This window comes from Somniosus microcephalus, unplaced genomic scaffold (assembly GCF_052327205.1).
Source record: "Somniosus microcephalus isolate GS21.2 unplaced genomic scaffold, FLI_Smic_1.0 unresolved_chr8, whole genome shotgun sequence".
NCBI classification, from domain to species: Eukaryota; Metazoa; Chordata; class Chondrichthyes; order Squaliformes; family Somniosidae; genus Somniosus; species Somniosus microcephalus.
In genome coordinates, this window is record NW_028225186.1 from 23,565,130 (window position 1) to 23,637,218 (window position 72,089).

Here is a 72,089-nt window from a genome sequence, read left to right on the forward strand (position 1 = left end):
CCTGTTTCTGGGGCTCTCTCCTAATTCCCATGTTTCTCGGGCTCTCTCCTAATTCCAGTGTTTCTGGGGCTCTCTCCTAATTCCCCTGTTTCTGGGACTCTCTCCTAATTCCCCTGTTTCTGGGGCTCTTTCCTCATTCCCCTGTTTCTGGGGCTCTCTCCTAATTCCCCTGTTTCTGGGACTCTCTCCTAATTCCCCTGTTTCTGGGGCTCTCTCCTAATTCCCCTGTTTCTGGGACTCTCTCCTAATTCCCCTGTTTCTGGGGCTCTCTCCTAATTGCCCTGTTTCTGGTGCTCTCTCCGAATTCCCCTGTTTCTGGGACTCTCTCCTAATTCCCTTGTTTCTGGGGCTCTCTCCTAATTCCCCTGTTTCTGGGGCTCTCTCCTAATTCCCCTGTTTCTGGGGCTCTCTCCTAATTCCCCTGTTTCTTGTGCTGTCTCCTAATTCCCCTGTTTCTGGGACTCTCTCGTAATTCCCCTGTTTCTGGGGCTCTCTCCTAATACCCCTGTTTCTGGGACTCTCTCCTAATTCCCCTGTTTCTGGGGCTATCTCCTAATTACGCTGTTTCTGGGGCTCTCCCCTTGTTCCCCTGTTTCTGGGGCTCTCTCCTAATTGCCCTGTTTCTGGGTCTCTATCCTAATTCCACTGTTTCTGGGACTCTCTCCTAATTCCCCTGTTTCTGGGGCTATCTCCTAATTCCGCTGTTTCTGGGGCTGTCTCCTAATTCCCCTGTTTCTGGGGCTCTCTCCTAATTTCCCTCTTTCTAGGGCTCTCACCTAATTCCCCTGTTTCTGGGGCTCTCTCCTAATTCCCCTGTTTCTGGGGCTCTCTCCTGATTCCCCTGTTTCTGGGGCTCTCTCCTAATTCCCCTGTTTCTGGGGCTCTCTCCTAATTCCCCTGTTTCTGGGGCTCTCTCCTAATTTCCCTCTTTCTAGGTCTCTCATCTAATTCCCCTGTTTCTGGGGCTCTCTCCTAATTCCCCTGTTTCTGGGACTCTCTCCTAATTCCACTGTTTCTGGGGCTCTCTCCTAATTCCCCTGTTTCTGGGGCTCTCTCCTAATTCCCCTGTTTCTGGGGCTCTCTCCCAGTTCCCCTGTTTCTGGGGCTCTCCCCTAGTTCCCCTTTTTCTGGGGCTCTCTCCTAATTCCCCTGTTTCTGGGGTTCTCTCCTGATTCCCCTGTTTCTGGGGCTCTCTCCTAATTCCTTTTGTTTCTGGGGCTCTCTCCTAATTCCCCTGTTTCTGGGACTCTCTCCTAATTCCACTGTTTCTGGGGCTCTCTCCTAATTCCCCTGTTTCTGGGGCTCCCTCCTAATTCCCCTGTTTCTGGGGCTCTCCCCTAATTCCCCTGTTTCTGGGACTCTCTCCTAATTCCGCTGTTTCTGGGGCTCTCTCCTAATTCCCCTGTTTCTGGGGCTCTCCCCTAGTTCCCCTTTTTCTGGGGCACTCTCCTAATTCCCCTGGTTCTGGGGCTCTCTCCTAATTCCCCTGTTTCTGGGGCTCTCTCCTAATTGCCCTGTTTCTGGGGCTCTCTCCTAATTCCCCTGTTTCTGGGGCTCTCTCCTAATTCCCCTGTTTCTGGGGCTCTCTCCTAATTCCCCTGTTTCTGGGGCTCTCCCCTAGTTCCCCTTTTTCTGGGGCACTCTCCTAATTCCCCTGGTTCTGGGGCTCTCTCCTAATTCCCCTGTTTCTGGGACTCTCTCCTAATTCCCCTGTTTCTGGGGCTCTCCCCTAATTCCCCTGTTTCTGGGACTCTCTCCTAATTCCCCTTTTTCTGGGACTCTCTCCTAATTCCCCTGTTTCTTGGGTTCTCTCCTAATTCTCCTGTTTCTGTGACTCTCTCCTAATTCCCCTGTATCTGGGGCTCTCCCTAATTGCCCTGTTTCTGGTGCTCTCTCCGAATTCCCCTGTTTCTGGGACTCTCTCCTAATTCCCTTGTTTCTGGGGCTCTCTCCTAATTCCCCTGTTTCTGGGGCTCTCTCCTAATTCCCCTGTTTCTGGGGCTCTCTCCTAATTCCCCTGTTTCTGGGACTCTCTCCTAATTCCCCTGTTTCTGGGGCTCTCTCCTAATACCCCTGTTTCTGGGACTCTCTCCTAATTCCCCTGTTTCTGGGGCTATCTCCTAATTCCGCTGTTTCTGGGGCTCTCCCCTTGTTCCCCTGTTTCTGGGGCTCTCTCCTAATTGCCCTGTTTCTGGGTCTCCATCCTAATTCCCCTGTTTCTGGGATTCTCTCCTGATTCCCCTGTTTCTGGGGCTATCTCCTAATTCCGCTGTTTCTGGGGCTGTCTCCTAATTCCCCTGTTTCTGGGGCTCTCTCCTAATTTCCCTCTTTCTAGGGATCTCACCTAATTCCCCTGTTTCTGGGGCTCTCTCCTAATCCCCCTTGTTTCTGGGGCTCTCTCCTAATTCCCCTGTTTCTGGGACTCTATCCTAATTCCACTGTTTCTGGGGCTCTCTCCTAATTCCCCTGTTTCTGGGGCTCTCTCCTAATTCCCCTGTTTCTGGGGCTCTACCCTAGTTCCACTTTTTCTGGGGCACTCTCCTAATTTCCCTCTTTCTAGGGCTCTCACCTAATTCCCCTGTTTCTGGGGCTCTCTCCTAATTCCGCTGTTTCTGGGGCACTCTCCTAATTCCCCTGTTTCTGGGGCTCTCTCCTAATTCCCCTGTTTCTGGGGCTCTCTCCTAATTCCCCTGTTTCTGGGGCTCTCTCCTAATTTCCCTCTTTCTAGGGCTCTCACCTAATTCCCCTGTTTCTGGGGCTCTCTCCTAATCCCCCTTGTTTCTGGGGCTCTCTCCTCATTCCCCTGTTTCTGGGACTCTCTCCTAATTCCACTGTTTCTGGGGCTCTCTCCTAATTCCCCTGTTTCTGGGGCTCTCTCCTAATTCCCCTGTTTCTGGGGCTCTCTCCCAGTTCCCCTGTTTCTGGGGCTCTCCCCTAGTTCCCCTTTTTCTGGGGCTCTCTCCTAATTCCCCTGTTTCTGGGGTTCTCTCCTGATTCCCCTGTTTCTGGGGCTCTCTCCTAATTCCTTTTGTTTCTGGGGCTCTCTCCTAATTCCCCTGTTTCTGGGACTCTCTCCTAATTCCACTGTTTCTGGGGCTCTCTCCTAATTCCCCTGTTTCTGGGGCTCTCTCCTAATTCCCCTGTTTCTGGGGCTCTCCCCTAATTCCCCTGTTTCTGGGACTCTCTCCTAATTCCGCTGTTTCTGGGGCTCTCTCCTAATTCCCCTGTTTCTGTGGCTCTCCCCTAGTTCCCCTTTTTCTGGGGCACTCTCCTAATTCCCCTGGTTCTGGGGCTCTCTCCTAATTCCCCTGTTTCTGGGGCTCTCTCCTAATTGCCCTGTTTCTGGGGCTCTCTCCTAATTCCCCTGTTTCTGGGGCTCTCTCCTAATTCCCCTGTTTCTGGGGCTCTCTCCTAATTCCCCTGTTTCTGGGGCTCTCCCCTAGTTCCCCTTTTTCTGGGGCACTCTCCTAATTCCCCTGGTTCTGGGGCTCTCTCCTAATTCCCCTGTTTCTGGGACTCTCTCCTAATTCCCCTGTTTCTGGGGCTCTCCCCTAATTCCCCTGTTTCTGGGACTCTCTCCTAATTCCACTTTTTCTGGGACTCTCTCCTAATTCCCCTGTTTCTTGGGTTCTCTCCTAATTCTCCTGTTTCTGTGACTCTCTCCTAATTCCCCTGTATCTGGGGCTCTCCCTAATTGCCCTGTTTCTGGTGCTCTCTCCGAATTCCCCTGTTTCTGGGACTCTCTCCTAATTCCCTTGTTTCTGGGGCTCTCTCCTAATTCCCCTGTTTCTGGGGCTCTCTCCTAATTCCCCTGTTTCTGGGGCTCTCTCCTAATTCCCCTGTTTCTGGGACTCTCTCCTAATTCCCCTGTTTCTGGGGCTCTCTCCTAATACCCCTGTTTCTGGGACTCTCTCCTAATTCCCCTGTTTCTGGGGCTATCTCCTAATTCCGCTGTTTCTGGGGCTCTCCCCTTGTTCCCCTGTTTCTGGGGCTCTCTCCTAATTGCCCTGTTTCTGGGTCTCCATCCTAATTCCCCTGTTTCTGGGATTCTCTCCTGATTCCCCTGTTTCTGGGGCTATCTCCTAATTCCGCTGTTTCTGGGGCTGTCTCCTAATTCCCCTGTTTCTGGGGCTCTCTCCTAATTTCCCTCTTTCTAGGGATCTCACCTAATTCCCCTGTTTCTGGGGCTCTCTCCTAATCCCCCTTGTTTCTGGGGCTCTCTCCTAATTCCCCTGTTTCTGGGACTCTATCCTAATTCCACTGTTTCTGGGGCTCTCTCCTAATTCCCCTGTTTCTGGGGCTCTCTCCTAATTCCCCTGTTTCTGGGGCTCTACCCTAGTTCCACTTTTTCTGGGGCACTCTCCTAATTTCCCTCTTTCTAGGGCTCTCACCTAATTCCCCTGTTTCTGGGGCTCTCTCCTAATTCCGCTGTTTCTGGGGCACTCTCCTAATTCCCCTGTTTCTGGGGCTCTCTCCTAATTCCCCTGTTTCTGGGGCTCTCTCCTAATTCCCCTGTTTCTGGGGCTCTCTCCTAATTTCCCTCTTTCTAGGGCTCTCACCTAATTCCCCTGTTTCTGGGGCTCTCTCCTAATCCCCCTTGTTTCTGGGGCTCTCTCCTCATTCCCCTGTTTCTGGGACTCTCTCCTAATTCCACTGTTTCTGGGGCTCTCTCCTAATTCCCCTGTTTCTGGGGCTCTCTCCTAATTCCCCTGTGTCTGGGGCTCTCCCCTAGTTCCACTTTTTCTGGGGCACTCTCCTAATTCCCCTGTTTCTGGGGCTCTCTCCTAATTCCCCTGTTTCTGGGGCTCTCTCCTTATTCCCCTGTTTCTGGGGCTCTCTCCTAATTCCCCTGTTTCTGGGTCTCTATCCTAATTCCCCTGTTTCTGGGACTCTCTCCTAATTCCCCTGTTTTTGGGACTCTCTCCTAATTCCCCTGTTTCTGGGGTTCTCTCCTGATTCCCCTGTTTCTGGGGCTCTCTCCTAATTCCCTGTTTCTGGGACTCTCTCCTAATTCCACTGTTTCTGGGGCTCTCTCCTAATTCCCCTGTTTCTGGGACTCTCTCCTAATTCCCCTGTTTCTGGGGCTCTCTCCTAATTCCCCTGTTTCTGGGGCTCTCTCCTAATTCCCCTGTTTCTGGGGCTCTCTCCTAGTTCCCCTGTTTCTGGGATTCTCTCCTAATTCCCCTGTTTCTGGGGCTCACTCCTAATTCCCCTTGTTTCTTGGTCTCTCTCCTAATTCCCCTGTTTCTGGGGCTCTCCCCTAATTCTCCTGTTTCTGGGGCTCTCTCCTAATTCCCCTGTTTCTGGGGCTCTCTCCTAATTCACCCGTTTCTGGGACTCTCTCCTAATTCCCCTTTTTTTGGGGCTCTCTCGTAATTCCCCTGTTTCTGGGGCTCTCTCCTAATTCCCCTGTTTCTGGGACTCTCTCCTAATTCCACTGTTTCTGGGGCTCTCTCCTAATTCCCCTGTTTCTGGGGCTCTCTCCTAATTCCCCTGTTTCTGGGGCTCTCCCCTAATTCCCCTGTTTCTGGGACTCTCTCCTAATTCCGCTGTTTCTGGGGCTCTCTCCTAATTCCCCTGTTTCTGGGGCTCTCCCCTAGTTCCCCTTTTTCTGGGGCACTCTCCTAATTCCCCTGGTTCTGGGGCTCTCTCCTAATTCCCCTGTTTCTGGGGCTCTCTCCTAATTGCCCTGTTTCAGGGGCTCTCTCCTAATTCCCCTGTTTCTGGGGCTCTCTCCTAATTCCCCTGTTTCTGGGGCTCTCCCCTAGTTCCCCTTTTTCTGGGGCACTCTCCTAATTCCCCTGGTTCTGGGGCTCTCTCCTAATTCCCCTGTTTCTGGGACTCTCTCCTAATTCCCCTGTTTCTGGGGCTCTCCCCTAATTCCCCTGTTTCTGGGACTCTCTCCTAATTCCCCTTTTTCTGGGACACTCTCCTAATTCCCCTGTTTCTTGGGTTCTCTCCTAATTCTCCTGTTTCTGTGACTCTCTCCTAATTCCCCTGTATCTGGGGCTCTCCCTAATTGCCCTGTTTCTGGTGCTCTCTCCGAATTCCCCTGTTTCTGGGACTCTCTCCTAATTCCCTTGTTTCTGGGGCTCTCTCCTAATTCCCCTGTTTCTGGGGCTCTCTCCTAATTCCCCTGTTTCTGGGGCTCTCTCCTAATTCCCCTGTTTCTGGGACTCTCTCCTAATTCCCCTGTTTCTGGGGCTCTCTCCTAATACCCCTGTTTCTGGGACTCTCTCCTAATTCCCCTGTTTCTGGGGCTATCTCCTAATTCCGCTGTTTCTGGGGCTCTCCCCTTGTTCCCCTGTTTCTGGGGCTCTCTCCTAATTGCCCTGTTTCTGGGTCTCCATCCTAATTCCCCTGTTTCTGGGATTCTCTCCTGATTCCCCTGTTTCTGGGGCTATCTCCTAATTCCGCTGTTTCTGGGGCTGTCTCCTAATTCCCCTGTTTCTGGGGCTCTCTCCTAATTTCCCTCTTTCTAGGGCTCTCACCTAATTCCCTTGTTTCTGGGGCTCTCTCCTAATCCCCCTTGTTTCTGGGGCTCTCTCCTAATTCCCCTGTTTCTGGGACTCTATCCTAATTCCACTGTTTCTGGGGCTCTCTCCTAATTCCCCTGTTTCTGGGGCTCTCTCCTAATTCCCCTGTTTCTGGGGCTCTACCCTAGTTCCACTTTTTCTGGGGCACTCTCCTAATTTCCCTCTTTCTAGGGCTCTCACCTAATTCCCCTGTTTCTGGGGCTCTCTCCTAATTCCGCTGTTTCTGGGGCACTCTCCTAATTCCCCTGTTTCTGGGGCTCTCTCCTAATTCCCCTGTTTCTGGGGCTCTCTCCTAATTCCCCTGTTTCTGGGGCTCTCTCCTAATTTCCCTCTTTCTAGGGCTCTCACCTAATTCCCCTGTTTCTGCGGCTCTCTCCTAATCCCCCTTGTTTCTGGGGCTCTCTCCTCATTCCCCTGTTTCTGGGACTCTCTCCTAATTCCACTGTTTCTGGGGCTCTCTCCTAATTCCCCTGTTTCTGGGGCTCTCTCCTAATTCCCCTGTGTCTGGGGCTCTCCCCTAGTTCCACTTTTTCTGGGGCACTCTCCTAATTCCCCTGTTTCTGGGGCTCTCTCCTAATTCCCCTGTTTCTGGGGCTCTCTCCTTATTCCCCTGTTTCTGGGGCTCTCTCCTAATTCCCCTGTTTCTGGGTCTCTATCCTAATTCCCCTGTTTCTGGGACTCTCTCCTAATTCCCCTGTTTTTGGGACTCTCTCCTAATTCCCCTGTTTCTGGGGTTCTCTCCTGATTCCCCTGTTTCTGGGGCTCTCTCCTAATTCCCCTGTTTCTGGGACTCTCTCCTAATTCCACTGTTTCTGGGGCTCTCTCCTAATTCCCCTGTTTCTGGGACTCTCTCCTAATTCCCCTGTTTCTGGGGCTCTCTCCTAATTCCCCTGTTTCTGGGGCTCTCTCCTAGTTCCCCTGTTTCTGGGATTCTCTCCTAATTCCCCTGTTTCTGGGGCTCACTCCTAATTCACCTTGTTTCTTGGTCTCTCTCCTAATTCTCCTGTTTCTGGGGCTCTCTCCTAATTCCCCTGTTTCTGGGGCTCTCTCCTAATTCACCCGTTTCTGGGACTCTCTCCTAATTCCCCTTTTTTTGGGGCTCTCTCGTAATTCCCCTGTTTCTGGGGCTCTCTCCTAATTCCCCTGTTTCTGGGACTCTCTCCAAATTCCCCTGTTTCTGGGACTCTCTCCTAATTCCCATGTTTCTGGGGCTCTCTCCTAATTCCAGTGTTTCTGGGGCTCTCTCCTAATTCCCCTGTTTCTGGGACTCTCTCCTAATTCCCCTGTTTCTGGGGCTCTCTCCTAATTCCCATGTTTCTCGGGCTCTCTCCTAATTCCAGTGTTTCTGGGGCTCTCTCCTAATTCCCCTGTTTCTGGGACTCTCTCCTAATTCCCCTGTTTCTGGGGCTCTCTCCTCATTCCCCTGTTTCTGGGGCTCTCTCCTAATTCCCCTGTTTCTGGGACTCTCTCCTAATTCCCCTGTTTCTGGGGCTCTCTCCTAATTCCCCTGTTTCTGGGACTCTCTCCTAATTCCCCTGTTTCTTAGGCTCTCTCCTAATTGCCCTGTTTCTGGTGCTCTCTCCGAATTCCCCTGTTTCTGGGACTCTCTCCTAATTCCCTTGTTTCTGGGGCTCTCTCCTAATTCCCCTGTTTCTGGGGCTCTCTCCTAATTCCCCTGTTTCTGGGGCTCTCTCCTAATTCCCCTGTTTCTTGTGCTGTCTCCTAATTCCCCTGTTTCTGGGACTCTCTCGTAATTCCCCTGTTTCTGGGGCTCTCTGCTAATACCCCTGTTTCTGGGACTCTCTCCTAATTCCCCTGTTTCTGGGGCTATCTCCTAATTCCGCTGTTTCTGGGGCTCTCCCCTTGTTCCCCTGTTTCTGGGGCTCTCTCCTAATTGCCCTGTTTCTGGGTCTCTTTCCTAATTCCACTGTTTCTGGGACTCTCTCCTAATTCCCCTGTTTCTGGGGCTATCTCCTAATTCCGCTGTTTCTGGGGCTGTCTCCTAATTCCCCTGTTTCTGGGGCTCTCTCCTAATTTCCCTCTTTCTAGGGCTCTCACCTAATTCCCCTGTTTCTGGGGCTCTCTCCTAATTCCCCTGTTTCTGGGGCTCTCTCCTGATTCCCCTGTTTCTGGGGCTCTCTCCTAATTCCCCTGTTTCTGGGGCTCTCTCCTAATTCCCCTGTTTCTGGGGCTCTCTCCTAATTTCCCTCTTTCTAGGTCTCTCACCTAATTCCCCTGTTTCTGGGGCTCTCTCCTAATCCCCCTTGTTTCTGGGGCTCTCTCCTAATTCCCCTGTTTCTGGGACTCTCTCCTAATTCCACTGTTTCTGGGGCTCTCTCCTAATTCCCCTGTTTCTGGGGCTCTCTCCTAATTCCCCTGTTTCTGGGGCTCTCTCCCAGTTCCCCTGTTTCTGGGGCTCTCCCCTAGTTCCCCTTTTTCTGGGGTCTCTCCTAATTCCCCTGTTTCTGGGGTTCTCTCCTGATTCCCCTGTTTCTGGGGCTCTCTCCTAATTCCTTTTGTTTCTGGGGCTCTCTCCTAATTCCCCTGTTTCTGGGACTCTCTCCTAATTCCACTGTTTCTGGGGCTCTCTCCTAATTCCCCTGTTTCTGGGGCTCTCTCCTAATTCCCCTGTTTCTGGGGCTCTCCCCAGTTCCCCTGTTTCTGGGACTCTCTCCTAATTCCGCTGTTTCTGGGGCTCTCTCCTAATTCCCCTGTTTCTGGGGCTCTCCCCTAGTTCCCCTTTTTCTGGGGCACTCTCCTAATTCCCCTGGTTCTGGGGCTCTCTCCTAATTCCCCTGTTTCTGGGGCTCTCTCCTAATTGCCCTGTTTCTGGGGCTCTCTCCTAATTCCCCTGTTTCTGGGGCTCTCTCCTAATTCCCCTGTTTCTGTGGCTCTCTCCTAATTCCCCTGTTTCTGGGGCTCTCCCCTAGTTCCCCTTTTTCTGGGGCACTCTCCTAATTCCCCTGGTTCTGGGGCTCTCTCCTAATTCCCCTGTTTCTGGGACTCTCTCCTAATTCCCCTGTTTCTGGGGCTCTCTCCTAATTCCCCTGTTTCTGGGGCTCTCTCCTAGTTCCCCTGTTTCTGGGACTCTCTCCTAATTCCCCTGTTTCAGGGGCTCTCTCCTAATTCCCCTTGTTTCTGGGTCTCTCTCCTAATTCCCCTGTTTCTGGGGCTCTCTCCTAATTCCCCTGTTTCTGGTGCTCTCTCCTAATTCCCCTGTTTCTGGGGCTCTCTCCTAATTCCCCTCTTTCTGGGGCACTCTCCTAATACCCCTGTTTCTGGGACTCTCTCCTAATTCCCCTTTTTCTGGGGCTCTCTCCAATTTCCCCTTTTTCTGGGGCTCTCTCCTAACTCCCCTGTTTCTGGAACTCTCTCCTAATTCCCCTGCTTCTGGGGCTCTCTCCTAATTGCCCTGTTTCTGGAACTCTCTCCTAATTCCCCTGTTTCTGGGGCTCTCTCCTTATTCCCCTGTTTCTGGGGATCTCTCCTAATTCCCCTGTTTCTAGGACTCTCTCCTAATTCCCCTGTTTCTGGGGCTCTCTCCTAATTCCCCTGTTTCTTGGACTCTCTCCTAATTCCCCTGTTTCTGGGGCTCTCTCCTAATTCCCCTGTTTCTGGGGCTCTCTCCTAATTCCCCTGTTTCTGGGACTCTCTCCTAATTCCCCTGTTTCTGGGGCTCTCTCCTAATTCCCCTGTTTCTGGGACTCTCTCCTAATTCCCCTGTTTCTGGGGCTCTCTCCTAATTGCCCTGTTTCTGGTGCTCTCTCCGAATTCCCCTGTTTCTGGGACTCTCTCCTAATTCCCTTGTTTCTGGGGCTCTCTCCTAATTCCCCTGTTTCTGGGGCTCTCTCCTAATTCCCCTGTTTCTGGGGCTCTCTCCTAATTCCCCTGTTTCTTGTGCTGTCTCCTAATTCCCCTGTTTCTGGGACTCTCTCGTAATTCCCCTGTTTCTGGGGCTCTCTCCTAATACCCCTGTTTCTGGGACTCTCTCCTAATTCCCCTGTTTCTGGGGCTATCTCCTAATTCCGCTGTTTCTGGGGCTCTCCCCTTGTTCCCCTGTTTCTGGGGCTCTCTCCTAATTGCCCTGTTTCTGGGTCTCTATCCTAATTCCACTGTTTCTGCGACTCTCTCCTAATTCCCCTGTTTCTGGGGCTATCTCCTAATTCCGCTGTTTCTGGGGCTGTCTCCTAATTCCCCTGTTTCTGGGGCTCTCTCATAATTTCCCTCTTTCTAGGGCTCTCACCTAATTCCCCTGTTTCTGGGGCTCTCTCCTAATTCCCCTGTTTCTGGGGCTCTCTCCTGATTCCCCTGTTTCTGGGGCTCTCTCCTAATTCCCCTGTTTCTGGGGCTCTCTCCTAATTCCCCTGTTTCTGGGGCTCTCTCCTAATTTCCCTCTTTCTAGGTCTCTCACCTAATTCCCCTGTTTCTGGGGCTCTCTCCTAATCCCCCTTGTTTCTGGGGCTCTCTCCTAATTCCCCTGTTTCTGGGACTCTCTCCTAATTCCACTGTTTCTGGGGCTCTCTCCTAATTCCCCTGTTTCTGGGGCTCTCTCCTAATTCCCCTGTTTCTGGGGCTCTCTCCCAGTTCCCCTGTTTCTGGGGCTCTCCCCTAGTTCCCCTTTTTCTGGGGCTCTCTCCTAATTCCCCTGTTTCTGGGGTTCTCTCCTGATTCCCCTGTTTCTGGGGCTCTCTCCTAATTCCTTTTGTTTCTGGTGCTCTCTCCTAATTCCCCTGTTTCTGGGACTCTCTCCTAATTCCACTGTTTCTGGGGCTCTCTCCTAATTCCCCTGTTTCTGGGGCTCTCTCCTAATTCCCCTGTTTCTGGGGCTCTCCCCTAATTCCCCTGTTTCTGGGACTCTCTCCTAATTCCGCTGTTTCTGGGGCTCTCTCCTAATTCCCCTGTTTCTGGGGCTCTCCCCTAGTTCCCCTTTTTCTGGGGCACTCTCCTAATTCCCCTGGTTCTGGGGCTCTCTCCTAATTCCCCTGTTTCTGGGGCTCTCTCCTAATTGCCCTGTTTCTGGGGCTCTCTCCTAATTCCCCTGTTTCTGGGGCTCTCTCCTAATTCCCCTGTTTCTGGGGCTCTCTCCTAATTCCCCTGTTTCTGGGGCTCTCCCCTAGTTCCCCTTTTTCTGGGGCACTCTCCTAATTCCCCTGGTTCTGGGGCTCTCTCCTAATTCCCCTGTTTCTGGGGCTCTCTCCTAATTCCCCTGTTTCTGGGGCTCTCTCCTAATTCCCCTGTTTCTGGGGCTCTCTCCTAGTTCCCCTGTTTCTGGGACTCTCTCCTAATTCCCCTGTTTCAGGGGCTCTCACCTAATTCCCCTTGTTTCTGGGTCTCTCTCCTAATTCCCCTGTTTCTGGGGCTCTCTCCTAATTCCCCTGTTTCTGGTGCTCTCTCCTAATTCCCCTGTTTCTGGGGCTCTCTCCTAATTCCCCTCTTTCTGGGGCACTCTCCTAATACCCCTGTTTCTGGGACTCTCTCCTAATTCCCCTTTTTCTGGGGCTCTCTCCTATTTCCCCTGTTTCTGGGGCTCTCTCCTAACTCCCCTGTTTCTGGAAATCTCTCCTAATTCCCCTGCTTCTGGGGCTCTCTCCTAATTGCCCTGTTTCTGGAACTCTCTCCTAATTCCCCTGTTTCTGGGGCTCTCTCCTTATTCCCCTGTTTCTGGGGCTTTCTCCTAATTCCCCTGTTTCTAGGACTCTCTCCTAATTCCCCTGTTTCTGGGGCTCTCTCCTAATTCCCCTGTTTCTTGGACTCTCTCCTAATTCCCCTGTTTCTGGGGCTCTCTCCTAATTCCCCTGTTTCTGGGACTCTCTCCTAATTCCCCTGTTTCTGGGACTCTCCCCTTGTTCCCCTGCTTCTGGGGCTCTCTCCTAATTCCCCTGTTTCTGGGGCTCTCTCCTAATTCCCCTGTTTCTGGAACTCTCTCCTAATTCCCCTGTTTCTGGGGCTCTCTCCTAATTCCCCTGTTTCTGGGGCTCTCTCCTAATTCCCCGGTTTCTGGTGCTCTCTCCTTATTCCCCTGTTTCTGGGGCTCTCTCCTAATTCCCCTGTTTCTGGGACTATCTCCTAATTCCCCTGTTTCTGAGGCTCTCTCCTATTTCCCCTTTTTCTGTGGCTCTCTCCTAATTCCCCCGTTTCTGGGACTCTCTCCTAATTCCCCTTTTTCTGGGGTTCTCTCCTAATTCCCCTGTTTCTGGGCTCTCTCCTAATTCCCCTGTTTCTGGGTCTCTCTCCTAATTCCCCTTTTTCTGGGCTCTCTCCTAATTCCCCTGTTTCTGGGGCTCTCTCCTAATTCCCCTGTTTCTCGTGCTCTCTCCTAATTCCCCTGTTTCTGGGACTCTCTCCTAATTCCCCTGTTTCTGGGGCTCTCTCCAATTCCCCTGTTTCTGGGACTCTCTCCTAATTCCCCTGTTTCTGGGGCTATCTCCTAATTCCCCTGTTTCTGGGGTTCTCTCCTAATTCCCCCGTTTCTGGGACTCTCTCCTAATTCCCCTTTTTCTGGGGCTCTCTCGTAATTCCCCTGTTTCTGGGGCTCTCTCCTAATTCCCCTGTTTCTGGGACTCTCTCCTAATTCCCCTGTTTCTGGGACTCTCTCCTAATTCCCATGTATCTGGGGCTCTCTCCTAATTCCCCTGTTTCTGGAACTCTCTCCTAATTCCCCTGTTTCTGGAACTGTCTCATAATTCCCCTGTTTCTGGAACTCTCTCCTAATTCCCCTGTTTCTGGGACTCTCTCCGCATTCCCCTGTTTCTCGGGCTCTCTCCTAATTCCAGTGTTTCTGGGGCTCTCTCCTAATTCCCCTGTTTCTGGGGTTCTCTCCTAATTCTTCAGTTTCTGTGACTCTCTCCTAATTCCCCTGTATCTGGGGCTCTCACCTAATTGCCCTGTTTCTGGTGCTCTCTCCGAATTCCCCTGTTTCTGGGACTCTCTCCTAATTCCCTTGTTTCTGGGGCTCTCTCCTAATTCCCCTGTTTCTGGGGCTCTCTCCTAATTCCCTGTTTCTGGGGCTCTCTCCTAATTCCCCTGTTTCTGGGGCTCTCTCCTAATTCCCCTGTTTCTGGGGCTCTCTCCTAATTCCCCTGTTTCTGGGGCTCTCTCCTAATTCCCCTGTTTCTTGTGCTCTCTCCTAATTCCCCTGTTTCTGGGACTCTCTCCTAATTCCCCTGTTTCTGGGGCTCTCTCCTAATACCCCTGTTTCTGGGACTCTCTCCTAATTCCCCTGTTTCTGGGGCTATCTCCTAATTCCACTGTTTCTGGGGCTCTCCCCTTGTTCCCCTGTTTCTGGGACTCTATCCTAATTCCCCTGTTTCTGGGGCTCTCTCCTAATTCCCCTGTTTCTGGGGCTCTCTCCTAATTCCCCTGTTTCTGGGGCTCTCTCCTAATTCCCCTGTTTCTGGGGCTCTCTCCTAATTCCCCTGTTTCTGGGGCTCTCTCCTAATTCCCCTGTTTCAGGGGCTCTCTCCTAATTTCCCACTTTCTAGGGCTCTCACCTAATTCCCCTGTTTTGGGGCTCTCTCCTAATTCCCCTTGTTTCTGGGGCTCTCTCCTAATTCCCCTGTTTCTGGGGCTCTCTCCTAATTCCCCTGTTTCTGGGTCTCTCTGCTAATTCCCCTGTTTCTGGGGCTCTCTCCTAATTCCCCTGTTTCTTGTGCTCTCTCCTAACTCCCCTGTTTCTGGGACTCTCTCCTAATTCCCCTGTTTCGGGGGCTCTCTCCTAATTCCCCTGTTTCTGGGACTCTCTCCTAATTCCCCTGTTTCTGGCGCTATCTCCTAATTCCGCTGTTTCTGGGGCTGTCTCCTAATTCCCCTGTTTCTGGGGCTCTCTCCTAATTCCCCTGTTTCTTGGACTCTCTCCTAATTCCCCTGTTTCTGGGACTCTCTCCTAATTCCCCTGTTTCTGGGGCTCTCTCCTAATTCCCCTGTTTCTGGGACTCTCTCCTAATTCCCCTGTTTCTGGGACTCTCCCCTAGTTCCCCTGCTTCTGGGGCTCTCTCCAAATTCCCCTGTTTCTGGGGCACTCTCCTAATTCCCCTGTTTCTGGAACTCTCTCCTAATTCCCCTGTTTCTGGGGCTCTCTCCTAATTCCCCTGTTTCTGGGGCTCTCTCCTAATTCCCCTGTTTCTGGTGCTCTCTCCTTATTCCCCTGTTTCTGGGGCTCTCTCCTAATTCCCCTGTTTCTGGGACTCTCTCCTAATTCCCCTGTTTCTGAGGCTCTCTCCTATTTCCCCTTTTTCTGGGGCTCTCTCCTAATTCCACTGTTTCTGGGGCTCTCTCCTAATTCCCCTGTTTCTGGGGCGCTCTCCTAATTCCCCTGTTTCTGGGACTCTCTCCTAATTCCCCTGTTTCTGGGGCTCTCTCGAATTCCCCTGTTTCTGGGACTCTCTCCTAATTCCCCTGTTTCTGGGGCTATCTCCTAATTCCGCTGTTTCTGGGGCTGTCTCCTATTTCCCCTGTTTCTGGGGCTCTCTCCTAATTCCCCCGTTTCTGGGACTCTCTCCTAATTCCCCTTTTTCTGGGGCTCTCTCGTAATTCCCCTGTTTCTGGGGCTCTCTCCTAATTCCCCTGTTTCTGGGACTCTCTCCTAATTCCCCTGTTTCTGGGACTCTCTCCTAATTCCCATGTTTCTGGGGCTCTCTCCTAATTCCCCTGTTTCTGGAACTCTCTCCTAATTCCCCTGTTTCTGGAACTGTCTCCTAATTCCCCTGTTTCTGGAACTCTCTCCTAATTCCCCTGTTTCTGGGACTCTCTCCGCATTCCCCTGTTTCTCGGGCTCTCTCCTAATTCCAGTGTTTCTGGGGCTCTCTCCTAATTCCCCTGTTTCTGGGACTCTCTCCTAATTCCCCTGTTTCTGGGACTCTCTCCTAATTCCCCTGTTTCTGGGGCTCTCCCCTAATTCCCCTGTTTCTGGGACTCTCTCCTAATTCCCCTTTTTCTGGGACTCTCTCCTAATTCACCTGTTTCTGGGGTTCTCTCCTAATTCTTCTGTTTCTGTGACTCTCTCCTAATTCCCCTGTATCTGGGGCTCTCTCCCAATTGCCCTGTTTCTGGTGCTCTCTCCGAATTCCCCTGTTTCTGGGACTCTCTCCTAATTCCCTTGTTTCTGGGGCTCTCTCCTAATTCCCCTGTTTCTGGGGCTCTCTCCTAATTCCCTGTTTCTGGGGCTCTCTCCTAATTCCCCTGTTTCTGGGGCTCTCTCCTAATTCCCCTGTTTCTGGGGCTCTCTCCTAATTACCCTGTTTCTGGGGCTCTCTCCCAATTCCCCTGTTTCTTGTGCTCTCTCCTAATTCCCCTGTTTCTGGGACTCTCTCCTAATTCCCCTGTTTCTGGGGCTCTCTCCTAATACCCCTGTTTCTGGGACTCTCTCCTAATTCCCCTGTTTCTGGGGCTATCTCCTAATTCCGCTGTTTCTGGGGCTCTCCCCTTGTTCCCCTGTTTCTGGGGCTCTCTCCTAATTCCCCTGTTTCTGGGACTCTCTCCTAATTCCCCTGTTTCTGGGGCTATCTCCTAATTCCGCTGTTTCTGTGGCTGTCTCCTAATTCCCCTGTTTCTGGGGCTCTCTCCTAATTTCCCTCTTTCTAGGGCTCTCACCTAATTCCCCTGTTTCTGGGGCTCTCTCCTAATTCCCCTGTTTCTGGGGCTCTCTCCTAATTCCCCTGTTTCTGGGGCTCTCTCCTAATTCCCCTGTTTCTGGGGCTCTCTCCTAATTCCCCTGTTTCAAGGGCTCTCTCCTAATTTCCCACTTTCTAGGGCTCTCACCTAATTCCCCTGTTTCTGGGGCTCTCTCCTAATTCCCCTTGTTTCTGGGGCTCTCTCCTAATTCCCCTGTTTCTGGGACTCTCTCCTAATTCCACTGTTTCTGGGGCTCTCTCCTAATTCCCCTGTTTCTGGGGCTCTCTCCTAATTCCCCAGATTCTGGGGTTCGCTCCTAGTTCCCCTGTTTCTGGGACTCTCTCCTAATTCCCCTGTTTCTGGGGCTCTCTCCTAATTCCCCTTGTTTCTGGGTCTCCCACCTAATTCCCCTGTTTCTGGGACTCTCTCCTAATTCCCCTGATTCTGAGGCTCTCTCCTAATTCCCCTTTTTCTGGGGCTCTGTCCTAATTCCCCCGTTTCTGGGTCTCTCTCCTAATTCCCCTTTTTCTGGGGCTCTCTCCTAATTCCCCTGTTTCTGGGTCTCTCTCCTAATTCCCCTGTTTCTGGGACTCTCTTCTAATTCCCCTGTTTCTGGGACTCTCTCCTAATTCCACTGTTTCTGGGGCTCTCTCCTAATTCCCCTGTTTCTGGGTCTCTATCCTAATTCCCCTGTTTCTGGGGCTCTCTCCTAATTCCCCTGTTTCTTGTGCTCTCTCCTAATTCCCCTGTTTCTGGGACTCTCTCCTAATTCCCCTGTTTCTGGGGCTCTCTCCTAATTCCCCTGTTTCTGGGACTCTCTCCTAATTCCACTGTTTCTGGCGCTATCTCCTAATTCCGCTGTTTCTGGGGCTGTCTCCTAATTCCCCTGTTTTTGGGGCTCTCCCCTAGTTCCCCTGTTTCTGGGGCTCTCTCCTAATTCCCCTGTTTCTGGGGCTCTCTCCTAATTCCCCTGTTTCTGGGGCTTTCTCCTAATTCCCCAGTTTCTGGGTATCTATCCTAATTCCCCTGTTTCTGGGACTCTCTCCTAATTCCCCTGTTTCTGGGACTCTCTCCTAATTCCCCTGTTTCTGGGGTTCTCTCCTGATTCCCCTGTTTCTGGGGCTCTCTCCTAATTCCCCTGTTTCTGGGACTCTCTCCTAATTCCACTGTTTCTGGGGCTCTCTCCTAATTCCCCTGTTTCTGGGGCTCTCTCCTAATTCCCCTGTTTCTGGGGCTCTCTCCTATTTCCCCTGTTTCTGGGGCTCCCTCCCAGTTCCCCTGTTTCTGGGGCTCTCCCCTAGTTCCCCTTTTTCTGGGGCTCTCTCCTAATTCCACTGTTTCTGGGGCTCTCTCCTAATTCCCCTGTTTCTGGGGTTCTCTCCTGATTCCCCTGTTTCTGGGGCTCTCTCCTAATTCCCCTTGTTTCTGGGGCTCTCTCCTAATTCCCCTTGTTTCTGGGACTCTCTCCTAATTCCCCTGTTTCTGGGGCTCTCTCCTAATTCCACTGTTTCTGGCGCTATCTCCTAATTCCGCTGTTTCTGGGGCTCTCTCCTAATTCCCCTTGTTTCTGGGGCTCTCTCCTAATTCCCCTTGTTTCTGGGACTCTCTCCTAATTCCCCTGTTTCTGGGACTCTCTCCTAATTCCACTGTTTCTGGCGCTATCTCCTAATTCCGCTGTTTCTGGGGCTCTCTCCTAATTCCCCTTGTTTCTGGGGCTCTCTCCTAATTCCCCTTGTTTCTGGGACTCTCTCCTAATTCCCCTGTTTCTGGGACTCTCTCCTAATTCCACTGTTTCTGGCGCTATCTCCTAATTCCGCTGTTTCTGGGGCTCTCTCCTAATTCCCCTTGTTTCTGGGGCTCTCTCCTAATTCCCCTTGTTTCTGGGACTCTCTCCTAATTCCCCTGTTTCTGGGACTCTCTCCTAATTCCACTGTTTCTGGCGCTATCTCCTAATTCCGCTGTTTCTGGGGCTCTCTCCTAATTCCCCTTGTTTCTGGGGCTCTCTCCTAATTCCCCTTGTTTCTGGGACTCTCTCCTAATTCCCCTGTTTCTGGGACTCTCTCCTAATTCCACTGTTTCTGGCGCTATCTCCTAATTCCGCTGTTTCTGGGGCTCTCGGGTGATTGCCGCGCGTGCAAGGCCCCAAGGTGGACTTACCCGGCGCGCCGACATCTGAAATCTGGCCCGCAATGCAATTCCTGTGACTGGCCAGCTTGAGGTCCTGCCGCGCTGTGCGTGCGTGACCCAGCGGCGTACTTGTTGTGATGAGCCGGCTGGGATCACGTGAGCACAGGGCAACCAATGCAAAAGTTCATTCTTAAGTTTGACAGTGAGAGCTGTTAAACTCATGAAAACTCCTGGCCCCAAAACACTATTTAAACCTGAAAGAAAATTAAAAAAACATTGCTCTACTTAAATGAACCATAAATAACTATGAAAAACTATTTTAAACAATAATTATAAAATTTGATTAAAAAAAATTTATAAAAAATCGGGGCTAAAACTAAACTTACCTTACTGTAAATTCTCTAAAAATAACAAACCTGTGGAAAAAAAAATTCTAAATTGTATTAATAGACCACTTACCTGAAAAACTAAGTACTTACGTGTGGTTTTTCTGTCTGTAAATATCGGAGGCCTTTACACACGCGCATCTCTCTCAAAATACAGGAATCCCAAGGCGCACACGCTGCCCGATACTGCGCATGTGTTCAGCCTCTGAACCCCTTCATTCAGCGGACTGGAAATGCCGGTGTTCCGCGCATGCGTGGTGCTTCCTGAACGCCGGCATTTCCTCCGGCCAGATGCGTGAGTACCCAGACCGTACTCACGCATTTGGACCCGAATTACTGGGCCAATATAAACTAAAGGGTACATTTCTAAAGGGGTGCATGAACAGAGAGACCTGGGGTTATATGTGCACAAATCGTTGAAATTTGCAGGGCAGGCTGCGAAAGCGGTTAAAAAAGCATATGGGATGCTGGGCTTGATGTGAGTCACCAAAACGGGGCAAAGATCGCCTGGGCGCTGGATTTTGCACAGCGATCGGAATAATACCAATCGCCAGAAATTCGGTATCAGGGTCCTTAGAGGGGACGCGATGCGGCTCGAGGTGCGCCTTGTCCCTCTTAGGGCGCTGAAACTGAATTTCGAAGCGCAACGTGCCGCAGCACCACGTGCTGCGGCACGGCACGCTGCGGTTCTGCAGGCCGTCCTCCCATAGTTAAGGGGGAGGGGCCTGCAACAGCACGATCCCCGATCGTGAATGCCGGCAAAAGAGCCCGTCACCGCGGAGAAGTACCGGGCTCTCGGGAAACAGCCGGCATTGCCGCGGGCGGGTACTTGGAGGCCAGGGACGGAGGTGCTGGCAGGCACCTCCACCATAACTTGTGCCGCTGCCGGCACAGTAAGGCCCCATGAACCGGGCATGGGTAGCGATCAGTGCAACAGCGGCGTTCGCTTCCCAATATCGCAATCGGGGCGCGAATGGGGCGCTGCGCTCACCGATGACGTCATCGGTGGTGGCGCAGCCCAACAGGCTAATGCCACCATTGGCGCCCCAACTGAATATGGTGCAAGGTGCAGCCAGTGGTGCTACTGCCACTGACTGCCTCTTTAGGCGTTAAAGGTGGCGCTTGCCACCCAATTTCTCCCCCATAGAGTATAGAAACAAGGAAGTTATGATGATTCTATATAAAACATTGGAGTATCGGCCTCAACTGGAGTATTGCGTCCAACTCTGGGCACTGCACTTTAGGTAGGATTTGTAGTCCTTAGAGCAGGTGCAGAAATTATTGACGAGATTGATTCCAGGAATGAGGGACTTCAGTTACGAGGATAGACTGGAGAAGCTGGGGTTGTTATCTTTAGAGCAGAGAAGGTTGAGAGGAGATGTGATAGAGGTGTTCAAAATCATGAGGGGTCTGGACAGAGAAGAGAGAGAAAAACTGTTCCCATTGTTGGAAAGGCCACGAATCAGTGGACACAGATTTAAGGTGATTGGCAGAATGTCCAAAGGACACATAGGAAAAAACTTTTTTTGTGCAGCGAGTGCTGCCATACAGTGTGGTGGAGGCAGAATCAATTGTGTCTTTCAAAAGGGAATTGGATAAGTACTTGAAGGTAAATGAATCGAAGGACTATAGGTGAAAGTGGGACTTGCTGAAGCGTTCTTGCAGAGAGCAGGCACGGGCTCGACGGGCCGAATGGCCTCCTTCTGTGTTGTAACCATTCTATCTTTTAATAAAGAAAGACTTGCATTGATATAAAACCTTTCACGACCACCGGACTTCTCAAAGCACTTTACAGTCAATGAATTACTTTAGAAGTGTAGTCACTGTTGTAATGTGGGAAATGCGGCATGGAATTAGTGCACAGCAAGCTCCCACAAACGGCAATGTGCCAATGACAAGATAAACTGTTTCTGTTATGTTGATTGCGGGATTAATATTGTCCATGACACCGGGAATAACACCCCTGCGCTTCTCCGAAAAATGGCTATGGGATCTTTTACGTCCACTGAGAGCGCAGACAGGGCCTTTGTTTAACGTCTGATTCAAAAGACGGCACCTCCGACAGTGCAGCACTCCACTAGAATGTCAGCCTAGATTTATGCGCTACAAGTCTCGGGAATGGAACTTGAACTCACAACCATCTGAGTCAGAAACGAGTGCGCTGCCCACTGAGCCACAGCTGACACATTATTGCTTCCTATTTCTGTCATTTTCTCGTCTTTTCTCCTCAGATTTAGATCAATACAGGGAGAGAAACTGACTTCTCTCTGTTCTGTCCTCAGTTGTTTTGGACTGTACAGGAATCAAGGAATATGAGGATGGGGTGGGTGTGGGGGGAATGTGGATTTGAGATCGAAGGTCAGCCATGATATCATTCATGAAGGGCTCCTGCTCCGAATTCTTATGTTTTGATGTTTATGGGCGGGTGAAATATTGCGTATTCGCTCACATTTAATTTAAAACTGTACAATAAGGTGAGCTAGATTGTGTTGCAGTAAAGCGTTGTGATGACAATGGTTCAATGAGTCTGTTTGTTCAATGACTGTAATTAATGCCAGTTACAGTGAGGCCTAGTGATGTCACTCCGGGATTTCCCTCTGCTCTAAATAAGGAGCTCCCTTCACTGTCAGCGCGCTGCCTCCAGCACAAAGACCACCAGACACTGACAGAAGGGAAGGCATGGATTGAGATGGTGTGTTGGATATTAGGAATAAGTAATGTTATACAAAATATGTACTATTACTTCCTCACTGCTGTTGGTGTTCATAGTAAGGATTTGTGTCCAGTTAGTAATTCTAAATAATGGAGAGGCCCAGAGAACGAGCTGGGCACTGCAGTGACGAGGCATTGGTGGCTCTGGTTGGTGCTGTTGAATTGCGATGGGCAGTGCTTTTCCCTGAGAGTGGCAGGACGCTATTGCCACGGGAGTTTAGAAGGGTGTGGAGGGAGGTGGGTCAGCATGTCACCTCGGGGAGCCTGATGCCAAGAACCCACACCCAATGTCAGAAGAATTTAAACGACCTCACTCGTGTGATCAGGGTGAGTACCTGCTTTTCAATACCTCTACATCCCTCCATCTGAACTTCACTCTGTGCCCAGAGGGTTTACAAACACAAATGCCCAACACTCATCCAAGACCTATGTCCATCCCATAAAATACACAAGCACATCCCACACCTTGCACAAAATAACGGGTATTCAGCTGTGGTGGGCACATCTGCCAAACACATGGCTGCACACAGCAACGGTTATTCAACTACGGTAGGCACATCTGCCAAACACATGGCTGCCCACAATAATGACAGGCTAAGTGAGTGGGCAGAAATTTGGTAGATGGAATATAATGTTGGAAAGTGTGAGGTTATGCACTGTGGCAGAAAAAATCAAAGAGCAATTTACTTTCTAAATGGAGAGAAACTGCCAAGTGGTACAGTACAAAGGGATCTGGGGTCCTGGTGCATGAAACACAGAAGGTTAATATGCAGATGAAGCAGGTGATCAGGAAGGCCAATGGAATCTTGGCTTTTATTGCAAAGGGGATGGAGTATAAAAGCAGGGAAGTCTTGCTTCAGTTATACAGGGTACTGGTGAGGCCACACCTGGAATACTGCACACAGTTTTGATTTCCATCTTTAAAAAAAGATATACTTGCTCTCGAGGCAGTTCAGAGAAGTTTCGCTCAGTTGATTCCGGAGATGAGGGGGTTGATGTATGAGGAAAGGTTGAGTAGGTTGGGCCTCTACTCATTGGAATTCAGAAGAATGAGAGGCGATCTTACCGAAACATATAAGATTGTGAGGGGACTTGATCTGGTGGATGCGGAGAGGATGTTCCCACTGATGGGTGAGACTAGAACTGGGGGTCATAATCTTAGAATAAGGGGCTGCCCTTTCAAAACTGAGATGAGGAGAAACTTCTTCACTCAGAGGGTAGTAAATGTATGGAATTAGCGACCGCAGAGAGCTGTGGAAGCTGCAACATTAAATAAATTTAAAACGGAGATAGACAGTTTCCTAGCTGATAAGGGCATTATGGGTTACGGGGAGAGGGCAGGGAAGTGGACGTGCGTCTAGGTTCGGATCAGCCATGATCCTATTGAATGGCTGAGCAGGCCCGAGGGTCCGTATGGCCTACTCCTGCTCCTACTTCTTATTATGATCTTATGCCTATTCAATAGTGCTAAGCACATCTGCCAAACACCTGGCTGCAAAAAGTAATCGCTATTTAAGTATGCTAGCCACATTTGCCAAACGCATGGCTGCCCACAGTAACAGCTATTCAACTATGGTAGGCACATCTCACGAACAAATGCCTGCACAAAATAATCGCTAGTCAACTATGGCAGGCACATCTGCCAAACACATGCCTGGGGACTCCCTCATACGCTGTTCATTTTCTTGCAGGCCGAGCTCTCTCATAACAGACAGGAGCAGCAACGCACTGGAGGAGAACAGGCGGACTTACACCCCCTGACTGAGTTGGAGGACAGAATGCACAGGATCGTTGTCAGCCAGTTCCCAGGTGCCTTGGCCGCTGGAGTGGTCGACCCCCTTGGGAAAGCAATGGTATGTTTTTCAGCTTTCTCTCCTCTCTCATACCACATCCCCCTCACAGCACAAGCCTTCTACACTTTCAATCCAACTATCTGTCTCCAGTGCTTGCTCCCTTCCTGCCACCACCTCACTCTAAAGCCACACTTTGTTCGCTATGTGAAAGCAGGAAGGCACATCAGCTCACCAGTCTGCCCCTCAGCCTGCCAGTGGCAGCGACGCAATAGACGAGGAGCAAGAGGAAGCTGGAGCCTCACCGCCTGCGTCTCCCAAGGGTGACACATCAGACACTGGGGCCACGCTTTCCCTGGAGGGGAGCAGGGTGTTAGTGTCTGATGAAAGAGAAGCTCCTGGACATAGCGGGCTGCAGCAATGCCATCGGGGTGGGAAGCTCAGGGGCCATCTACCCAGAGGGTGAGTAGGCACCCGAGTTCTGCTGCACAGAACTTGGATGAGGACCTCAACATTGCGGCCATGAATACCCAGGTGTTGTGCATGCACACTGAGTTAATGGGTGCAATGGCAAGGGTGCCCGACAGCATGGATGCATTGCCTAGGAGCGTGGAGGTGTCTGTCGCTAGTCCAGCTGTCATTCGTGTGCAAACCCATGACCCATCCTTGCTTCATTGCAGAGAATGGTTCAATTGCAGGGGACTCTGGTGAACCAGAGCCACGTGTAATGGGTGAGGAGGCAGGATTCATTGCAGCACAGACCGACGTAACACAACGGCTTAGCGCTGCAATTGTGTCATTGGTTGGTGCCATCCAGTCTCAGACTGCTCTCATGCAATCTCAGCTTGATGACACGCAAGCACTGACTGCTGCCATCCTCGCTGGGTCGCTCACAATCCCCCGGGATTCTCTCAGTACCACAGCAGGCCAGCAATCTGTGCTCGAGCAGATTGCTCCAGATGCTAAGGTTCTACCCCGGGGGAGTGGCAGCGTGTCGGTCGAGCAGGAAGATGCTGTCCTCTCTCAGGATTACAGCATTCCTGCTCGCAGCACTGTCACTTCCACATTGCACTTGGCATGACCTGCAAAACAGCCAGCCCAGACTGCTGCCGCCCATGCAGTGTTGGTGCAGCCTTCAGCCGGGCGCTCCAGGCATAGATCTAATCGAGGTCGTCCTTCAAGGCAATGTCTGGATCCAGCATTCAGCAGCCTTCCACCAGCCTTGCTGCAGCCACTGTGGCCACATTAAGAGGAGCAGTAGGGTGAGTAGTGGGGAAGTGCGCAGGGGATGGAAATCACCCTCGAAGGCCCAACAGAACAATCTGTATATACATCGGGGAATGTTTGTGGGCAAAGTTCGAGGTTATTGATATTATATCTGTTGATTGTTTTGCTATTTACTTCCAAGTTGTGAGAACGAATTTTGTTAGTTGATGATTTGTTGGGTTTGTTTCTAATTATTTCGTCCTGAATAAATGACACAGAGATTGTAACGTAAAATTTTTTTAAAATTTTTACTTTACATCTTTTCTGAGTTGACTCATTGCAGCTTTGCCCGGAAACAGTGGGTGCGGGATGCTTTCATTGATGTGCTTCTTCATCCCAGAAGCCATCTTCTCAGTAACGTATTAGAATTGGTGTCTTATGAGCTGTTCAGGGACAGCCCTTGCAGCGGCAAAATTGTTCACCTCCCTCCCACTTTGGTGCTGCTGATCTTCCTCTTCACCCTCCTCCTCCTCCTTTCCCTCTTCCTCCTCCTCAGGTGGTACACCAATCCATGGTGGCAGTGGCTGGGCCCTCATGATTGCATTGTTATGAAGCATGCATCAAACAACAATGAAGAGGGAGACTCGCTCGGGCGAGTACTGCAGGCCTCCTCCTGAGTGGTCCAGACACCGGAACCATTGTTTCAAGACGCCGACCGTCTGCTCTATGAGGTTCCTGGTGGCGCTACGGCTCTCATTGTATTGCAGCTCGACAGGGGTGTTGGGATTACAGAGCGGTGTCATCAGCCAGGTGCCGAGTGGATAACCCGTGCCCCCGAGGAGCCATCCACTAGGTTGACACGGTGCTTGGAAGATATCTGGGACACCAGGCTGGCGCAGGATATAAGTATCATGGCTGCTGCTAGGATAGCGGGCATTGACGGCGAGTATGAGCTGTCTGTGGTCACAGACCAACTGGACATTCAGAGCGTGGCAGCCCTTGTGGTTTCAGAAGACATCTGCTTTCTTATGAGGAGCCCGCAATGCCACCTGCCTGCATTCAATGGCAACCTGAACCATGGAGAAGCCCACTATCCTCGCAAAGCCACATTTGTGCTCTTTGTCCTGGTTCATGGGCAGAGAGGCACTGGCGTCTCCTCTTCTACAAAGCCTTTGTCACCTCCTGGATGCAACAATGAAAAGTGAACTGGGAGATATTCGCTATGTCCCCAGTAGAAACCTGAAAGGAACCACTGTCTTAGTAATTCAGAGCCAATGTCACCTTCACAGCCACCGACAGAGATGTCCTGGTCCTGAGCTAAGGCTGCAGATCTTGTTGCAGGAGGTGGCGGAGCTCAGTGATCAGCTCCTCGCTGAAGTGCTTCAAAACACTGCTCCTCAGACAAATGGATATAGGAGGAGAATTACTTACTGAATACCCTGGGAGGCTGAGGTCTTCTGTGCAGAGGCCTGATAGCCTCCTCCTACTGGCCATGTTTGCCACTTTCTGTCTCCACATCTGCTGCCTCCGAACGTGAAGCTGGATGACGACGATGCCCCGATTTAGTGCAGTCCCCATCGAACTCTCTAAACATCGTTAGAAGGAAGGTGAAATAAAAATGAACCGGGAAAGTGTTGCTGAGGACCCGAAACTCCTTTGGTCAGCGCCGAATCCCTCCAGACGTCTCTCTCCCACTCAACCTGCATGTAGCAAATATTTTACGGACAATAAAAGCGTTAAACGGCTGCCATTAAATAAAGCTCTCTCAGCCCGTTCCCGACATGATAACGGTCCACTCTACCACTCTAGCAGGCGCTAAGGCAGGGGACATGACTCAATATCTGGTCCAGGGCATTGCATGCTTGCTTGATGTCATGATTTGTGGGGGCATTAGATCGTGCAAAATGACTGATCAATTTCGCGAGCAGTGCTATAATAGCCGTGCACAGGCGCTAAGCATCTAGCGCCCCCTGAAGGCACTAATCAAACGATTTTTTCCCCGCATGTTTCACTGTTTGTCTCTGTTTATCCCCATCCCATCTACGCTGCTGTCAGCCATTGATTTGAAGGAGATATCGTGTTACCAAGATTCAAAAGTTCTGTATTGAACTCCAGCAAATATATTGGCAGTGACTCTTCATTTAACGAATTTCAGTTTGCTATCTACACTGAACATTAGTATCTGATCAGAAGCATGCTGTCTTGGTTTGGGAGACTTTTCACCAAACGGCGAAAGGCCATCGACCTGAAACATTAACTTTGTTTCTCTCTCTCTCCACAGATACTGCTTAACACGCTGAGTATTTGCACCATTTTCTGCTCTCATTTGAGATTTTCAGTATCTGCATTGTTTTGCTTTGGTTTTCACCTGATGCTCAGTATGGCTACTTAGAGTCACAGGAACAAACCCTGGCAGATCACATCCACATCTTCAAATGCCTGAAATATCCACTAATCATTCAGTTCCTGTCAGTGTCTCTTTTCCCACCCTCTCTAGGTCTGCATTAGTGGCACTGCTTCTGATGGTTAAACTAGGAATGTAAGGATAATTTACATTCTCGCACGACGTTCATTCAGCCAGATTTGAATACATTTATTTGCAATCTTTGTTTTGAATTCACAATTAGCTCCCTTGCCCGCCTGTCACAGTTCAGTAGCTCTGTCAGAGAGACCCAGAGTGATTCTCTATTGCCTCCTGCTGTACTTCAGGATTAACAATCCCCGCTGATTGTAACTGAAGTAATGATGATAAGAAAATTATTTGATATCTTCTCGTCTAATATTCTCTACACAAGATGGAAACAACAGGTGAAAAAGTACAAGAATAAATCTCTTCTATTTGTGTTCAGATATTTACACAGCAGTCGGCGGCATTTTGCCTCTGGGATAAATCGTCTGATTTTGTTGCTGATAAATGCATTTATTGGGACATTACCTGGTCAATCGTTACTATTGACTTTAATTCAGAGTCTATTCTTAATGAAGAAATTTGCAATTTTATTTGGAAAATCTTCCTTTCATGGAGCGAAAGTTTGAGTATTTCAACAAAAATGTGGAAAACTCAATCTTAAAAATACTTCTGAGATCCCAGTTCTCTTTATAACTGCAGTGCACTTGTATTTATTATCTCAGCATTGTCATATTACATCAGTACATTTTACATACAATTGCCTGTAATTATTGCATGCCAAGGCTGCAGTTTCTGTATTTGCTGTTGCATTCATTTTCAGTTCTAAACAGAATGGATATTCTCAACGGGAGCAGGAATCCAAGTGGGATTTCCCTCTCCCGAACATAGGGGCATGTAAGCGCACATCTCCGCTCCAAATGCTGACTGATCCCGAGAAAGGAAGTCTTCCTGAGAGGTTCTGGTGATTTGTGTCCCTGGTACCTCGGGCGGTGCTTTTGTCTGTTGGGCTAAAGGTAGATGGATCATTTAATCCCTCATTGATCAAACATCGGTTATTTTCATGTGGTAGTCATTCCAATTTAATTGATTGATTCCACAATGTATTCCCAATTATCCTCACAATAAATCCTGCATTCAGCGCCACAGCTAATAGAATTAGATGAGTTGCAGATTCCTCCCCGAATTCCATCAAATTGCTGCTCTTGCTCCCAGCCTGATGTATAATTTCTCTGTTTATTTCCCTTCCTCACACTGAACTTAGTGACGATTGTGATCCTGTCTCGGGGAAAGTGCGGTCTCTACAAATGTGTCACTCACTACCTGGTTGCCATGGCAACGGCGGATCTACTGGTCGTTATCCTCGACCTGATATTGAGGCACATTCTGAATGTTTATTGGGAACAGTTTGATTTCCTGTGGGACATCCTCGTGTGTAATATCCACGCCGTCCTGCTGTTCGCAGCCACAGACTGTTCTGTCTGGTTCACCGTCACTTTCACCTTTGATCGATTTGTGGCCATTTGTTGCCAGAAGCTGAAAACTAAATATTTTCTGGTATTTTATGTTCAGAGGTGGGTATTGGCTTCTGAACGACCCCTGGTTTTGTGATGTCACAGAGGATGTTCAGTTTTCACGGGTCTGGGGAACAATCGAGCTCCTTCATTATATTCTCACCCCGGGGGTCCCATTTGTGGTAATTGTGCTGCTCAATGCTGTCACCGTCAGACACATTTTAGTGGCCAGCAGAGCCCGCAGGAGACTCCGGGTACCCAGCAGCGGGGAGAGTCCCAGAGACCCAGAGATGGAGAGCCGCAGGAAATCCATCATTTTACTGCTTGTTATCTCCAGCAATTTCATCCTGTTATGGGCAGTGTTTATGGTGTATTCTATATGGGGCCGGATTTGGTGGTTGGGGTATCAGTCTCTATATCTACCAAATTATGTAATGGAACTGGGTTTCATGCTGCAGCTGCTGAGTTGCTGCACAAACACTGGGATTTATGCCGTGACCCAGACTAAGTTCAGAGAGCAGTTGATAAATTTGGGGAAATATCCCTTTACTCTGTTTGTAAAATACATTAAAGGATGAGAAGAAGCAGAGACTTTGCAGCTGAGAGTTGAGAGCTCCCTGGGCCAGATAATGTGGCCCCACGCACAAAGATGGCTGCTCTGGCGCTCTGTGCAAAGATGGCGGCTCTGAGGCCACGCACAAAGATGGCGGCTCTGTGTCTCCGCACAAATGTAACGGCTCCAAGGCCCGGCACAAAGATGGCGGCTCCGGTGCCCTACACAAAGATGGCAGCACAGGCACCCCGCATAAACATTGTTGTACACGCGCCAAGCACTAAGATGGTAGCCCCTGCTCCCAGCCCAAATTTGGTGGCTCCGGAGCACCGTACAAAGTTGGCAGCTCCGGTGTCCGTACAAAATGGCGGCACCCACGCACATCACAAAGATGGTGGCACTGTGCCCAGCACAAAGATTGTGGCTCCTGGGCCCCGCACAATGATGATGGCACTCGCACGCAGTACAATGATGTCGGCTCTGGGGACAAGCACAAAGATGGCTTATCTGAGGCTCCACAGAAAGATGGCGGGTCAGCGTCCCCACACAATGATTGCGGCTCTGGGACCCTGCACAAAGATGGCAGCTCCAGGGTCCCGCACATTTATGGCAGCTCCGGTGCTCCACACAAAAATGGCGACTCCGCCACCCCACACAAAGATGGTGGCTTCCGGGGCACCGCACAAAGATGGCGGCTCTGGGGTCCATAAAAAGATGGCGGCCCTCACGCGCAGCACAAACGGCAACACCACACCCAGCACAAAGATGGAGGCTACGGGGCCCCACACGAAGTTGCCAGCACTAGCGTGCACAACAATGATGTCGACTCTGTGGCCCAGAACAAAAACGGCAGCTCTGGGGCTCAGCTCATAGATGGAGATCTGGGTCTCCGCACAAAGATGGCGGCACCGGCTCCCCGCACAAAGATGGCGGCTCTGTGGCATTGCACAAAGATGGCGGCACTGGGGCAAAGCACAAATATTGCGGCACTCACGCCCCGCACAACGATTTAGCCATTGTGGACTGGAAAGAGCTACCTGAAGGTAAATCAGTGTCAGATCAGTGGGAGGCTTTCAAGGACGAGATGCGGAGTTTTCATACCAAACATGTGCCCTGAAAGATAAAAGGTGGGACTAACAAATCTGGCATCCCCTTGATGTCTAGAGAAATGCAGGGTAGAATTTAGGAAAAAAGCAATGCGTATGACAGATACCAAGGGCTAAATACTCCAGAACCTGTTGAAGAATACAGAAAGTGCAGGGGTGCAATTAAAAATGTATTAGGGAAGCCAAGAAAGAGCAAGAAAAATTCTCGGCAAGTAAAATCAAGGAAAACACAAAGATGTTATATAAATATATTAAGAGTAAGTGGATAACTAAAGAAAGGGTAGGGCCTATTAGAGATCATGAGCATAATCTGAGTGTCGAGGCGGGAGATGTTGGTAGGGTTCTTCATGAGTATTTTGCGTCTGTTTTCACAAAGGAGAGAGGCGAAGCAGATATTGCTATGTGGGGAGTGTGAAATATTAGATGCAATAAACATAGTGATGGAGGAAGTATTAAGGGGTTTAGCGGATTTAAAAGTGGATAATCCCCCAGGCCACGATGAAATGCATCGCAGGCTGTTAAGCGAAGCAAAAGAGGAAATAGCAGACGCCCTGACCAACATTTTTCAACCCTCTCTGGCTTCAGGTCTGTTGCCCGAGGACTGGAGGATTGCTAATGTGGTACACTTATATTAAAAGGGAGAAAATAATAGACTGAGTAATTACAGGCCAGTCATCCTAGACTCGGCGATGGGAATATTATTGTAAAGAATTCTGAATTACAGGATAAATCTTCATTTAGAAAGACACGGATTAATCAAGGGTAGTCAGCCCGGATTTGTTCAGTGAATGGCGTGTCTGACAAACTTGATTGAATTTTTTGAGGAGGTGACAAGTAGGGTAGATGAAGGTAGTGCATTTGATGTAGTGTATATGGACTTTAGCGAGGCTTTTGATAAGGCACATGTCAGACTGGTCACGAAGTTAAAAGTCCATGGGATCCAGGTCAAAGTGTCAAGTTGGATTCAAAACTGGATCGGAGACAGGAAGCAGTGGGTAATGGTTGATGGCTGTTTTTGTGACTGGAAGACTTTTCTAGTGGGTGCCGCAGGGCTCAATACCAAGTCCCTTGCTTTTTCTGGTATTGTGGGATCTTGACTTGAATATAGGGGGTATGATTAAAAAGTTCGCAGATGATACTAAAATCGGCTGCGTGGTCGATACTGAAGAAGGAAGGTGTCGACTGCAGGAAGATATCAATAAATTGGTTAGGTAGGCAGAACAGTGGCAAATGTAATTCAATCCGGAGAAGAGTGAGTAATGCATTTGCAGAGGGCTGACAAAGAAAGGGAATACACATTTAATGGTAGGACACTGAGTAGTGTAGAGTAAAAAAGGGACGTTGAATCTATTTTCTCTCTACGGATGTTGCCTGGCCTGCTGAGGTTTTCCAGGATTTTCTGTTGTTATTTCCTTTGAAAGACCAATTTAATTATTGGGGGAAACTTCATCATCCAGAGGGATGTAGGCGTCTGGAGCTCACTGCCTGAAAGGCTGGTAGAGGCAGGAACCCTAACCACATTTGAAACATACTTGGATGTGCACCTGGGATGCTGTAACCTGCAGGGCTACGGACCAAGAGCTGGTTGGTGGGATTAGGCTGGATAGCTCTTTGTTGGCCAGCGCAGACACGATGGGCCGAAATAGCCTCCTTCCGTGCCGTAACTTTCTATGATTCTATGATTCTATATGGTGGCACCCGCGCCCCGCTCAAAGAATGCGGCTCTGTGGCCCTGCACAAAGATGGCGGCTCTGTGGTACGGCACAAAGATGGCGGCACCAGCGCTCCACACAAACCTGGCTGCTCTGGGGTCCCGCGCAATGTTGTTGGATCTGAGGACCCACACAAAATTGGTGGCACCCACGCTCTGCACAAAAATAGCGGGTCTGGTGCACAGCACTATTAATGCGGCTCTGGCGCTCATCACAAAGATGGCAGCCCTGAGGCACCGCACAATCAATGCAGCTCATGCATTGTGCACGAAGATGGCAGCTCCGAGGCACTGCATAAAAGATGGAGTGTCTGAGGCCCAGCACAAAGATGTCGGCTCTGGGGCATCCCATAAGGATGGTGACAACCACGCCCCGCTAAAGATGGCGGCTCTGTGCCCCCGCACAGAAATATCGGATGTGTGGAACTGCACAATGCAGTCGGTCCTGGAGACCCAGACTAAAATGACGTTTCTGGCGCCACGCGCAAAAGTGGCAGAACCTGCGCCACACAATGATGGTGTCTCTGGCGCCAAGCACAAAAGTGGCAGAATCCACACCATGCACAATGATGGCGTCTCTGGCGCCAAGCACAAAAGTGGCGGAACCCACGCCACGCACAATGATGGTGTCTCTGGCGCCAAGCACAAAAGTGGCATAACCTGTGCCATGCACAATGATGGCGGCTCTGCCCCCCCCCAATGCCCAGCAGAAAGGTGGTGGCTCTGCGGCACCGCACAAAGATGGTGGCTCTGGCGCCCTGCATGAAGATCGGGGCTCTGCAGGCCCCGCAAAAATTTGGCGGCTCTGGGGCCCCGAACAGCGATAGGAGCTCTGGGGCCTGGCACTAAGAATGCGGCTCTGGAGCCCCACACTAAAACGGCGACTCTCGGGATCCATGCAAAGATGGTGGCTGTCAGTTGGAGCATTTCCCTGGTGGTGGGAGGCGAATGTCCGGAGGGCAGCAGCTGGAGTCCAGGATACTGTGAGAGCGGCCGGTGAGGTGGAGCAGCCCGGCCCGGCCCACAGTAGGCTGAGCAGCACAGCCCGGGGATGAGGAGGCCTGGCACCATAACTTTATTTATCATTATAATCCTTTATAATGCTTTAAATTCATTACACCACTTTACATATATTTTCTAACCATTTATACATAATTATGACTATTAATAAAACATTATGAAGCTATTTAAATCATTATGACATGTAATAAATCATTTTTATAATTCATTCTTGGGATTTGGGCATTGCTGACAAGGCCAGCATTTAATGGCCATCCCTAATTGCCGTTGTGATGAGCTGCTGAGACAAGCCTTGCTGGGCCATTTCAGAGGCAACCACATTTCAGTGATTCTGAAGTCACCTTTCAGCAAGACCGGGTGAGGACGGCAGATTTCATTCCCTAAAGGGCATTAGTGAACCAGATGCTTTTTTACAACAATTCGCTACTTTCATTGTCACCATTGTTGACACTAGCTTTTTATTCCAGATTTGTTTAATAAATTTAATTTAATTTCCCCAGCTTATGGGATTTGCATTGTGGATGATTTAGTCACAAATCCGGTGTACTCGTCCCGCAGTTTAACCACTATGCTACCGTACCCTTCAAACACCTTGCTGTTCCTTCATCGTCACTGGGTCAAAAGCCTGAAATTCCTTCCAGTAATGTGGGAGCACATTCACCACAGGGACTGCAGCATCTCAAGATGAAGGCTCACCATTTTCTCATGGGTAACTAGGGATGGGCAAGAGAATCCAGCCTTGACAACAATACACATTTCCTAAGAACAAACACATAGAAAAATAAAGAATTAAAAACAATGAATTTATAATTCATTGAATTAAACCAGACCTGTGATCAGATTGGTCGTCAAATACGGTGAACAAATTATCAACACCACTTGGATCACCAATTCTATGGTTGTATGATTGATACTACTCACACTTTCCCAATTTTCCTATCCTTACAAAAGTTGCTTGATAAATTATCACATTTTACCAAAATTGAAGCCCATGGGTTTAAAATGGCAGTGACAAACATAGAAACATAGAGATAGGAACAGGAGTAGGCCATTCGGCCCTTCGAGCCTGCTCCGCCATTCAATGAGATCATGGCTGATCTTCGTCTGAGATCTTAGCTGCTCTTACCAGTTCAGTACCCCGTCCCCGCCTTTTCTCCGTAACCCTTAATCCCCTTAGCCTTCAGAAATATATCCAATTCTCTCTTGAAAATATTTATTGAATTAGCCTTCACAGCCCTCTGTGGCAGGGAATTCCACAGGCTCACCACTCTTTGAGTGAAGAAATTCTTCCTCATCTCTGTTTTAAATGATTTGCCCGCTATTTTTAGACTGTGGCCCCTGGTTCTGTGCTCCCCTGCCATTGGAAACATTCTCTCTGGATTCAGCCTGTCCAGGCCTGCCATAATTTTACATGTTTCGATGAGATCCCCTCTCAATCTTCTAAACTCCAGTGAGTACAAGCCCAAACTATTCAATCTCTCCTCGTAGGTCATTCCCGCCATTCCAGGTATCAGCCTGGTGAATCGCCGCTGCACTCTTTCCATGGCAAGAACATCCTTCCGCAGATGGGGCGACCAAAACTGTACACAATACTCCAGATGCGGTCTCACCAGCACCTTGTACAGCTGTAGTAAGGTATCCCTATTCCTATACTCGAACCCCCTTGATATGAAGGCCAACATACCATTTGCCTTCTTAATCGCCTGTTGCACCTGCATGCTCTCCTTCAGTGACTGGTGCACAAGAACACCCAGGTCCCTCTGCACTTCCCCATCTCCCAATCTATTGCCATTTAGATAATAATCTACCCTCCTGTTTTTACCCCCAAAGTGGATAACCTCGCATTTATCCACATTATAGTGCATCTGCCACGTATCCGCCCATTCCCCCAACCTGTCCAAATCGCACTGTAGCCTCCTGACATCCTCATCAGAGCCCACCCCTCCTCCTAGTTTAGTGTCGTCAGCGAATTTGGAAATATTGCATCCAATTCCCTGATCCAGATCATTTAAATATATTGTGAACAGCTGGGGTCCCAGGACAGATCCTTGCGGCACCCCGCTGGTCACTGCCTGCCACTCCGAAAACGAGCCGTTTATTCCAACTCTCTGTTTTCTATCCGCCAGCCAGTTCTCTATCCACGTTAATACTTTGCCCCCAATCCCATGAGCCTTAATTTTGCATGATAATCTTTTGTGTGGAACCTTATCGAAGGCTTTCTGGAAGTCAAGGTACACCACATCCACTGGCTCTCCCCCATCTATTTTACCAGTTACTTCCTCAAAAAATTCCAGCAGATTAGTCAAACACGATTTACCCTTTGTAAATCCATGTTGACTCTGTCCGATCCTTTCCCCATTTGTCAAGTGCTCCGCTATTTTATCCTTAATAATGGACTCTAGCATTTTGCCCACAACCGATGTAAGGCTTACTGGTCTATAATTCCCTGCTTTCTCTCTACCCCCCTTTTTAAATATTGAGTGGCGTGGGGTGTATCAATATGTAAGAGAAGATTAAAGTGAGGGATGCATCAGAATGTTACAGTGAGGGGGTTTGGTTATTTCATAGTGTTACAGAGAGTGTTGTGGAGTATATCAGTGTTACTGTGAGGTGTGTGGGGTATATAAGCGTGTTGCAGTGAGGTCTGTGTGCTTTATCAGAGTGTTACAGTGAAGTGTGTGGGGTATATCACAGAATCACAGAAACCCCACAGTGCAGATAGAGGCCATTTCGGCCCATCCAGCCTGCACCGACACATATCCCACCCGATCCCCGTAACCCCTACACCAACACATATCCCACCCTATCCCCGTAACCCCACGTATTTAATCCCCCTAACACTAAGGGTCAATTTATCATAGCCAATCAACCTAACTCGCACATCTTTGGACTGTGGGAGGAAACCGGAGCACCCGGAGGAAACCCACGCAAACACGGGGAGAATGTGCAAACTCCACACAGACAGTCGCCCGAGGCCGGATTCGAACCCAGGTCTCTGGCGCTGTGAGGCAACAGTGCTAACCACTATGCCACCGTGCTGCCCACGTGGGTATATCAGAGTGCTAATGTGAGAGGTATCAGGTAAATCACTGTATTACAGCGAGGATGTGGGGTATATCAGTGTGTTGCTGTGAGGGGTGTGTGGTATATTAGAGTATTACAGTGAGAGGTGTGGTGTACATCAGCGTGTTACAGTGAGGGGTGTGGTGTATATCAGATTGTTACAGTGATGCTTGTTGCTATATCAAAGTGTTACAGCGAGCTATGTAGGGTATATCAGTGTGTTACAGTGAGGTGAGGGGGTATATCGGTCTATTACAGTGAGAGGTTTGGAATATGTAAGGGAGGATTAAAGTGAGGGGTATATCTGAGTGTAAAAGTGAATGCTGTGGGCTATATCAGAGTATTACAGTGAGGGCTGTGGGATATATCAGAGTATTACTGTGAGAGCTGCTGGGTATATCAGAGTGTTACAGTGACGGGTGTGGGGTACATCTGTGCTTCAGTGAGGGGTGTGGGTATATCATTGTGTTACAGTTAGGTGAGTGGCATATATCAGAGAGTTACCGTGTGGGGTGTTTAGTATATCTTTGTGTTACAGTGAGGGGTGTGTGGGGTACATCAGAGTGATTTAGTCAGTGTAACTGATAAACTACATCCTAGGGTACTTAAGGAGGTGGCCCTGGAGATAGCAGATGCTCTGAGGATCATCTTCCGGAACTCCATTGACTCGGGAACAGTACCCGTGGATTGGAGGGTAGCTAATGTTACCCCAATATTTAAAAAGGGGGGTAGAGAGAAAGCAGGGAATTATAGACCAGTAAGCCTTACATCGGTTGTGGGCAAAATGCTAGAGTCCATTATTAAGGATAAAATAGCGGAGCACTTGACAAATGGGGAAAGGATCGGACAGAGTCAACATGGATTTACAAAGGGTAAATCGTGTTTGACTAATCTGCTGGAATTTTTTGAGGAAGTAACTGGTAAAATAGATGGGGGAGAGCCAGTGGATGTGGTGTACCTTGACTTCCAGAAAGCCTTCGATAAGGTTCCACACAAAAGATTATCATGCAAAATTAAGGCTCATGGGATTGGGGGCAAAGTATTAACGTGGATAGAGAACTGGCTGGCGGATAGAAAACAGAGAGTTGGAATAAACGGCTCGTTTTCGGAGTGGCAGGCAGTGACCAGCGGGGTGCCGCAAGGATCTGTCCTGGGACCCCAGCTGTTCACAATATATATAAATGATCTGGATCAGGGAATTGGATGCAATATTTCCAAATTCGCTGACGACACTAAACTAGGAGGAGGGGTGGGCTCTGATGAGGATGTCAGGAGGCTACAGTGCGATTTGGACAGGTTGGGGGAATGGGCGGATACGTGGCAGATGCACTATAATGTGGATAAATGCGAGGTTATCCACTTTGGGGGTAAAAACAGGAGGGTAGATTATTATCTAAATGGCAATAGATTGGGAGATGGGGAAGTGCAGAGGGACCTGGGTGTTCTTGTGCACCAGTCACTGAAGGAGAGCATGCAGGTGCAACAGGCGATTAAGAAGGCAAATGGTATGTTGGCCTTCATATCAAGGGGGTTCGAGTATAGGAATAGGGATACCTTACTACAGCTGTACAAGGTGCTGGTGAGACCGCATCTGGAGTATTGTGTACAGTTTTGGTCGCCCCATCTGCGGAAGGATGTTCTTGCCATGGAAAGAGTGCAGCGGCGATTCACCAGGCTGATACCTGGAATGGCGGGAATGACCTACGAGGAGAGATTGAATAGTTTGGGCTTGTACTCACTGGAGTTTAGAAGATTGAGAGGGGATCTCATCGAAACATGTAAAATTATGGCAGGCCTGGACAGGCTGAATTCAGAGAGAATGTTTCCAATGGCAGGGGAGCATAGAACCAGGGGCCACAGTCTAAAAATAGCGGGCAAATCATTTAAAACAGAGATGAGGAAGAATTTCTTCACTCAAAGAGTGGTGAGCCTGTGGAATTCCCTGCCACAGAGGGCTGTGAAGGCTAATTCAATAAATATTTTCAAGAGAGAATTGGATATATTTCTGAAGGCTAAGGGGATTAAGGGTTACGGAGAAAAGGCGGGGACGGGGTACTGAACTGGTAAGAGCAGCTAAGATCTCAGACGAAGATCAGCCATGATCTCATTGAATGGCGGAGCAGGCTCGAAGGGCCGAATGGCCTACTCCTGTTCCTATCTCTATGTTTCTATGTAACGGGTTTAATCAGAGTGCTACAGTGAGGGATGTGGGGTATATCAGTGCTTCAGTGAGGGGTGTGATTATATCAGTGTGCTACATTTAGGGGAGTGGTGTATATCGGAGATTTACCATGTGGAGTTTGTGTGTATCAGTGTGTTACAGTTAGGGGAGTGGCATATGTCAGAGAGTTACCGTGTGGAGTGTGTGGTATATCGGTGTGTTACAGTGAGGCATGTGTGGGGTACATCAGATTGCTTTAGTCAGGGTAATTGGTTTATATCAGAATGCTACTGTAAGAGGTGCGGGGTATATCATAGCTTTTCCGTGAGGAGTGTGGGTTATATCAAAGTGTTATATTGAGGGTTGTCGGGAATATCAGAGTTTTACAGCGAGGGGCATGGAGTGTATCACAGTGTTACACTGAGGCGTGTGGGGTAGACCAGTTTTACAGACAGGTGTGTTTGTTATATCAGCCTGTTAAAGCAAGGGTTATGGAGTATATCAGAGAGTGTTTACAGTGAGGGGCGTTGTGTATAACAATGTGTTACAGTGAGAGGTTTGGGGTATGTTAGAGAGGGTGACGGTCAGGAGTGTGGGGTGTATCAGGGTGTTAGTGAGGGCCGTGTTATATATCAGAATTTTACAGTGATGGGTGCATCAGATAATTACACTGAGGTTTGTGGGGTATATCAGAGTGCTACAGTGAGGTGTTTGGTTTATATCAGACAGATATATTGAGGGTGTGGTGTATATCTGATTATTATAGTGACGGCTGTGGGTTATATCAGAATTTTACATTGAGGGAAGTGGGTTTTATCTTTAGATTGTTACAGTGAGGGGTGTTCGGCAGCTCAGTGGGTTACAGTGAGAGGATTGGGGTATGGAATAGAGTGGCGTATATCTCAGTGTTACAGTGTACAGTGTGGCTATATCAGAGTGTAGTGGGCTATACCAGAGTGTTAGAGTGAGGGGTGTGGGGTATATCCGAGTATTAAAATGATGAGTGATGGTTATATCAAAGTTTTACATTGAGGGGTGTCGGGCATATCAAAATTTTAAAGTGAGGTGAGTGGGGCATATCGGTCTGTTGCAGTGAGCGTTTTGGGATATGTAAGAGATGATTAAAGTCAGGGGTATATCAGACTGTTACAGTGAGGGCTGTGGGGTACATCACAGTGTTACAGTGAGGGGTGCGGGATATATCACAGTTTTGCAGTGAGGGGTGTGGAATATATCAGAGTGTTACAGTGAGGAGTGTGGGATGTATCAGAGTGTGGCAATGAGCAGTGTTGTGTTAACTCAGGGTGTTACAGTGAGGGTTATGGAGTATATCAGAGTGTTATAGTGAGGGGTGTGTTTTATATCAGTGTAACAGTCAGGGGTGTGGTGTATATTAGAGTTTTACAATGAGGGGTGTGGGGTACATCAGAGTGTTACAGTGACGGGTGTGGGTTATATCAGTGTTACAATGAGGGGTGTGTGGTATATCAGATTGGTAATGTGAGGGGGTGGGATATCTCAGTGTGTTACAGTGACAGGTCTGGTGTATATCAGCGAGTGTAACAATGAGGGGTGTGGGGTATATCAGAATTTTACAGTGAGTGGTATGCGGTATATGATATTGTTGTAGTGATGGGTTTGTGTTATAGCAGACTGTATCAGTGATGCAATGGGGTGTATCATCAGAGTGTTGCAATAAGGGGTGTGGGATATATCAGTGTGTTACAGTGTGAGGTTTGTGGTATTTAAGAGAGTTAGGAGTACCTGAATGTTTCAGTGAGGTGTGCTGCGTATATCAGAGTGTAGTGAGGTATACTAGACTGTTAGAGTGAGGGTTGTGGGGTATATCAGAGTATTACAATGGAACAGTGTGGCTTATATCATAGCGTTACATTGAGGGTTGTGGGGTATGTCAGCGTGGTAAAGTGAGGTGAGTGGTATATATCGGACTGTTACAGTGAGATGTTTGGGATATGTAAGAGAGGATTAAAGAGAGGTCTATATTAAACTTCTAAAGTGAATGGTGAGGGGTATGTCAGAGTGTTACAGCGAGGGGTGTGGGGTATATCAGTGTGTTACAGTGAGGTGAGTGGAGCATTACTCTGTATCTAATCCATGTGTACCTGCCTTTTCCAAAGAAAGATCAATGGCCTGAAACGATAACTCTGTTCCTCTCTCCACATATGCTGCCTGACCTGCTGAGTATTTCCAATATTTTCTGTTTTTACTTCATATTTCCAGAATCCGCAGTATTTAGCTTTTGTGCGCCTGTCTGGAATTGTTTGATGGGAGCTTTAAGAACATAAGAAAATAAGAAATAGGAGCAGGAATTGGCAATTTGGCTCTTCGAGCCTACTCCTCCATTCCATATGGTCATGGCTAATCTTCTACCTCATCTCCACTTTCTTGCACTATCCCCTCATCCCTTGATTCCCTCAATATTCAAAAATCTATCGATCTCTGTCTTGAACATACTCAATGACTGAGTCTCTACAGCCCTCTGGGCTAGAGAAATGCAAAGATTCACCAACCTCTGAGTGAAGACATTTCTCCTCATCTCAGCCCTTATTTGGAAATGTGTCCCCTGGTTCGAGCATGCGTCTACCATTCAATTATTCTTGTACAGGGACACACAGGTCCCTCTGAACACCAAGATATCCCAATCTCGCACCATTTAATAAATAATCTGGTTTTCTATTTTTCCTACCAAATTGCATAACCTCAAATTACTCTGCATTTTATTCCATCCAAGTAAGTTATTAGAATATTAATCACAATGCAACAAGACAATCAACAAATATAAAGTGTTGTAGTTCTTTAATTCGCATTATTAAAAAGAACTGTACAAAATGGGAAGCCGTATTTTCAACTTCAATGACTTCAATTAATAAACGTGGTCTTCTTTAACCAGCACACCATCCATGTAACATGTCAGAAATGCAGCACTTATTCACAAGTGCAGAAAAATACATACACAATTTGCGTCACTGAATTATAGAAAAAACGCAGGAAGGAGCTATGACTTAACAGAAATAAATATTTCTCTTTCTTCCTGGACAGGATCACCAGTCAGACTAAATTGGAAATCTTTACTAATATGTTGACGTAAATATATATAATTTACCAATTTCGCTTCTGTAACGTCCGTGTGTAATTGAGAAACGGACTGCAGAAGTTAGTTATAACAGGTGTTTACTGAATGGAGACAAAACTGGAACTACTCTACAAAGTTTCTACAGAGGCTTTTATACAGGGGTGGTCACTACTGGTACTGCAGTATACAGGGGCTGCAGAATATAGTTCCTTCTTCAAGTTACATAGACTAAAATTACTCCCCTTTTAGTTAAACAGTACATAACATTCGATTAATAATTAAGTAACATATTTACAATTACAGTTTATATATACATTAGCTGAAGTTAATCAATTATAAATTCAGTCTTTGAGGAGGCTTCCTGATTCTGTCCGGATAACGCCTCTTTGGGGTATCAGGATCTTCTGGCAAAGTTGATTCGGGATCAACGTCGTTGTTTGGTTCGTCTGCTTCCAATACCACCGATTCTGAGCTAGATGCAATTGGTACTTCGGTTTCATCACCAGGTGTATAGGATCGTGGTGTAGATTTGACGTTTTCCAGTAACTCTAGAATCTGGTCAGCATGGCGTCTTACAATGCTCTCTCCAACGTCCACGGTATACATTAGAGGTCCTTGCCGTGTGCGGATCGTTCCTTGCTGCCATTTCTCTGCACACTAGTCCCGGGCCAAAACTGGTTGACCTATCTTAAAACTCCTGGTTGGCCTTTCATTCATATTCTGAAACTGCCTGTTCTCCACATCTCTTCTGATGTTTGGCTTAACCAAATCCAAGCGACATCTTAGTCTTTGATTGAAGAACATCATGGCTGGAGTTTGGTTGGTAACCGCATGTGTCGCTTTCCGGTAGGCAAACAAAAAGTTATCCACCTTGTGTTGTAGGGGTATGTCTTCATTAAACATTTCCTTGATAGCCTTCTTGAATGTTTGAACGAACCTCTCAGCCAATCCATTGGTGGCTGGATGATATGTGGCAGATGTGTAATGCTTAACACCATTGTTCTTTAAGAACCTCCGGAACTCTTCAGACACAAACTGTGTTCCAGTGTCGGAGCAAATCTGTTCAGGCAGCCCATTTCTGGCCAATATGGTTCGTAAGACTGCGATAGTTTTTTCTGTGGTGGTTGAGGACATTTTTATTACATCTGGCCACTTTGAATGTGCATCCACCGCAATTAAAAACATCGAGGCCATAAATGGGCCAGCAAAATCAATGTGTACCCTTTGCCATGGAGATGAGGGCCACTCCCATGGATGTAGATGGCTTGTGGTGGGGCGTTTTGGACCTTCTGGCATCCTGTACAGCTCTTGGTCATCTCTTCGATTTCTCTATTGATTCCCGGCCACCACACAAACGCTCTGGCTAAGTTATTCATTTTTACCCCTCCCAGATGACCCTCATGAAGCTCATTGAGCACTCTATCCTTCAATTTGTGTGGAATTACTAATCTGGATCCACACATCAAGGTTCCTCGGCACACTTACAGCTGTTCTCTTCTCGGCGAGAATGCTGGCAACAGTGGTTCGCCATGTGCTGGCCATCCCTTCACCGTTAAATCATAGACCCTAGAGAGTGTCGGGTCATTTCGTGTTTCCTTTTCTATATTTGCATTCGTCACAGGTAGACATTCGACTATGGTCGAGTGGAATATCTCCACAGGATCCACTGCAGGTTCTTCTTCCACCGTCGACAATGGAAGGCGCGACAATCCATCAGCATTCCCATGCTGTTTAGTTCCTTTGTACTCGATGTCATATTGGTGTGCCCCTAGGAAAAGGGACCACCTCTGTAGCCGTTGTGCTGTCATTATCGGGACGCCCTTCTTAGGTTTGAAAATGGAGACAAGCGGTTGATGATCAGTTAGTAGAGTAAATTTTTGTCCGTGCAGGTAGTGAATGAACTTCTTCAACCCCCACACCAGGCTGAGGGCCTCTCTGTCAATCTGGGCATAGTTACGCTCGGCTGCAGTTAATGAGCGTGACGCAAAAGCTATCAGCCTCTCTGAACCATCAAGGGATTTATGTGACAGTACCGCTCCAACGCCATAGGGAGACGCATCACACGCCAGTCTTATCGGTAGTGATGGGTTGTAGTGAGCCAATACTTCTCTTGAAGTGATCAGGCCTTTGCACTTCTGAAAGGACCGCTTATATTCATCGCTCCATTTCCATGCCACTCCAGTTTGTAGCAGGGCGTTCAGTGGGTGCAGAATTGTGGACAAATTCGGCAAAAACTTATGGTAGTAATTCACCAATCCGAGGAATAACCTCAGTTGCGACATATTTTCAGGCGCTGGAGACTTAACTACCGCTTCAATTTTGTCAGGGGACTTATGTAACCCTCTTCATCAATCACGTGGCCACAATACGATATTTGTTTCTTTATAAACTCGCCTTGGGGCGATTGACTCGTAGCCCATGTTCTCTTAGTCTAGTGAGCACATGCTCTAGTTTGGCAAGGTGTTCACTTTCATTTTCACCCGGCACTAGGATGTCGTCCAAGTAACACTGAGCCCCCGGAATCCCTTGCAGGACTTGTTCCATCGATCTTTGCCATATAGACGGAGCTGATGCAACTCCGAATACCAGTCGATTATACTGGTAAAAAGCTTTGTGTGTGTTTATCGTGAGATATTTCCTAGAGGATTCTTCAACCTCCATCTGCAAATATGCTTGCGCTAGGCCAATATTTGTAAAACGTTTCCCTCCAAATAGTGAGGCGAAAATATCTTCTGTCCTCGGAAGTGGATACTGTACTGTGTGAAGGAGTGGGTTCACAGTCACCTTGAAGTCCCCACAGATGCGAACCTTCCTTGGCTCCTCAGACTTATTGTTTAACGTTTTCTTCATGACAGGAACGATGGGTGTCGCCCACTCGCTACAGTCTACCTTAGTTAACACGCCTGCATTCTCCAGATTCTCCAGCTCTGCCTCGATGGCTGGGCTAATTGCATACGGTACCGGTCTTGCTTTGAAAAACTTGGGAATTGCATTCTCTTCTATTTTTATCGAGGCGGTTACACCTTTAAGAGTTCCCAGTTCTTGTTGAAATACCTCTTTAGTGTTAGCCAAGATTTTTGACAATTGTCCAGGTGTGACGTCGTCATCCTTTTTACCAGCCACCGTCAGTGCCTGAATGGAGTGCCAGTCTAAACTTATCTTTCTGATCCATTCACGTCCCAATAACGGTGGTCCACCATCTTGCAGTATGTACAGATACAATGTCTGTATTTCCTTGCCGTTGTATTCGACAGGCACCCTTATTTTCCCTCTGGGGTATACTTTCTGCCCCGTATATGTCTTCAAGACAATGGATGTGTCTTTCAAGGGTATGTGTGAGAATAGCCTCTCGTAGTCTCGTCGATTCCTGACGGTCAGGGCTGGTCCTGTATCCAATTCCATTTTGACTTGGGACCCTGCTATCTTGAGGGTGACCCAAATGGTTCGGTGATCCTCTTTTGTGATTATGTTGTGTAGTTTGAGACAGCTTAGTCTCTTGTTCCCGGATTCACTATCGCTCTTCTGGTCCTCGGAACTACTGTCCGTCATCTTTTGTACTTTCCTGTACTTTTTCTTAGTAGTCTTTTTGTTGTCGTTAGTCTTCTTCCCGGACCTACAAACTCGTGCAATGTGTCCCATACTCCCGCATTGCCTGCATGATTTGTCCTTGGACCAGCAGTCCTTCTGGTCATGGGTTGTTCTGCCGCAGCGATAACATTTTTCAAATCCCTGTGTCATTTCATGGGTGCCATATTCCTGTGGCTTTTGCTGTATTTCCACAGCTCCCCTTGCTGCTGCTTCATACGATACTGCCACACTGAAAGCCTTATCTAGCGTCAGCTCTTTCTCTGAGAGTAACCTCTTCTGGGTTCCTTCACTCAGGAGTCCACAGACAAATTTGTCCCGTAGGGTATCTGCCAGTCCTGCTCCGAATTGGCAGTGCTTTGATAGCTTGCATAATTCCGTAAGGTGATCAGTATTTCTCTCATCTTTATGCTGATTTCTCTTGTGGAATTTAAATCTTTCTGCTATCAGCAGCGGTGTAGGATTTAGGTGTTCCTGTAGGATATCAACAATTTCGTTAAAACTCTTCACCATCGGTTTGACTGGAGTGATCAGATTCCGCAATAGGCCGTACGGTCTTGTGCCAATTAAGTTTAGTAGTACCGATGCCTTTTTCTCATCGGCTACTTCATTTGCCTTGCAATACACTTCAACTCTTTCCACATACTTGGTCCAGTCTTCTAATGCATTATCGAAGGCAGTGATATTGCCAGTCTTTGGCATCTTGGAGATCTAAGATGGCGCCTCCCGTGATTTGCCTTCTTCCCCGATTGAACAAAATGGCCCCTCCCACGCTTTGCCTTCTTCCCCGTTGGATTAAGATGGTGCCTCCCGCGCTTTCTGTCTTTTCCGCTGCAGCTAGCGCTGTTGCTGGCGTTTTTATGCCTTGATGGCGATGCCCTATAGTCTTCACGCGCTTCCCCCCCGCGCTGCTGCCAACGCCACTCTTCGCGGTCCCCGTGGCAAACTGCAGCTCCTCACGGCTTTCTGCGCTTCTAATTTATTTTATTTTAATTACTGTTCCCGTCGTCAGAGCAGACCTTATGGGACACTTTCCTCCCTCTTCTCGGGTCTGTACGCTGCCCGGCTTCGTAGCACCGGCTGCGCCCTGTGTGCTCCACCCTCTCTCTCTCTCTCCTCTTCCCGACAATGCTGCTCAGCCCCGTTGAAAAGCCACCCGATCGAGCACTAGCCCACCGCAGCCCAGGAAGGATCAGTGTACTACCTGCCACCAGCCCACTTAGCTGGAACACCATAGACTGGACAACCAAGCCCAGCTCTCAACAGCCTCTCCTGCAAATTTTCGAATTCAATGAATCAGAGGGCGGTTGCCCACGGTCGACGCCCGTTTCTTCTGTTTTTTTTTTTTTCTTTTTGGATTTCTTCCTTCTGGCTTCGACCTCTAACAACTTCGCTTCAGGTATGGATCCCCGTGAGGTGGTGCAGAACTGTAGGTAAGTTCGGATCTGTTCGTCGCCAGTGTAACGTCCATGTGTAATTGAGACACGGACTGCAGAATTTGGTTATAACAGGTTTTTACTGAATGGAGACAAAACTGGAACTACTATACAAAGTTACTTCACAGGCTTATATACAGGGGTGATCACTACAGGAACTGTAGTATACAGGGGCTGCAGAATATAGTTCCTTCTTCAAGGTACATACACTACAGCTTCTAATTTTTATTCTCAAACATTCCCCACGATATTATTCCCTGCTCTTATCACGACAAGTGCTGCATTATTTTATGCACTTCGCAATTAACAGCGGGAAACAAACTTCATTCTACTCACAATGTTTAATCTTCTATATCAAACATTAAAACCAAATCGAATTGCACGTTATCAGTTTAATCAAAGTATATTATGTGTCTTTCCCAATAAACAGAGTGGTTTCCTCTAATGTAAGAAATCACACAACACCAGGTTATAGTCCAACAGCTTTATTTGAAATCACAAGCTTTCGGAGCGCTGCTCCTTCTTCAGGTGAAGTGGAGAAATGCATAAAGACACAGCTTATATAGTCAGAGAATCATGTCAGATGTTTACAGGTAACCTTTCCAACTGCCAGTTATCGCACCTCGGCAGAGAGATAATCACAGCAGTGAATGGTGTCCAAACAGGTCAGTCAGGGAAACATTACATCAAAGAACAATGAGGTGGGGTCACAAGGGGTCAAATATTGCAGATGCTGGGGTCTGTATGAAAAACAAAAAAACAGACAAAAAACATTTTTTTTGGCTGGAAATCACAGCAGGTCCAGCCGCATCTGTGTAGAGAGAACAAGCCAATGTCGACTCGAGTCTGGATGACCCTGCATCAGGTGGGGTTACATGTAGCGTGACATGAACCCAAGATCTCGGTTGAGGCCGTCCTCATGAGTGCGGAACTTGGCTATCAGTTTCTGCTCGACGATTTTGCGTTGTCGTGTGCCTCGAAGGCCACCTTGGAGAATGCTTACCCGAAGATCGGAGGCTGAATGTCCTTAACTGCTGAGGTGCTCCCCGACTGGGAGGGAACACTCCTGCCTGGTGATTGTTGCGCGGTGTCCGTTCATCCGTTGTCGCAGTGTCTGCATGGTCTCGCCGATGTACCATGCTCCGGGGCATCCTTTCCTGCAACGTATGAGGTAGACAACGTTGGCCGAGTCACATGAGTATGTACCATGCACCTGGTGGGTGGTGTCCTCACGTGTGATGATGGTATCTGTGTTGATGATCTGGCATGTCTTGCAGAGGTTGCTGTGGCAGGGTTGTGTGGAGTCGTGGTCGCTGTTCTCCTGGAAGCTGGGTAATTTGCTGCAAATGATGGACTGTTTGAGGTTAGGCGGCTGTTTGAAAGCGAGTAGTGGAGGCATGTGGATGGCCTTAGCGAGGTGTTCGTCGTCATCGATGACATGTTGAAGGCTGCGAAGAACATGGCGTAGTTTCTCCGCTCCGGGGAAGTACTGGACGACGAAGGGTACTCTGTTGGTTGTGTCCCGTGTTTGTCTTCTGAGGAGGTCTATGCGATTTTTCGCTGTGACCCGTCGGAACTGTCGATCGACGAGTCGAGCGTCATATCCCGTTCTTACAAGGGCGTCTTTCAGTGTCTGTAGGTGTCCATCGCGTTCCTCCTCGTCTGAGCAGATCCTGTGTATTCGCAGGGCTTGTCCATAGGGGATGGCTTATTTAACGTGGTTAGGGTGGAAGCTGGAGAAGTGAAGCATCGTGAGGTTGTCCGTGGGCTTGCGGTAGAGTGAAGTGCTGAGGTGTCCGTCTTTGATGGAGATTCGTGTGTCCAGGAATGAGACTGATTCTGAGGGGTAGTCCATGGTGAGTTTGATGGTGGGATGGAACTTGTTGATGTTATCGTGTAGTCTTTTCAGTGATTCTTCACCGTGGGTCCATAGGAAGAAAATGTCGTCGATGTATCTGGTGTATAGCGTTGGTTGGAGATCCTGTGCAGCGAAGAAGTCTTGCTCGAACTTGAGCTTGAAAATGTTTGCGTATTGGGGTGCGAATTTGGTCCCCATTGCTGTTCCGTGTGTTTGGGTGAAGAACTGGTTGTCGAAGGTGAAGACATTGTGGTCAAGGATGAAGCGGATGAGTTGTAGGATGGCGTCTGGAGATTGGCTGTTGTTGGTGTTGAGTACTGAGGCTGTCGCAACGATGCCGTCATCGTGGGGGATACTGGTGTAGAGTGCCGAGACGTCCATCGTGGCGAGGAGTGTTCCTGGTTCAACTGGTCCTTGGGTGCTGAGCTTCTGTAAGAAGCCTGTAGTGTCGCGACAGAAGCTGGTGGTTCCCTGTACGATGTGTTACAGGATGCCCTCGACATATCCAGAGAGGTTCTCACACAGGGTTCCGTTGCCTGATGCGATAGGACGTCCAGGTGTGTTGGCTTTGTGTATCTTTGGGAGGCAGTAGAAGTCACCCACGCGGGGAGTACGTGGGATGAGAGCATGTAGGATGCTTTGAAGGTCTGGATCGAAGGTTTTGATCAGTCTGTTGAGTTGGCGGGTGTGTTCTTTGGTCGGATCTGCGGGTAACTGTCTGTAGTGTTCCTGGTTGTCCAGTTGTCGGTATACTTCTTTGCAATAGTCCGTTCTGTTCTGTATGACGATGGCACCTCCTTTGTCTGCTGGTTTGATGACGATGTTGCGGTTGGTCTTGAGAGCGTGGATGGCGTTGCGTTATGCTCGGGTGACATTCTGGACTGTCTTGTGAGTGCGGCTGATGAATCTGGCATTGATGCATCTCCTGACAGCTTGAGCATACATGTCAAGCTTAGGGCAGCGACCCTCCAGAGGGGTCCAATTTGATTATTTCTTCTTCGGTCGCTGCACTGCGGATCCCTCTGTCTGCTGGTCCGGATCATTGATTGTCTCATTGGGTTCGCTGCTGACATCTTGGGATTTGTGGAAGAATTCCCGGAGCCTCATTCTCCTGATGAATTCCTCTGTGTCTGCCGCGAGACCGATGGGTTCCATTTTGGTGGTGCGGCAGAAATTGAGACCTCGGCTGAGAACTTCAATTTCGTCTGGTTGAAGGGTGTGGTCGGACAGGTTGACGATGGATTTCCCTGTGGTTTCAACCGTGGTACCGGGGGAGGCTTGGTTGCTGCTGCTGGTGATGCCAAGTTTCTCAAGCTTCCTGTTCTTGGTGTGCATGTAGGTAGCGTAGTTCCGTTGCCTTGTTTGTTTGGCGGTGTCTCGTAGCTGGTATGCTGCGTCCTGAGCACAGGCTGAGAACATGGACTCCATCTCGGTTTCGAGGTTGCGGCGTCTGCTGTAGAGGACGGCCTTAACCGAGATCTTGGGTTCATGTCACGCTACATGTAACCCCACCTGATGCAGGGTTATCCAGACTCGAGTCGACATTGGCTTGTTCTCTCTACACAGATGCGGCTGGACCTGCTGTGATTTCCAGCCAAAAAAAATGTTTTTTGTCTGTTTTTTTGTTTTTCATACAGACCCCAGCATCTGCAATATTTGACCCCTTGTGACCCCACCTCATTGTTCTTTGATGTAATGTTTCCCTGACTGACCTGTTTGGGCACCATTCACACCTTTGACTGCTGTGATTATCTCTCTGCCGAGGTACGATAAATGGCAGTTGGAAAGGTTACCTGTAGACATCTGACATGATTCTCTGACTATATAAGCTGTGTCTTTATGCATTTCTCCACTTCATCTGAAGAAGGAGCGCTCCGAAAGCTTGTGATTTCAAATAAAGCTGTTGGACTATAACCTGATGTTGTGTGATTTCTTACATTTATTTGTCCACCCCAGTCCAACACCGGCATCTCCACACCATGTCCTCTAATGTAGCTTCATACATCAGTACCTAACTCCTGATTATATTAACACTTTCCTAAACGTTTAAGAGGAAATCTATAATTACATTATTGCTGTGACTTGTTAGGACTATAGAACCAAAGGCAAAAAAAAAGGTTTGTGTTTTTCCCTATTCTGGGTCTCTTCCGAAATGTCTTAATGTTATATTTTTAAAATTCATTAAAAAGTAACATGTTATTCCTCCACCTCCTCAACACCATTGTTTCATGCTTGTGAAAATCTACCTTCCTCGCTCGATCGCTCAAAATCAAATATTGAGAATTTTCAATTTTTAAATATTTTAAGCATTTCAGAGCTTCTTTTTAAGCATTTGGACGTCAAGACCTGGTTCAAACTTGTTTAGCTGAGGGAAAAAATGATTTTTGCTTCTGTTTCTTCCAAAATCATAATCAACGCTTAGGGGGAAAAATGTTTTTAACACTCAATTTTTGTGAAAATTTCATTAAAAATCATTTAACTGTTTCAAGTCTCGTTGCAGCTTTGATAGAAGAAGTTGCTCCAACTTTCTCTTCCCCCCTTCAATGCTGTCGTTAAAAATACAACAAAATAAATAAAATAAAGTCTAAATCCAACGGAGCTCAAATCAGAAAGTGAATAATGTGTTTAAACATGCGAGGAAGGCGGCGAGGTTATCTCTCCCCAGCCTTGGAGACGAGTAGTGATCAGGGCTGTACTTGCCCTAGGAGTGTTTGACTGGGACAATGTAGAGAGAGCTTCACTCTTTATCTAATCCGTACTGTCCTTGCCCTGAGAATGTTTGATGGGACAGTGCAGATGGAGATTTACTTTGCATCCAGGTTGGTTGGGTATTGTGCCCCTCCGCCCAATCCAGCTCACTGTGCGGCCTGTGGATTTAAGTGCGCAGGATCTTACAGTTCGCGAAGCGGCCGACAACGTTCCAGGGGACATTGCTCAGCAGGTCAGGCAGCATCTGTGGAGAGAGAAACAGAGTCAATGTATCAGGTCGATGACCTTTCATCAGAATTGGAAAATGTTGCAGATGTAACAGATTTTAATCAAGTACAGAGGCAGGGAAAGCGGGGATGAGAGGAAAGAACAAAAGGGCAGGCCTATGCTGTACCTGCCCTGGGTGTATTTGGTGGGATTGTGTAGCGGGAGCTTTAACCATGCTGTACTTGCCTTGGGAGAATTTGATGGCACAGTGCAGAGCGAGATTTACCCTATACATAGCAAGTGCTGTACCTGCCGTGGAAATGTTCGATGAGGCAGTGTAGAAGTAGCTTTAGCTTGTATCTAACCCATGCTGCAGCTGCTCGAGGAGTATTTGATGGGGCAGTGTAGAAGGAACTTTAATCTATTACATTACATAGTATTTGCAGCACAGACACAGGCCATTCGGCCCAACAGGTCCATGCCGGTGTTTATGCTCCACGCCAGCCTCCTCCCACCCTACTTCATTTCACATCCTTCTAAACCTTTCTCCCTCATGTACTTATCCAGCTTCACCAAAATGCATCGATGTTATTCACCTCAACTAGTCCATGTGGCATCTAGTTCCACATTCTCATCACTCTCTCGGTAAAGATGTTGCTCCTGATTTCCTTCTTAGATTAATTAGTGACTATCTTATGTTGATGGCCATTAAATAATCAAACCCCTGCACCTGCCCTGGGAGTGTTTGATGTGACAGTGTAGACGAAGTTTTATTCTGTATCTAACCCGTGCTTCATCTGCTCTGGGAGTGTTTGAAGGATCAATGTAGAGAGAGCTTTACTCTGTATCTAATCCGTGCTGTACCTGCCCTGGGAGTGATTGATGGGACAGTGTAGAGGGAGCTTAACTCTGTATCTAACCCGTGCTGTATCTGCCCTGGGAGTGTTTGATGGGACAGTGTAGAGGGAGCTTTACTCTGTATCTAACCCGTGCTGTACCTGCCCTGGGAGTGTTAGATGGGGACAGTGTAGAGGGAGCTTTACTCTGTATCTAACCCGTGATGTACACGCCCTGGGAATGTTTGATGGGACAGTGTAGAGGGAGCTTTACTCTGTATCTAATCCATACTGTACCTGCTCTGGAAGTGTTTGATGGAGCAGTGTAGACGGAGTTTTACTCTGTATATAATCCGTGCTGTACCTGCCCTGTGAGTGTTTGATGGGACAATGTAGAGGGAGCTTTACTCTGTATCTAACCCATACTGTACCTGCTCTGGAAGTGTTTGAAGGAGCAGTGTAGACGGAGCTTTACTCGTATCTAATCCGTGCTGCACCTGCCCTGGGAGTGTTTGATGGGAGAGTGTAGAGGGAGCTTTACTCTGTATCTAACACATACTGTACCAGCCCTGGGAGTGTTGATGGGACAATGTTGAGGGAGCTTTACTCTGTCTCTAACCCATGCTGTACCTGCCCTGAGAGTGCTTAATGGGTCAGTGTAGAGGGAACTTTACTCTGTATCGAACCCGTGCTGTACATGCCCTAGGAGAGTTTGATGTGGCAGTGTACAGTGATGTTTACTCGGTATCTATCCCATGCTATACCTGCCCTGGGAGTGTTTAAAGAGACAGCTAGAGGAAGCTTTACTCTTTATCTAACTGTTAGTAGTCCTGGCCTGGAAGTGTTTGATGGGCACCGTGAAGAGCGAGATTCAATCTGTATCTACCCCGTGTTGTACCTGCCTGTGAGTGTTATCCACCCCCAGCTGTTACTCCCCCCAGCTGTTAACCCCTTCTCTGCTGTTGTTCACCCATATCTAACTCCTCTGCTCCCAAGTGAATTGCACCTTGTTAGGAGCTGTTATTTTCTCCCCTCTGCTGTCTAATCAGTTATCTCCATCCCCCCTGTATAATACTCCCCGTATACTATGCCCTGTATAATGCCCCTGTGATACTCTATTCCACACTGCTGCATGATACCCATGTACACTAAAACGCTGTGACAACTCCCCTGTATCCTATACCATTGTGACAACTCATCTCTATATTATAGCCCTGAGATATGCCCTGTAAACTACACACCAGTGACACACACCCCTGTAAACGATAATGCCGTGACTTCCCCTGTAGACTATACCCCTGTGATAACCCATTCCATAATATACCCCGTGACACTCCCTGTACACTGTGCACCTGCAACATCACTCCATTATACTATACCCCTCTGACACCCCCCTGTATAATATAACCCTGTAACACACACGCCAGTGTACTATACCCACGTGACAGCACCCTGTATACAATACTCCTGTGACAACCTCCTGTATATTATACCCCTGTGACACACCACTGTATAATATAACCCTGTGATACACCTCCTATATAATATACCCCTGTGACACACCCTGTATATAATACCACTGTGTCCATCACCCTGTATACTATAATGCTGTGACAGGCCACTGTATACTATACACCCGTGAAACACCCCTGTATGAAATATCACTGTGACAAGTCCCCTGTATACTATACCCCTGTGACACACCCATGTAAACTATATGCCTGTGAGACACCCTGTATAATATAAAACTGTGACACCCCCCGATGTATACTATACCTCTGTGACACCCCCATGTATAGAATACCCCTGTGAAACACCCCTCTATACTCTGACCCTGTGACGCCCCCCTGTATAATATAAAACTGCGACACGCGCCTGTATAATATACCCAAATTACATCCCCTGCAAACTATACCCCTGTCATACCCCTCCATATTATACCACTGTGACACACCCCTCTATAATATACACCTGCGGCACAGACCCTGCATATTTTACCCCTATCCTACTCCCCCTTTATACTATACCCCCATTGACACACCCCTGTACACTATACCACCGTGATGCCCCCTGTAAACTATATCCCTGTGATCGCCACTGTGTACAATAACCCTGTTATAATCCCCTTGTGTGCTATACCCCTGTGACACCTCCTGTATACTATACGCTTGTGACACCACGCTGTATACTAAACCCCTGTCATACCCCTCTATATTATACCCCTGTGACACACCCATCTATATTATACACGTGCGGAACCGCCCCTGCATATTATACTCCATCCAACTCCCCCTGTATACTCTATCCCTGCGACACACCACTGCAAACTATACATACATGGTGCCCCCTGTAATCTATATCCCTGTGGTACTCCCTGTATACAGAACCCCTGTTACAATCCCCTTGTGTGCTATACCCCTGTGACACCTCCTGTATACTATAGCCTTGTGACACTCCCCTGTATACTATACACCCGTGGCACCCCCATATACAATAACCCCATGACACCCACCTGTAAACTGTACCCCCGTGACAACCCCTGTACACTCTACCCCTGTGACACCCCTTGTATTCTATACCCCCGTGGCACCCCTGTATAATATACCCCCGTGACACCCCCTGTATATAATACCCCATAACAACTCGCTGTATACTATACCCCTGGGACAGCCCCCCTGTATACTGTACCCCTGTGACAGCCGCCTGTAAAGTATACCGCTGTGAAACCCGCTGTATATTATAATCCTGTGACACCCTCTGTATACTATACCCACATGATACCCGCTGTACACGCCCCCTGTATACTACACCCCTGTGACACACCCCTGCAAACTATAACACTGTGACACCCCCCCTGAATAATATAGTGCCATAGAGTCATAGATTCATAGAGTTATTCAGCACAGAAAGTGGCCCTTCGGCCCATCGAGTCTGCGCCGGCCATCAAGCCCTGTCTATTCTAATCGCATTTTCCAGCACTTGGTCCGCAGCCTTGTATGCTATGGTGGCTCAAGTGCTCATCTAAATGCTTCATGAATGGTCTGAGGTTTCCTGCATCTACCACTCTTTCAGGCAGTGAGTTCCAGATTCCAACAACCTTCTGGGTGAAAAGGTTTTTCCTCAGATCCCCTCTTAACCTCCTGCCCCTTACTTGACACTATGCCCCCCTGATTATTGACCCCTCTACTAAGGGGAAAGGATCATTTCTATCTTCCCTATCTATGCCCCTCATAATTTTGTACGCCTTAATCAGGTCCCCCCTTAGCCTTCTCTCCTCTAAGGAAAAGTACGCCAGCCTGTCCAGTCTCTCTTCATAGCTTAAGCGCTCCAGCCCAGGTAACATCCTGGTGAATCTCCTCTGCACCCTCTCCAATGCAATCATATCCCCCTATAGTGTGGTGACCAGAACTGCACACAATATTCCAGCTATGGCCTAACTAGCGTTCTGTACAGCTCCATCATAACCTCCCTGCTCTTATATTCTGTGCCTCAGCTAATCAAAGCAAGCATCCAATTTGCCTTTTCAACCAACTTATCCACCTATCCTGCTGCCTTCAGGGAAATATGTACATATACAGCAAGGTCCCTCTGACCCCATGTACTTCCATCGGTCCTACCGTTGCCTTGCGAGTCCTCCCAAAATGCATCACCTCACACATTTCAGGGTTAAATTCCATTTGCCACTGTTCTGCCCATCTAACCAGCCCTGTAGCCTGAGGTTTCCCTCCTCGCTATTCACAGCTCCACCAATTTTCGTGTCACCTGCGAACTTACTGATCATACCTCCTACATTCATATCTAAATCTAAATCATTAATGTGCACTACAAACAGCAAAGGACACAGCACCGATCCCTGCGGTACACCACTGGACATCAGGCTTCCAGTCAAATAAACAACCTTCGACAATCACCCCCTGCCTCCTGACACTGAACCAATTTTGGATCCAATATGCCAAATTGCCTTGGATCCCATGGGCTCTTTCCTTCTTGAACAGTCTCCAATGTGGGAGTTTGTCAAAAGACATACTAAAGATCTTGTAGACTACATCAATGGCACTACCCTCATCCACACATCTAGTCACCACCTCAAAATAATCAATCAAATTGGATAGACATGAGCTCCCACTGACAAAGCCATGCTGACTATCCTTGATTAATCCTTGCCTCTCCATTTGGAGACCAATTCTGTCACTCAGAATTTTTACCAATAATTTCCCTGCAACTGATGGTAGGCTCACTGGCTTGGAAGTCCCTGGTTAATCCCTAGTACCCTTCTTGAATATTGGTACTATGTTAGCTGTTCTCCAGTCCTCTGGCACCTCCCCTGTGCCAGAGAGTCACTCAAAATGTGTCTCCGAGCCTCTGCAATCTCATTCCTTGCCTCACACTGCAGCCTAGGATACAACTGTTCAGGGCCTGAGGATTTATCCACTTGTAAGCCCGCTAAATCCGCTAGTACCTCCTTTCTCTCAGTTCTAATTTGTTCAAGTATATCACAATCCCCCTGCCTGATTTCTAGGCCTTGCACCTCCTTCTCCATAGTGAACACAGATGCAAAATATTTAAATCCTCACCTACATTTTCCCGCTCTACACATAGATTGTCACTTTGGTCCCTAATGGGCCCTACTCTTTCCCTGGTTTTCCTCTTTCCCTTAATATAGCAATAAAACACCTTGGGATTTTCCTTTATTTTGCCCGCCAGTGATTTTCATGTCCCTTCTTCGCTCTCCTAATTTCTTATTTTGGAACCCGCTGCACTTTCTATAATCCTCTAGGACTTCCACTCTTTCTAGTCCTTTGTATCTGCCAAAAGCCTCCCTTTTTTTGCTAATCCATTCGTGTATATCCCTTGACATCCAGGGTTCCCAGGTTTGTTGTTCCCACCCTTGACCTTTATGGGAACATTTTGGCGTTGTACACTCTCGATTTCCTTTCTGAAAGACTCCCACTTCTCTGATGTGGATTTTCATACAAGTAGCTGATCCTAGTCAACGTTGGCCAGATCCTGCCTTATCATATTAAAATCGGCCTTCCCCCAATTTAAAAACTTTATTTCCAGCCCATCTTTGTCCTTTTCCATGATTACCTTAAATCTCACTGAATGATGTTCACTGTCGCCAAAATGCCCTCCTACTGACACTTCTACCACTTGCCCGGCTACATTCCCTAGAATTGGGTCCACTTCCTTCCCCTCTCTTGTAGGATTTTCTACATGCTGGCTCAAATCGCTTTCCTGGATGCACTTGAAGAATTGTGCACCCTCTAAGCCTTTCACACTCAAACTATCCCAGTTATTTTTTTGGAAGTTGAAACCACTACTATTATTAACTTATTATATCTACACTTCTCTGAGATTTGCCGACATATCTGTTCCTCTCTCTTCCCCTTAGTCGCAAGACTCCTTGCATTAAAATAAATGCTTCCAGTCTTGCCATACTCCCTGTTGCCGTTAAATATTTGTGCTGCCTTCCAGACTGACTTGTTTTTTTCCTCTATATTTGTCTGTGCATCGCCCCCTACTATAGCTCCACTCGGTAACCCATCTGCCTGCCAAGTCAGTATACTCTGTCCCTGTGATACCCCCCTGTATAGCATACCCCTGTGACACACAATGTATACTATACCCCGTGACACCACGCTGTATACTATACCCCTGTGACACCCCCTGTATACTATATCCCTGTGACAGTCCCCCTGTATACTTTACCCCGTTACTCCCCCTGTATACTATATCCCTGTGACATGTCCCCCCTGTATACTATACCGCTGTGACACCCCCTGTATAAAATACCTCTGTGACACTCTCACTGTATACTATACACTTGTGATTCCCCCTGCATACTTTACCCCTGTGATACCCAAATGCATACTATACCCCTGTGAAACACTATACTAGACCCCCGTGACACCGTGCATATAGAATAACCCCTTGACACCCATCTCCATCCTATACCCCCGTGACACCCAACTGTATACTGTACCCCTGTGGCACCCCACTGTATACTATATCCCTGTGACAGTCCCCCCTGTATACTATACCGCTGTGACACCCCCTGTATAAAATACCTCTGTGACACTCTCACTGTATACTATACACTTGTGATTCCCCCTGCATACTTTACCCCTGTGATACCCAAATGCATACTATACCCCTGTGAAACACTATACTAGACCCCCGTGACACCGTGCATATAGAATAACCCCTTGACACCCATCTCCATCCTATACCCCCGTGACACCCAACTGTATACTGTACCCCTGTGGCACCCCACTGTATACTATACCCCTGTGGCACCCCGCTGTATACTATACTCCGTGACACCCCCCTATATGCTACACCCCTGTGACACCCCGCTGTATACTAAACCCTTTTGGCACCCTGCAGCATACTATACTGCATGACACCCTCCTGTATACTATACCCCATGACACCCAAGTGTATACTATACCCCGTGACACCCAGTTGTATACTGTACCCCTGTGACACCCCCTGTATACTATAACCCGTGGCACCCCCCTGTACACTATACCCGCATGACACCCCCTGTATACTATACCCACGTGATAGTCCCCTGTACACTAAATACTGTGGCACCCACATATACACTATAGCCCTGTGACACAACTCTGTATACTATACCCCTGTGACACTCCCCATATACTATACCCACATTACAACCCCATGTGTACTATAGCCCTCTGAAACCCCCTGTATACTATACCCCTCTAACACCCCCCTGTATTTTATACACTTGTGACTCTCCCCCTGTATTCTATACCCTTGCAACATCCCCGGTATAATATAAACTGTGACAACCCCTGTATACAATACCCCTCTGAATCACCCATGTATACTATACCCCTGTGAGGCCCCTGTAAACTATAGCCCTGTGACACCCCCCTGTATACTATGCCCCCGTGACACCCCCACATTCTATAACCGCATGACACCCACCTGTATACATTATACCTGTGACATCCCACTGAATACTGTACCACTGTGACACTCCCCTGTATTACCCCCCCCCGCTGACACCCGCTGTATGCTATACCCCGGTGACACCCACTGTTTACTATAGCCCTGTAGCACTCACCCGTATACTATACCCCTGTGACACACCCCTTATATACTATACCCCTGTGACATCCCCTATATACTGTACCCCTGTGAGAGCCCCCTGTAAAATATACCCCTGTGACACACCCCTGTATACTATATCCCTCTGACACACACCAGTATAATATACTCCTGTGACACCCCCTGTAAACTATGCACCTGTGACACACCACTTTATACTATATCCCTCTGACGCACCCCTGTATAAGATACTCCTGTGACACCCCCTAAAAACTATACACCTCTGACACACCACTGTATAATATAAAACTGTGAAACACCCCTGTTTAATATATCCCTCTGACAAACCCCTTTATAATATACTCCTGTGTCACCCCCCTGTAACCTATACACCTGTGACACACCACTGTATACAATATCTCTCTGACAAACACCTGTATAATATATCCCTGTGACACCCCCTTTAAACTATACACCTGTGAAACACCACTGTAAAATATACATCTGTGACACCCCACTGTATACTATATCCCTCTGACATATCCCTGTATAATATACCCCTGTAACACCCCACTGTAAACTATACACCTGTGACAGCACACTGTATAATATATGCCTCTGACACACACCAGTATAATATACTCCTGTGACACCCCCTGTATACTATACCCCTGTGAAACACCACGGTATACTATATCCCTCTGACACACCCCTGCATAATACACCCCTGTGACACCCCCCTGTAATCTATATACCTGTGACACGCCACTGCATACTATATCCCTCTGAAGCACCCCTGTATAATATACCCCTGTGACACCCCCTGTAAACGAAACACCTGTGAAACACGACTGTATAATATATCCCTCTGACACGCCCCTCTAAACTATACACCTGTGACACACCACTGTACATTATATCCCTCTGACTCACCCCTTTATAATATACTCCTGTGACACGCCCTGTAAACTATACACCTGTGACTCACCACTGTAAACTATACACCTGTGACACACCATTGTATAATATATCCGTCTGAAACACAACTGTATAATATATCCCTGTGAAACCCGCCTGTAAACTATACCCCTGTGACACATCACTGTAAAGTATACCCCTGTGACACACCACTGTAAACTGTATACCTCTGACACACCCCTGTATACTATACCACTGTGACACCCCCTGACGTAAGAAGACGAATAGACGCTTGGTCTAATTATCCTACAAGGCTTTAATCAACTGTTTACCAACATGGAGATCCAGTTCTGTACTTCACTAGTTCCTGTTAAAGAATGTCCTGCACAAGATGTGGTAAGGCCCGTGTATATTTACACTCCCTGGACAGCGCCACCAGCAGGCCACCCAGTATCATTTCAGAAGGCTATTCCACATGAATGACAATTTTCATGCCACCTCCCGTATACTATACCACAGTGACGCCACTGTATACTATACCACTGTGACACCCCTCTGTTTTATACCCCGTGACACTGACCCAGTATACTATACCCCTGTGACACGCCCCTGTATACTATACCCCTGTGACATCCCCTCTATACTATACCGCTGTGACTCCCCCCTGCATACTGTACCCCTGTGACATCCCCTCTATACTATACCGCTGCGACACCCCCCTCTATACTATACCCCTGTGACACGCCTCTGTATTCTATACCCCTGAGCCACACCCTCTATACTATACCGCTGTGACACCACCCTCTATACTATACCCCTGTGACACGCCCCTGTATACTATACACCTGTGACACCCCCTCTATACTATACCGCTGTGACACCCCCTGTATCCTATACCCCCAATGACACCCCATATAATATAACCCCTTGACACCCACCTTTATGCTATATGCTCGTGACACACCCTTGTATACTGTACCCCTGTGACATTCCCCTGTAAAATATACCCCCATGATACCCACTGTAAACTATACCCCCATGATACCAAAAATGTCTAATATGCACACGTGACACTTTCCCATAAACTATACCCCTGTGACACACCCCTATGTACTATACCCCTGTGACACCCCACTGTATATTATACCTCTGTGACAAACCATGTATTCCATACGCCTGTGAGACCCCCTGTATATTACACCCCAGTGACATCCCCTCTGTATACTATACCCCTGTGATAGCCCCCTGTATGATTTCCCCCTGTGACAGACCCTGTATACTAGACCCCTGTGACACCCCACTGTATACTATACACCTGTACAGAGGCCAGTGTCGGGAGGAGGTTGAGTGGTTATTTAAACTCAATTTCGTGGGCTTTTTTACAGAGACTTACCAATCTCGCAGATCGGCGGCATCATTCCAGAGCCACGTCATGATTCAAAACATCATGCGGGCAGGAGGAAGCAGCTGATTGATGAGAACTGATTATACTCTATTGTTTGACACTTAAGTTTCATAGTTTATAAAGTTTAGAAGCTCTTAATTTTGTGGTTATATTTTCTAAGGTCTCTGTTGTGTAGTGGGGAGTTATAGGCATCAAGGGCCCTTGAGTATATCATTTAATTGTAGTGTAATTGGTTGTATTGATTAAATTTAAATTAATTAAAGAGTAATTCATGGAAGCAAAGCTCGGTCCAGTGGAATGCTCCTCCTGCACTATGTGGGAAATCAGGGAAACTTCCTGTGTCCCTGACGACCATGTGTGCGAGTTGTGTATCCAGCTGCAGCTACTGGCAAACCGCTTTGCGGCGCTGTAGCTGCGAATGGATTCATACTGGAGCATTTGCGAAGCTGAGGACGTCGTGGAAATCACGTTTAACCAGTTGGTCACACCGCAGGTAAAGGTTGCACAGGCAGGAAGGCAATGGTGACTGTAGTGTCCGTGTGTAGATAAAGACACTAAAGACAGGAGTTGGTTCATAATTATTTACTAACAAGTCTGGGGGGGGGGGTTCTAAAGGAAATACACAATACACAGGCTTATATAGCCCAAGTGGCAATTACCGGCATTACGCACACCTGGGGCTCTTAAAGGCACATACACCACAATTCCTCCCCTTCTAGCTAACTAGAACATCATATTTTAAGTAATTATTAATTACATGTTATATGCAAAATAATATACATTGCTGTATTAATTAATTATAAGTTAGTCTCTCAGGAGGCTTCCTGACTCGGTCCGGATAACGCCTCGGGGGTGTAGTAGTTTCTGGTGGTGTAGTAGGTTCTTCTGGCAAGGCTGGTTCGGCTTGAAGGCCAGTGTCGGGTTCATCGGGTTCCAGTATCACCAGATCGGAGGTAGGTATGGGTATCTCTACTTCATCGTTAGATGTATAGCGTGGTGGTGTAGGTTGTCCCTTTTCGGATGACTTGACGATTTGGTCAGCATGGCGCCTTACTATGCTTTCTCCGATGTCCACGGTATACATCAGTGGTCCTAGTCGTGTGCAGATAGTTCCATGCTGCCATTTCTCGGTACGGTAGTCCCGGGCCAAAACCGGTTGGCCGATCTGGAAGGCCCTAGTTGGCCTTTCATTCATGCCCTGAAACTGCCGGTTCTCCACGTCCCTTCGGATGTTGGGCTTGACCAAATCCAGCCGGCATCTTAGGTTTCTATTGTAGAACATCATGGCGGGAGTTTGGTTTGTAACCATATGTGTTGCATTCCTATAAGCAAATAAGAAGTTATACACCTTGTGCTGAAGTTTTATGTCTTCATTACCCATGGCCTTGATGGCCTTCTTGAAGGTCTGGACAAACCTTTCAGCCAATCCATTGCTGGCGGGATGGTATGGGGTGGATGTGTAGTGCTTTACCCCATTGTTCTTTAAGAACTTTCTGAATTCTTTGGACACATATTGCGGTCCATTATCAGAACATATCTGTTCCGGCAGCCCATGCCTGGCAAATATGGTCCTTAATACTGTGATGGTTTTTTCCGTGGTGGTGGAGGACACCTTTATTACCTGCGGCCACTTGGAGTGTGCATCAACTGCGATTAAGAACATTGAGTCCATAAATGGACCAGCAATGTCGATGTGCACCCTTTGCCAGGGAGATGAGGGACACTCCCATGGATGTAGAGGGGCCTGCGGCGGAGCATTTTGGACCTTCTGGCATCCTTGGCAGCTCTTGGTCATGTCTTCGATGTCTCCATCGATACCTGGCCACCATACAAACGCCCGAGCTAGGTTCTTCATTTTCACTCCACCCAGATGCCCCTCGTGAAGCTCCTTTAGCACTTTATCCTGGAGTTTGGGTGGAATCACCACTCTGGATCCACACATCAAGGTTCCTCGGCACACTGACAGCTGTTCTCTTCTTTGTGAGAATGCTGGCAACAGTGGTTCGCCATGTGCTGGCCATCCCTTCATTGTTAAATCGTAGACCCGTGAGAGAGTAGGGTCATTTCTGGTCTCCCTTTCAGTGGCAGAATTTGTCACCGGTAGACATTCCACTATGGTAGAGTGGAATATCTCTACTGGGTCTACTGTAGGTGCCTCGTCTATCGTTGGCAACGGCAGGCGCGATAAACCGTCAGCATTCCCATGCTGTTTTGACCCTTTGTATTCAATGTTGTATTGGTGTGCCCCTAGAAAAAGGGACCACCTCTGTAGTCTTTGTGCCGTCATAATGGGGACACCTTTCTTAGGGTTGAATATGGAGATGAGGGGTTGAAGGTCAGTCAGCAAGGTAAATTTCTGTCCATGTAGGTAATGGTTGAATTTCTTCACTCCCCATACCAGGCTGAGTGCTTCCCTGTCTATCTGGGAATAGTTACGCTCAGCTGAGTTCAATGAGCGTGACGCAAAAGCTATCGGCCGTTCCGAGCCATCAGGGAATCTATGGGACAATACCGCTCCTATGCTGTAAGGGGATGCATCGCACGCCAGTCTGATTGGTAGTGATGGGTTGTAATGAGCCAAAACTTTCTCGGATGTGATTAAGTCTTTACATTTATGGAAGGCACGTTTACAGTCTTCGTTCCATTTCCAAATCACTCCTGTGTGTAGAAGATCATTAAGAGGGTGTAGAATAGTTGATAAGTTCGGTAAAAATTTATGATAGTAATTTATTAGTCCCAGGAATGACCTCAATTGTGAAGCATTTTCAGGTGCTGGGGCTTTTATAACTGCTTCAATTTTTTCAGGTGACTTATGCAACCCTTCCTTATTAATTATGTGGCCACAATATGACATCTGATTTTGGAAAAATTCGCACTTGGGGCGATTTGCTCGTAGGCCCCGTTCTTTCAGCCTAGTGAGCAGCTGCTCCAAATTGGCAAGGTGCTCGTTGTCGTTTTCTCCTGTTATAAGGATGTCGTCTAGGTAGCATTGAGTCCCCGGAATCCCTTGCAGGACTTGCTCCATAGCTCTTTGCCAGATAGCTGGAGTTGATGCTACTCCAAAAACCAGTCGATTGTACTGGTACAGGCCTTTGTGTGTGTTTATTATGAGATACTTTTTAGAGGTCTCCTCAACCTCCATCTGTAGATATGCCTGTGCCAAGTCAATTTTTGTGAAGCGTTTTCCTCTGGATAGTGAGGCGAAAATATCTTCTATCCTCGGAAGAGGATACTGTACCGTGTGAAGGACCGGGTTTACAGTCACCTTAAAGTCCCCACAGATGCGAATTTTTCTCTGTTCCTCAGCGTTATTTTTCAATGCTTTTTTCATGACTGGAACGATGGGTGTTGCCCATTCGCTCCAATCTATTTTGGATAATACGCCTGCCTTTTCCAAATTCTCCAGCTCTGCCTCGACTGCCGGACGTATTGCGTATGGCACCGGTCTTGCCTTAAAATTTTTTGGAATTGCTGCATCTTCCACTTTTATTGAGGCGGTGATGCCTTTCAAGGTTCCTAGTTTCTCTTGAAACACTTCTTTGGCGTTGGCCAAGATGTCTTTTAATCGTTCAGGTATGATGTCATCATTGTTTTTTTCCTTACTGGTCACCGTCAGTGCCTGAATGGAGTGCCAGTCTAAACGTATCTTCCTTATCCATTCACGTCCCAACAACGGTGGACCACCATCTTGTAGAATGTATAAATACAACTTTTGTATTTCTTTGCCGTTGTATACCACAGGCACCTTTATTTTTCCTTTGGGGTATACTTTCTGCCCCGTATATGTTTTTAAGATAATGGATGTGAATTTTAGAGGTATATGCGAAAATAGCCTCTCGTAATCTCGTCGATTTATTACGGTTAGAGCTGATCCTGTATCTAGCTCCATTTTAACTGGGGACCCTGCTATTACGAGGGTAACCCAAATGGTCTGGTAATCTTCATTGGCCATTACATTATGTAATTTGAGAGAGCTTAGTCTCTTGTTCCCGGAGTCACTATCGCTCTTCTGGTCTTTGGAGCTACTGTCCGTCATCATTTGTACCTTTCTGTGCTTTTCCTTATTGATTCTTTTCCCGTTAGTGGATTTTTTATTTTCAGATCGGCATACACGTGGAATGTGTCCCATCCTTCCGCATCGCCTGCATGCTTTTTCTTTGAACCAGCAATCCCTCTGGCCATGGTTGGATCTGCCGCAGCGATAACATCTCCTAAAACCCCATGTCATTTCATGGGTGCCGAAGTCTTGTGGCCTTTGCTGTATCTTTGCCGCTCCTATTGCACTGAAAGCCTTGTCCAGTGTTAAATCTTTTCCAGAAGATACCTTTTTTTGTGTTTTTACACTTAGGGGATCGCAGATGAATTTGTCTTGCAGAGAATCCGCCAGTCCTGCCTCGAATTGGCAGTGTAGGGTATCAACAATCTCCTCAAAATTCTTGTCCATCGGTTCGGCTGGAGTGATTAAGTTGCGTAACAGCTTGTATGTTTCTGCGCCCATTAGGTCCAGAAGCACTGAAGCTTTTTTTTCATCTTCTATGCCATTTGCGGTGCAAAACACCTCCACTCCTTCTACATATGTAGTCCAATCCTCTATCTTGTTATCAAAAACATCAATATTGCCAAAGTTAGGCTCTGTTTCGTTATCAAAAGCATCAATATTGCCAGACTTAGGCATTTCAAAAAAAAAATATGGCGCTTCCCGCGCTTTTTTTTTCCTCTGTAGCAACGATATGGCGCTTCATGCACTTTCCCGCCGCTGCTACCGATAACAACGCTGTTTTACTGTGGTTTCCGTTTATTCACTGTTGGAGATTCGTTCCCGACGGAGGTCTAAACGCTGACCTGCTTGCCATGCCGGCCGTCTCCCGAGTGCACCCTCCCAGTCCGTTATTGCTTGCCTCCGATTTCGCTGCCTGTCTCAGCTGTAGAGCCCGCCGCTGGAGCCCCAGCCTGACGCCCAGGAAGGATTAGCGCAGTACCTGCCACCAGCTTGGCCAGCTGGTGAAACCACAGTTTCTATTACTTCCTTGAGTCTTCTGGACGCTGGAGGAATCGATGTCCTTGAGGTGCTGCCGAATTGCAGGTAAGTCCGTTTCCACTTCGTCGCCACTGTAGTGTCCGTGTGTAGATAAAGACACTGAAGACAGGAGTTGGCTCATAGGTATTTACTAAGCAAGTCTGGGGGGGGTTCTAAAGGATATACACAATACACAGGCTTATATAGCCCAAGTGGCAATTACCGGCATTACGCACACCTGGGGCTCTTAAAAGCACATACATCACAATTGCTCTTAAAGGCACATACACCACAACCTTTTTGTTTTATTTTACGCCAAACTGGGATGAACAAATTCTGCAGCTCATCCATGTGGTCTTTGAATTTTTGCCATTGCCTATCCACCGTCAACCCTTTGAGTGACATTCCGCAATCAATCCTATCCAACTCGCACCTCGTACTATTGTAGTTTCCTTTATTTAAATTCAGGACCCTAGTCCCTGAGTCAACTACTTCACTCTCCATCCTAATGAAGAATTCTATCAAATTATGATCGTTCCAACCCAAGGGGCCTCGTACAACAAGACTGCTTATTAATCCTTTCTCATTACATAATACCCAGTCTAACATGGCCTGATCTCCAGTTGGTTTCTCGACAAATTGTTGCAGGAAACCATCCCGTATACACTCCAGGAATTCCTCCTCCACAGTATTGTTACTAATTTGGTTAGCCCAATATATATGTAGATTAAAGTCACCCATGACGACTGCTGTGTTCAGAGTTAGCTTATCAGTTCTTTGACCTTTCATTGGAACAGGCAGCTCCACATGTGTTAGATCGAGAGTAATGCTCCACTCACCTCACTGTAACACTTTGGAATACCCCAACCTTTCCCTTTAACACTCTGATTTACCTCTCACTTTACTCCTCACTTACATATCCCAAACCTCTCCCTGTAACAGAACGATAAACCCAACTGACCTCACTTTAACACTCCGATGCACGCTACACCCCTCAATTTTACACTCTGATATAACCAACTCTGTTCACTTTAAAACACTGGTATAACCCATAAACCTCACTCTAACATTCTGGTATACCTCACAAAACTATATCCAGCACCCCTCACTGTAAAACTCAGATACAACCCACTCTCATAAATACCATAAACCTCTCACTGTAACATACTGATATACCCCACACCCCTCACTGTAACACTCTGACATACCCCTCACCCCTGAATGGAACACTCTGATATAACCAACGACCCTCATTGTAACACCCTCGGATATACACCACACCCCTCACTGTAACACACTGATATACCCCACACTCCTCACTGTAACACTCTGATATACCCCACACCCCTGAATGTAACACTTTGATGTAACACACGCCTCTCATTGTAACACCCTAGTATATACACCAAACCCCTCACTGTAACACTCTGATATAACCCACACCCCTCACTGTAAGTCTCTGATATACCCCACACTCCTCACTGTAAGTCTCTGATATACCTCACACCTTTCACTTAAGCACGCTGATGTATCCCTTACTTAAATCCACTCTTTCATATCCCAAACCTCTCACTGTAACAGATCGATAAAACCAACTCACCACACTTTAACACTCTGATGTACTCCATACCCCTCAATGTTAAACTCTGACATAAACAGTACTGCTCACTGTAAAACTCTGATATACCCCAGAAACCACACTCTAACATTCTGGTATACCTCACTACACTCTGATATATCCAGCACCCATCGCTGAAACACTCAGATAGAACATGTAGTGTATGTACCTTTAAGAGGAACTATGTTTTTGAAGCACCTGTATATTGTAGTGCCAGTAGTGACCACTCGGGTATATAAGCCTGTGTAGCGTCTTGTGTAGTTAGTTCACCTCCAGACTTTGTTCAGTAAACACTTGTTAAATCAACTCCTGCATTGCATGTCTCCATTAACACACGGATCTAACAGTGGCGACGAGATAGAAACAAACTTACCTGCAATTCGGCAGCACATCAAGGGGATCGATTCCTCAGAAGAAGGTCGAAGCCAGAAGGAAGAAAAAAAACCTGTGGTTTCACCGGCTAATCGGGCTGGTGGCAGGTAGTGCACTGATCCTTCCTGGGCTGAGGCGGGCTAGAGCTCGATCGGGTAGCTCTGCAAGGGGGCCTGGCAGCGAGTCGGGAAGCAGAAGCAAAGAGAGAGAGAGGGTGGAGCACATAGGGTGCGACCGGTGCTGCAAAGCAGGTCGGCAATCAGACCGAGCAGAGGGAGGGGAAAGTCCCAGAAGGTCCGCTCCACGAAGGGAACGGTTCTCCAAGTAACGGAGAAACTATTGAAGAGATATATATTTTAAAAAAGTAGAAATACCGCGAAAAGCTGCAGGTCGCAACGGGAACCACGGAGAACGGCGTTGGCAGCAGCGGAAGCGGCGGGAAAGCGCGGGAGGCGGCATCTTAACTCGGAGGAGGAAGAAAGAAATGCACAGGAGGCGCCATTTTGATCCATTGGGGATGGAGGAAAAGCACCGGAAGCGCCATTTTAGATTTTCAAGATGCCGAAGACTGGCAATATTACTGCTTTCGATAGTGATATAGAAGATTGGACCACATATGTGGAAAGAGTGGAGGTATATTGCAAGACGAATGAAGTAGCGGATAATAAAAAGGCATCGTTACTTCTAAATCTGATGGGCGCAAGGACATACGGGTGGTTACGAAACTTGATCACTCCAGCCAAACCGATGGACAAGAATTTTAAGGAGATTGTTGATACCTTACTGGAGCGCTTAAACCCAACACCGCTGCTGATAGCGGAAAGATTCAAATTCTTCAGGAGGAATCAGCAGAAGAATGAAAGTAACGCTGATTACCTCACCGAATTACGAAAGCTGTCAAAGCACTGCCAATTCGGGGCAGGACTGGCAGATTCTCTACGAGACAAATTTGTCTGCGGTCTCCTAAGCGAAGGAGCACAGAAAAGACTACTTTCTGAGGAAGATTTGACACTGGACAAGGCTTTCAGTGTGGCTGTATCATACGAAGCAGCAGCAAGAGGAGCTGCAGAGATACAGCAAAAGCCAGATGATTTCGGCATCCATGAAATGACACGGGGTTTCGAGAGATTTTATCGCTGCGGCAGATCCAACCATGACCAGAAGGACTGCTGGTTCAAGGACAAAGCATGCAGGCAATGCGGAAAGGTGGGACACATTGCAAGTGTATGCAGATCTGGAAAAAATCTGCTGACCGTAAAAAGGTCAATAAGGAAAACTACAGAAAGGTACAAATGATGACAGACAGTAGCTCCGAAGAGCAGAAGAGCAATAGCGACTCCGGAAACAAGAGACTAAGCTGTCTCAAATTACATAATGTAATTGCCAAAGAAGATTACCAGACCATTTGGGTTACCCTCACGATAGCGGGGTCCCCAGTCAAAATGGAGCTAGATACAGGATCAGCTCTGACCGTCATGAGTCGACGGGATTACGAGCGGCTATTTCCACATATACCTTTGAAAGACACATCCATTATCTTGAAGACGTATACGGGGCAGAAAGTATACCCCAGAGGGAAAATAAGGGTGCCTGTTGTATACAACGGCAAGGAAATACAGAAGTTGTATTTATACGTTCTGCAAGATGGTGGTCCACCGTTGTTGGGATGCGAATGGAACAGAAAGATACGTTTAGACTGGTACTCCATTCAGGCACTGACGGTGACCAGTAAGAAAAAAAATGAGGAAGACGTCATATCTGGACGATTAAAAAAAATCTTGGCTAATGCCAAAGAAGTGTTTCAACAGGAACTACGAACCCTGAAAGACGCCACCGCCTCAATAAAAGTGGAAGATGCGGCAATTCCCGAGTTTTTTAAGGCAAGGCCGGTGCCATACGCAATTCGTCCAGACATCGAGGCAGAGCTGGAGAATTTGGAAAAAGCAGGAGTGTTATCCAAGGTAGATTGGAGTGAGTGGGCAACACCCATCGTCCCGATCATGAAGAAACCTTTGAATAATGATAAATCTGAAGAACGAGGAAAAATTCGCACCTGTGGGGACTTCAAGGTGACTGTAAACCCGGTTCTGCACATGTTACAGTATCTCGAGGATAGAAGATATTTTCGCCTCACTATCCGGAGGGAAACGTTTCACCAAAATTGACTTAGCTCAGGGATATCTACAGATCGAGGTTGAGAAGGCCTCTAAAAAGTATCTCACGATAAACACACACAAAGGCCTGTACCAGTACAATCGACTGGTTTTCGGAGTGGCATCAGCTCCGGCTATCTGGCAAAGAGCTACGGAGCAAGTCCTGCAAGGGATTACCGGGACTCAATGCTACCTAGACGACATCCTTGTAACAGGAGAAAACGACAACGAGCACCCTGCCAACTTGGAGCAGGTGCTCACGAAGCTGAGAGAACGGGCCCTACGAGCAAATCGCCCCAAGTGCGAATTTTTCCAGAAACAAATATCATATTGTAGCCATGTCATTAACGAACAAGGGTTGCATAAGTCACCTGAAAAATTGAAGCGGTCGTAAAGGTCCCAGCGCCTGAAAATGTCTCACAATTAAGGTCGTTCCTGGGATTAATAAATTACTATCATAAATTTTCACCAAACTTGTCGACGGTTCTGCACCCTCTTAACACACTGCTACAAATGGGAGTAGTTTGGAAATGGATCGAAGACTGTTAAAGTGCCTTCCATAAATGCAAAGGCTTGATCACGTCCAGAGAAGTATTGGCTCATTACAACCCATCACTGCCAATCAGACTGGCGTGCGATGCATCCCCTTACAGCATGGGAGTGGTATTATCGCATAGATTCCTTGATGGCTCGGAACGGCCGATAGCTTTTGCGTCACGCTCATTGAAATCAGCTGAGCGTAACTATGCCCAGATCGACAGGGAAGCTCTCAGCCTGGTGTGGGGGGTGAAGAAATTCAACCATTACCTACACGGACAAAAATTTACCTTGTTGACTGACCATCAACCCCTCGTCTCCATATTCAACCCTAAAAAGGGCGTTCCCATTATGACAGCGTAAAGGCTACAGAGGTGGTCCCTTTTCCTAGGGGCACACCAATATGTCATAGAATACAAAGGAACCAAACAGCATGGGAATGCTGACGGGTTATCGCGCCTACCATTGCCAATGGTAGAAGAGGCGCCTACAGTGGTCCCAGTGGAGATGTTCCACTCGACCGTATTGGAATGTCTACCGGTGACAAATTCTACCATTGAAAAGGAAACGAGAAATGACCCGACTCTATCACGAGTCTACGATTTAATGGTGAAGGTATGGCCAGCACATGGCGAACCACTGTTGCCAGCATTCTCGCAAAGAAAAGAACAGCTGTCAGTGTGCCGAGGAACCTTGATGTGTGGATCCAGAGTGGTGATTCCACCCAAACTCAAGGATAATGTGCTAAAGGAACTTCACGAGGGGCATCTGGGTGGAGTGAAAATGAAGAACTTAGCCAGAGCGTTTGTGTGGTGGCCAGGTATCGATGGAGACATCGAAGAAATGACCAAGAGCTGTCTAGGATGCCAGAAGGTCCAAAACGCCCCACCACAAGCCCCTCTACATCCATGGGAGTGGCCCTCATCTCCACGGCAAATGGTACATATCGACTTTGCTGGTACATTTATGGACACAATGTTCTTAATCGCGGTGGATGCACACTCCAAGTGGCTGGAGGTAATTAAGATGTCCTCCACCACCACGGAAAAAACCATCACACTATTAAGGACCATATTCGCCAGGAATGGGCTGCCTGAACAGACCTGTTCTGCTAATGGATCGCAATTTGTATCAGAAGAATTCAGGAAGTTCTTAAAAAACAATGTGGTTAAGCACTACACGTCCGCCCCATACCATCCCGCCACCAATGGATTCACTGAAAGGTTTGTCCAGATCTTCAAGAAGGCCATAAACGCCATGGGTAATGAAGACGTAAATCTACAACATAAGGTAGGTAACTTCTTGTTTGAGTACAGGAATGCAACACATGTGGTTTCAAACCAAACCCCCGCCATGATGTTTT